Consider the following 72,089-nt stretch of genomic DNA (forward strand, 5'->3'; position numbering starts at 1 on the left):
CGAAATCTTAAGAATAGTGTATAGTTCCTTAAAAACATAAACACAAAAACCATATCGTAGTGTAAAACTGTAAAGTACAGAATAAAAAAGGATGCAAGAGATTATTCCCACTCACAATATATAGAGCCAAAGGATTCTAGCTCAGTTCTTGCGTTTTTAGGGTCCGTAGAGGCGACCCTCTCCCTTCTTTGAAACCTTTATTCTTCTTATTTTCAATCTAGGATATAGAACATATATTGTGCAATACCTTAGGTAAATGCCTTGTGAATAGTAAAATAAAAGTGGGGTACTCACAAACCCAGAGTCATCCAAATTGGCTCAATGAAACAGCATATGTGGTTAAGGACCACACTCCTTCTTTCTCATAGCAGGAAAAAATACCAATAGTGAATAATGTATAAAAACTATATCAACTTTATTATACTATAACTTTAAAAGTATAAAATATATCTATACAATAAACCACTATATAGGCATAAAAAAAGTCCAATATTCACAGTCTTTTTCTCACAATGTCTCCAGGACGCGTTTCGCCGTGTAGGCTTCCTCAGCTGGATCAAAAAAGTCTCTCTCTTTTTTGATCCAGCTGAGGAAGCCTACACGGCGAAACGCGTCCTGGAGATGTAATAAAATAGGTTCTTTAAATTAGAGGTCAACTGTTTGGATCACAATTGTGCAAGTCCTTGGTTAACTTTGATGATTTGCTATTTGGTGTCTAAACTTAGGACTCACTTATCTGGTGATTTACATTGCAAACGAACAGGCAGGCCTGAGCTACTGTACGATACACAATGCCGGCACAGTGACTTGCAGCCACTGCATGCATTCCTCTCCCCAAAATTACTTCTGCGATATGCTTCCATATAGTGTATTTACGTTACCTAAGTCATAACAAGAAAATTGATCCGACATTACTCAGTCAGTAAAATGTGTTATTGTTACTCATTGTTCTAAAGACATGATCGAATAACTGCAGTTATGTCATTTTAATTAATTGATTTGATGGTATAGATGCTGCTGTAGCCCTAAAGGAAAACAGTGCTGTCTATAAGAAATGATAGCAGGCCTCCCAAACATCTAAATTTTCAGTTCCAGTCCTGCTTTCCTGACTTTGTTCCCTGGTGAACTGCTTTTGGGGAAACTGAGAAACTGTCCCCAAATGTGTAATGTGAGTGCGTAATTAGACGAGTTGGCTCTGCATTCAGGGAGCTAGAATTCTGCAGGAAGCACTGAAACAGTGCTCCCTGCAAGTCCTACCAACACACACTTTCACTGAAACATACACATTCACAGACATACACACTCACTCATTCACAGTTACACACACACTCACACTCACTGACAAGACACACATGCACACTGACTGACAGAAATGCATACACACTCACTCAGTGTCAGACACACACACACTGGGACACACTCACTGACAGATATACACTGACAAACACATATACAACACTCACTGACATACATACATGCACTCAGTGTCAGACACACACATTGACTGACAAACACATATACACTAGCTGACAGACATACACATTCACTGATACACACACTCTCGGTGAGAGACACACATACACACACACACACTGACAGACATGGATAAACACACTGACATATGCTGGAACACGCATACATACACTGTCAGACACGCATACACAAACTGACAGACACACACACACACTCAGTGACAGATACACATACTGACAGATACATATACACACTCACTGACAAACACACATACACACTCACTAACAAACACATATACACTCTCAGTAACAGACACACATTCACTAACACACACACACACTCTCACTACCAGACACACACTAACTCTCACTAACAGACACACACTAACACTCACTAACAGACACACACACACACACACTTACTAACAGACACATACACTCACTCACAGACACACTAAAACACTCATTAACAGACACACACACTAACACACTCACTAACAGACACACACACTAACACACTCACTGACACACACACACACACACACACTAACAGAAACACACACTCACAATTTAAAAAAAAAAAAATCAAGTTCAATCCACCCAACCTCCCTACCTTTGGGAGTGCTGGAGTGGATTTTTCCCTGTGGTCCAATGAGGCTGGCTGCAGCTCGGCAGGCGGTCGGCCAGGCAGGCGCAGAGTGGAGGCCCGTCGGCGAGGGAGCTCTGATCTTCATGCTCAACTCCCTCGTGTTACAGATTTTCAGATAATAGAAGAGTATCTACACCAACATACTGGACCTTTCTAAGTTATTATCATTAAAAAACTATAAATGGCTAGTGAAATATGACAGATTTAGTTTTAATTGTATTATTATTATTAATTTTATTATTTTATAAATTCCATTCCATTATAAGTTTTATTTTTAAATTTTACAAGGATACTTAATATCAACTATCTTTTCAAAAAATATGGGGATTCAGTTTCACCATATGGCCATATTATTTATAAAATATTTTACCAGGAAAGATACATTGAGATTTCTCTCATTTTCAAGTATGTCCTGGGTCCACAAAACATTGCATTGTTACATTAGGTTACTACAAAATACAAATACAATACAAATACAAAATACAAAAACAATATTAATACACAATATATACAAAAAGTACCATAGAACAGGTATGAAACATATAATCACCAATGACATGTGCATTTTTTTTTTTGAGGTATGTAGAGAGGGATCTCTTAAAGGACTCTAGGCTTGGGGAAGATTTGAAAGTGTGCTAAACCCACCACTAAGTCACAGAACCCCATATCGGTGGGTCCTGCACTAATATTAACATGGGAGATTAACATGCTAACTGCAATACTTACTGCTTAAACTGCTTCCAGAGACTCTCCTCAATTTATGCCTCTCTGTGGTCACCTCCAATGGGGCACCTATAGTAGATGGGTGGGGTGTTCTGCCCAATAAGAATCTGGTCTGTATTCCAAATATACAAATATACACAGAAAAAAGGGGAATTGGGGGCACACCGAGAACATGCTTTTCTCTGTGTCATTGTCCCCTTTATTTGTGTCACTGTCTCCTTTCCGAGTTCCTCTGTGTGTCATTGACCCACTTCCCCAGCTGAACTATGTGTGTCGCTGTCTCCTTCCCCAGCCCCTCTGTGTGTGTCATTGTCTCCTTCCCCAGCCCCTCTGAGTGTCTCTCTGTCCCTTTCCCCTGCCCCTCTGTATCCCTTTGTTCCACCCAGCCCTTCTGTGTGTATTTTGTCCACCCCCAGCCCTCTGTGTTTCTCTTTGTGCTCCCAGCCCCTCTATGTGTCTCTTTGGCCCAGCAAACCATGGTAGAGGATGTTCTGTTTCCTCTAACCGGTCTGACAGGAAGCTGCTTGTTGCTCTCAGCGAGCAGCTTCCTGTCAGAACAAGTAGAGGAGGATACAGAAGATCCTCTACCGTGGTCCACTCACCCATGCTACATGCAGTGACCAGCAGGAGGGGGAGCAATGTGCTGTGTGCTCCTCTCCAGCTGGTCATCGAGAGATTGCAACTATGTAATATATCTTACTGGCAGGGCCGGACTGGCCCACCGGGATACCGGGAAATTTCCCGGTGGGCCGTCGGCACTTGGGGCCGGGCAGACATGTGGGTGTGCTGGCGGCCGCTGGAGGAACTGTTCTGGCGGCCGCAGGTGAAGCTGTGCTGTGTCTGCTCCCCAACGCGCTACTGAATGAGACCAGGGCCGGAATATGACGTCATATTCCGGCCCCGGTCTCATTCAGTAGCGCGCGAGGGCGGGGGAGCAGACACAGCACAGCTTCCCCTGCGGCCGCCAGAACAGTTCCTCCAGCGGCCGCCATCCCTGCTCCTCCAGCAGCCGCCACCCCTGCTCCTCCAGCGGTCGCCATCCCAGTTTCTTCTGCGGCCGCCATCCCTGCTCCTCCAGTGGCCGCCATCCCTGCTCCTCCAGCGGCGCCATCACACCCAGCTCTCTGCCCTGCATTACCCCCCTGGCCGGTCACCCACAGGTAATATGTGTTATGCTGTCAGTGTGTGTGTCATGGTATGTGTCTGTCTGTGTCATGGTGTGTGTGTGTCTGTGCCATAGTCTGTCTGTGGCATGGTGTGTGTCTGTCTGTCAGGGTGTGTATCATGGTATGTGTCTGTGTCATGGTGGGTGTGTGTCTGTGTGTCATTGTGTGTGTATGTGGCATGGTCTGTGTGTGTCATGGTATGTGTCTGTCTGTGTCATGGTGTGTATGTGTGTGTGTCTGTCTGTGTCATGGTGGGTGTGTGTGTGTCTGTGTGTCATGGTGTGTGTTTGTATGTGGCATGGTCTGTGTGTGTCATGTTATGTGTCTGTCTGTGTCATGGTGTGTATGTGTGTGTGTCTGTCTGTGTCATGGTGTGTGTGTGTGTGTGTCTGTCTGTGTGTCATGGTCTGTCTGTGTCATGGTGTGGGTGTCTGTGCCATGGTGTGGGTGTCTGTGCCATGGCATGTGTCTGTGTGTCATGGCGTGTGTCTGTGTGTCATGGCGTGTGCCTGTCATGATGTGTGTGTTTGTGTCTGTGTCACGTTGTGTTTGTGTCTGTATCATGGAGTGTGTGTGTCTGTCTGTGTCATGGTCTGTCTGTCGTGGTGTGTGTGTCTGTCATGGTGTGTGTGTGTCTGTCATGGTGTATGTGTGTGTATGTGTGTGTCTGTCATGGTGTATGTGTACGTCTGTGTGTGTTTTAAAAATAGTGTTTTTACTCACCTTTTTTTTTTCTTTTTTTTTTTACGCCATGCTGGTTTCCCCTTGACTGGCCCTGCCTCTATGGCTGAGATCATCAAGCTTGCCATAGGATTTGCTGCAAAACGCTACACCAATCAGCATCTCATCATAGAGATGCATTGAATCAATGGATCTCTATGGGGAACCTTCAGCGTCTCCAGAGCGTGGAAGACCTGAATGTAGGTGCTGCACACTGTGCTGCACTGACACAGGAAGCACCTCTAGTGACCGTCTGAGTGGCTGTCACTAGAGGTGTCACTTGGAAGCAATGTAAACACTGCCTTTTCTCTGAAAAGTCAGTGTTTACATTGAAAAGCCTGCAGGAACAGGCTATAGACACCAGAACCACTACATTAAGCTGTGTGTGTGTGTGTGTGCGCGCCTGCTAGTGAGCTTGCTTGCTTGCATGTGTGTGTGTGTCTGCTACTGAGTGAGCTTGTGTTTTTATGTCAATGAGCTTATGTATATTAGTGAGATTGTTTGTCTATGAGGCTGTGTATCAATGAACTTGTGTGTGTCAAAGAGATTGTCTGTGTCTGCATGTGAGTATGCTTACTGTATAATTAAACATTTTACTATGAAAGGACCAATATTTTATATTAGAAAAAGCAATATATATATATATATATATATATATATATATTTACTCAATCATCTGGAGTGGCAAGACATAGCCTCACGGCTGTCTTTAAAGCAGGGCAAACGGGGCAGCTGCCCCGGGCCCACTCACTCCTGGGGGGCCCAAAGCAGCTACCCCGTGGGCCCCGCTGTCCGCCAATTTTTATTTTTTTATTTGCCCCCTGGGCCCGCCGGTGCTGCGGCTGCACCGGGAGCCCACACACTAAAAGGGCCCGGTCGTGCGCTGTGGCCCTTTAACAGCACCGGGCCCCCTTGTTTTACCGCAGCAGGCTGGGAGGAAGTGACTGCTGTGAGTCACTTCCTCCCAGATAGAACGAAGCCGCGCGGGATGGAGGAGGAGGAGGCCGTCAGGAGGGAGCTGGAATGCAGGAGCCTCACACTCCCAACAAACTCAGCCTGCCACTGGACCCCAGGGAACCCATAAGGTAGGCTGGAGGGTGGCTTTACTATGTGTGTATGTGTGTGAGTATGTCTGTCAGGGTGTCTGTGTGTGTGTCACAATTTCTGTGTGTGTCAGTATGTCTGTCAGTGTGTCAGTATGGCTGTCAGTGTGTCAGGGTGTCTGTGTTTGTCAGTATGTCTGTGTGTCTTAGTATGTGTGTATGTGTGTGAGTATGTCTGTCAGGGTGTCTGTGTGTGTGTGTCACCATTTCTGTGTGTGTGTCTTAGTATGTCTGTCTGTGTGTGTCAGTATATCTGTGTGTGTCTTAGTATGTGTGTGAGTATGTCTGTCAGGGTGTCTGTATGTGTCAGTATGTGTGTCTTAGTATGTCAGTGTGTGTCAGTATGTCTGTCAGGGTGTCTGTGTGTGTGTCACTATGTCTGTGTGTCAGTATGTCTGTGCATGTGTCAGTATGTCTGTGCGTGTCTCAGTATGTCTGTCAGGGCCTTTGTGTGTGTCAGTATGTCTCTGTGTGTGTCAGGATGTATGTCAGTGTGTAAAACTTTAAACTGTGCATGTGTGTCAGTATGTCTGTGTTTGTGTGTGAGTATGTCTGTCAGGGTGTCTGTGTGTGTATCAGTATGTCTGTCATTGTGTATCTCTGTTGTCAGTATGTATATCGGTGTATCTGTATTTAGTATATCTATGTTTCTCTATGTGGTCTGTGTGTATCTGCATGTGTGTCAGGTTGTGTATCTGCGTGTCTGTATGTGTGTCAGTGTGTGTATCTGTACGTTATCATTGTATGTATTTGTATGTTGTCAGTGTGTGTACCTGCGTGTGTATATCTGTGTGTGCATCTGTATATAGTCAGTGTTTTTATCTGTGTATGCATGTGTGTCAGTATATGCATCAGTGTCTCTGAGTATCCATATGCGTCAGTGTTTGTATATATGTCTATGTATGTGTGTCAGGTTGTGTGTCTGTATGTGTTAGTGTGTGTATCTGTGTCAGTCTGTATCTGCATGTGTGTTAGTGTGAGTGTCAGTGTTTATGTCTGTGTATCTGCATGTGTTTCAGTGAGTGGCAATCTCTGTGTACATGTGCATAAATCTCATCATTCAAATCACCAACACTACACACAAGTGCACCCCTGCATTCAACCTTCAACACTACATACAAACACACTCCTGCATTGAAACGTCAACAATACATAAACACCAAAAATATATATAAACACACCTCAGCATTTAAAAAAACAAGCAAAAAAAACTACACATAGATGCATGCTTGCATTCAAACACCAACACCACATACAAACACACCCCTACATTTACACAAACATACTCCATACACAAACATGCATTCATTCAAACACACAAACACAACTCAGTGCTAAATACGACTCTGCAAGCATGGGAAAATGGTTCCGCTACTGCGTTGGGAAGTGGAGAGCGTGATTGCATGTCAGGGAGTGGGGGTCAGGGGGCTCCATCAAATTCTTGCCCAGGGCCAAATCAATTTTAAAGACGGCCCTGCATAGCCTTACATATTACATGCGACAATATATGGCGCATTGACTTTTGGGGCTGGCATATATTTTTTTTCCAGGGCTGCTTTGTATCCCCAGTCCGGCCCTTCTTACTGGGCACAATTAACAGAGTTCTGGGCTTCCAGTGTTACATATTCAGGGGGGTGCGACTAGCCACCAGCACACAATTAGCAATGACGCAATTATGTGCATTGTTTCAGGCAGAAATACCGCACATACATACGCTTACCACCATGACCACTTTAAATTTGTTTGTAGTGGTTGGAGTAACCCTTTAAGCAGCTGGGGATCTACCTTCCGTCCATACCTGGAGTTGGGAGTGCACTCCTGATTGACAGACTCAAATATGCAGACAAGGAATGAGTACCTGACAAGTTTTTGAATACAAATTAGCATCTTGTTTCGAGTATGAATAAAGAGCTGCTTACACATTTAAATACGGATATATTCATCTACCGATCAATGGACATACAGCAAAGTAAGTAAGTATAAGGCAAACAAATTATATGTAAAAATGTAAACAGTAGAGAAGATGTGGGATGTTGATCACCACCCCCACGTAGTCCTGCTATTATTAATGAACACCAGTTAGTAAGTTAGTTAGGGTTTACAATTGTGACCTAATTAACATGATTGGTAGGGAGACTAAACTGGGAAGAATGCGTTACATTCCATATAACAGAAATTAGTAGACTGTTAGTTGGTAATATGCAGAGGTGCATTGACTACTCCAAGTAAAACGACTATAGCTTAATGAAGCCATTTTGGTGTATAAATCATGATCCTGCAGTCTCAGTGCTCAATTACCTGCCATTTAGGAATTTAATCACTTTATTTGTGTTGGTAATACACCCCTGGCTGTGACTCACACAGGTTTCATTTTTATAGCATTTTACCGTAGAAGTTCTTATCTGCTGTTCTGTTGATCTTGGTTCAAGCAGGTTCTAACGTGCAGTTAAAGCAACACTCCACAAGAAAATTAAATAATGATACAAATTACTATTTGGCAGATATAGCCCAGGGGTTAGGAAATAATAAAAAAAAAATCTAATTGTCCACAGTAAAAAGCGGTAACCCAATCTGCTTCCCCCCCCCCCCCTCCCAACGACACCCCCTACCCCCAGACAACAAGAGCAGGAGAGGAACAGCCCAGGCAATGGTACAGTGGCCTGGACACCCTTGTGTGGAAGTGTGTGGCTTGCACCTCCATTGGGAGCAAAGCACAGGCCCTTGTGGTCTGGTGCCCATTACGGAGTGCAGGACTGCAAGGGAGTGATTACTGCACTTTGTACCTGCTGGAGAATCAAACCACGCGCTCCCTGGCCCTGCCCTGTTACCATGTATCAGCCCGGCCATGCACTCATTTAGTTAAGCATGTTGGCATTTTGGGTATATCTAAAAAGAGCTTGCAAAAGGTGCAGTTATTCTGCCTGCAGCCTTCCATTATTTCCTCTGCACAATCATTTAGTCTTTTGCCAAGAAAATTGCCAATCAAAAGCTTGTCTGCCAATATTCTGTACTGGCGTCAGACACCAAATTTGCACAGAATTCATAATCGTCACCCGAAACTCTTGTTTAGGGCTGACTAATGGCATCCTATTGACGTTGCCAGAGGTGCAGTTAAACCTCCCACATCAGGGGCGTTAAACTCTGTATGTTCAGCATTACATAGCGAAACGTTGCACGTACAGACTCGAGGCACCATGACCACTTTAAATCAGTGAAGTGGTCATAGTACTTGGTGTATATGCAAGTACTGCAGGAATAGACCAAATAGCCTCATAAACGTCATGTTGCAAGTGACACCAAAATACAAAATTACCAAAACAACATTTTGTTTCTTAGTAAAAACTCTTGTGCATTAATAGTAATTATGGCTTTTGTGTGTGATGATTTTCTTTAAATTAACTATTTTGCATGAGGCTATTTAGCAATATACAATTGGGAACTGTGCTGCTTTCCATAGAGGTGCATATTATATATGAAAGTATTTTGGTTCTGCATTTTGATGTAAACTGGTTTGTGATGTCCAATTCTATTATGTGGGCTGCTAACAGTTTGCATCCCAATGCTCTTTTATTATGATACAATCTGAACAGATGCTAATATCACAAGGTCTAAGTGTTTGATTTGCATTGAATCAAGACACCATCATAATATAATTGTCTCAAACTTTTGTCTTTTTTTTTCGAATGCCCCATTTCGTGCATTGCTTTCCTGGGTATACCTTCTTAAAGGGGAACTGTCATTTCTATGAAATTTCTACCAGTGGATAGAACACAGAATATCACCTGAAACGTGTGCCAACCCTTTTTCTACGAGATGTTCGGTTTTCTCTTAAATATTTATTAAAGATTTAGCAAGTGACATGATAATCCAGTTCAGACTAGGCAAAACGTGTTTGTACACGAGGAGATTAAATAGAAACAATGTTTCATTTCTTCTCTTCTATGTATGTTTTTTTTTTCTATATGCTGACTGCCAGGTGCAAAGGACAGAGCTTTAAGGTGAACCTGTAATGAATAATTTAACTTACCTTAAATCGCTCCCATATACATTGAATACAACATATATCGCAAAGATACAAGGTATATTTAATGTAAAATAAAAAGATTTACTAATTTTGTCTCTGTTCCCACGCCACCATCTTCATGCTTCGTAGGTGTTTCTCCATTTAATACCCACCTCCGGAATGCCCTCCACTCCGCCTCTGTTCTTCTTTGATTGCCCTGCTCGGGATGAGCCCCCAAGCAGGGAAAATCTCGTCGGCGATGTTGACACGTCGGCTTCACTGCCAGCGTACAATTGATGTCACTCTGTTCTTACACTCCCTAACCAGTGCTGGAGGCGCTAGCTATGGAGTTTCCATAGCAACCGCAGCACATGCACTGTGGTTGCTGTGAGAGAAGAGTAGAGGGACCTCCTGTAGGTGGTCTTTTCTGCTCTCCCTTGTCAGTCAATGGCTCAGCAAGCCGAGGCACTGACTGACAGCTGGGGAAAAAAATATTTTTAAATAATCAAAACTGTTAGCACAAAGTATAGATAAAATAATATGCTTAATCCAATGAGCAGAAGTCGTTTGGGGCATGGCAGGTGCCCTTTAACAGTCATTAAAAGGGAGTTAAATGAAGGCACCCAGTGTATGGATCAGGAGATTTGAATTTCTACGTTTAATTTTATTTTTCTAATAAATACTAATTTGTTCAATATAGGGATAAGTAAACATGTAAAAAAACCCTGGCAAGTGACAATTCCCCTTTAAACGCACGTTTTTTTAATTTTCATTTTCAAGTCACAGTATTAAAATATTAGTAATCCTTAAATAGTCCACCCCTTAAAAGGCGTACTCTTGAGAAAAGAAACAAGCTGTGTTTGGTGACGCTGTACTATTTTTATTTAATTTGAAAGTTCTTAGATTTAGGAGGTTTTAAAAGTCAGGGATTAACAGTTTGCTTAAGAGTGCCCCCAGTAACCTTCACCCTCCCCACCTATAGTGTGTGAGAACAGAGGGGAACACATGTAAATGTCCTCATAGTGACCCCCTTTTTTCAGTATAAATATTTTTTTCAATATTTGCCCATTGGCTGGTTGTGCAAACTGCAGGCAAATGCTGTGGATTTTTGTTCAGTCTTGTGCGAAACGTAGCTGCATAGAACTCTGAATATGCCTCCATATTTCATAAATGCATTTATTTATATATAGGAAGGATACATAGAGAAACAAACAAGGGTACACACATAATATGAGCCATATACAGCACAATTATAAATACACCGACACATGTATACTAAACATATAGAAAACCATTATAAATTAATAGTGGCTTATTCTAACGTCATGCTTTGTGTGGCATTCAAACTATTTTTGCTGTTGCTATTTTTCAACCAGGCACCAAATTGCTCCAAACTAAAAAGGGCCCAGTAGGTATGATCCCCTGAATCCACCTGTGACTTTTGTTTAATAAATATTGGAATTGCATTTCCAGATACATTTAGAGTCTGGATTTAAACAATGTAGCGTGCTGTGCCATGTGCAACAAGAACTACATCAAATTCACATGAGACCACGTCCTTAAAAGAATTATCCAGGATATTATTGACTAGAATCTGTCCCAGATTGTGTTGCTTGAGGTTAACCCTCCCCCACCCCCAGTCAAAGAGCTATTGCAAAGTGAAAGAGGTATCTAGGTAACACAGGTAAGGTGAGTTTTCATATGTGAGCAGCTCTAACTAATCAGTAAATACGGAGACACTATATGTGACCTCAACCACACAAGGGTGTCCTAGGCATAAACAGATAGGGAGATCTCCAAAGAACAAGAGGTGGAGTATCCCGTGATTAAGAAATTATGTTACAAGATGTAAGATTGGGGTAGAAAGAGTTTAAAGGAATACTAAATCCTAAACACAGAATCGTCACAAAAAGCACTTTTTGACTGTGTAGGAATTTATTTGAAATAACAAAAGATATACATGAGGCAAAATAGCCAATTTCTTTCACACCGTTTCCAATCTTCGGCAAAAGGCAGAATATCCACCACCATTTCCCATTGGCAGTCAGTGACGATAGCTGATGGTAACAGGCATCATCGCGCGTGACGTGCAATATGGCACCGGATTGTGCAGGTATGGGGGTTATCTATGGACAATCCTGTGGTCTTGTGGTATCCTCCATAGACCCCAATTTGTGCATGTAAGAGAGTATTATAGTGACAAAGTATGGTGGCAAAAGACAGCCCCAATTTAAGGTATTTCTTCTTAATTGCTTCCCCCACAGCCACCTCCACAGACGTGGACATGCTACCAAACAATGCAAAGACCCCAAAAGTGACAGAGCCGATTTCGGAAAAGCTAACTTGTTATTATATTGCATTTGTACTCCATTAAAGGCAATGAGAGCGGGACATTTACGTAAAAGTACATCACTGATGTGTGTGGAGGATCCTGCAAGACCATGGACGCCCCATAAATATTGTCCCCTGAAGAGTACGAAAAGGCCTTATTCCACAGCTAACGCTAGTAGCAGCTGGGGGGCTTCACAGAACTTAATGGAGGAAGCCCTGCCTTTTGTCAACTTTAGGCTTTCCCATATTACAAAATAGTGCAATAAGACAACTTTTTCTTATAAACTTTTGACTGAGTAGGAATTACAATGGAATTCGCTGCAGTCTTCATGAGCATTTCAGAAACATTGTATTGTTACGAATAGTTAAAAAAAATTTGGGGGTGACATAGTTGCTTTAGTTTGTTTCCCTACACATACTGCACCTTAATTCGGTGCTCCCCCCATCTTCGGTGCCAGTTGAGTGCATTAGTAACCCTGGCTGATACTCAAATTTAGACAGGTATCAAGATCTCAGGTCATATCTGAACACCTGCTGTTTGTTTAATGGGTAGCTGCTCAATGGAAGGGAAAGAAAAAAGGCCCCATCTCTAGACATACTTATAGCACACTCAAGTTCTTTCACACCCACACTTCCAACTCACCAAGAAATGTGTGTGTTTAGTGAAAAAAAACTAAACAAAAACACAAATTGCAAAATAGCCAAGCTGTGACTATGTAAAATTCACCTTTAATTCCTAACAATTCACATTCTAATGATTGACACTGAGAGCATTTAATTTCCCTTTAAGTAAAAGCAGGATAATCCAAGCATGTGTGCATCTCCTGCAATGGCATTCAGCATTTCTTTGTGTTCCTGTGCTGATTACATGTGCCATGCTAATGTAATTTGGCAGCAAGTCTCAGATTATTAGCACGTTTACATGATTAAGCAAACTAACCTGGTTTCAATGTGTATTGCCAATACTCTAAGGTGGCCTGAATCAAACACTAAATGCAAACAAAGCGTCCCAGGGCTTTTTACTAAAGAGGGATTGGTTTGGAATTCATAGTGAATTCGGTGTTCTTGTTTTTTTTTTTTTAAGTTATTCAATAATAATGATTTGTAGTTAATTAAGCTTGTTTGAACAGGGTCCTCATTAAATTATTGTTCCTGTAACATTTTGTAATTGTCTCATTTACGGTTAAACTTTCACCTTTATATAATATTGTAAAGAGCTGCAAATAACAAAAAAAATAACAATAATTAAAATCCAAATGGCAAAATTTAAGCAAGCTTTACAAAAAAACTAATTTGCCAATATTTCCTGACCAGCTATTGCTATTTGGATTTTTTTTTAGTTTTTTTTTGCTACAATCTGGAACTTCGTGAATAACATAGGTAATCGTGAATCAAAAATTCAATCTAAAATTGCTTATTTGGGAACACCTTGACTTCACACACAACCCAAGACACCGGGAAACTAGTCTATGAGGGACAAATAATATCCTCAAACTGATAAGAGACCATAAGAAAACCATGTAAATAGCAGGTCTTCAAACGAGGCCGATGTGGGCCCATCATTATGGACAAAAAGGAGCAAAACTGGAAAGAAGGGAAATATAAAAAACGTGAAATAAATCCCTTACAACTTGCATTAATCATTTACATTCACGCGACAATCCCCTTTGGGGTTTATTCACTATAAAATAAAATGTGCAACTTTTCAAACTAAACTTCATGGGTTAAAGTAACCCAGTATATGTATAGCAGAGCTGGAGAGGTTTCCAGATTAGATATTGTAGCAGAAACTGTGCAATTCTTTTTTTAATATAACATTTGCTGCATGAGTTAATTTCTTTAGCAGCAGAAATATTATTAATAATAATAATATGGATAAAGTTTACAGTTTGGGTTTTTTTAATATAACATTTGCTGCAAGAGTTAATTTCTTTAGAAGCAGAAATATTAATAATAATAATATTAATAATAATATTATTAATTATATGGATAAAGTTTACAGTTTTGGTTTTTTTAATATAACATTTGCTGCAAGAGTTAATTTCTTTAGAAGCAGAAATATTATTAATAATAATAATATTAATAATAATATTATTAATTATATGGATAAAGTTTACAGTTTAGCTTTTTTTAATCTAAAATAAAGGTAAATTCCCCTTTGACTTCCTGACATTTCCCCATTTTCAGCCCTGGTAGTCCTGTCTCTGTTTACTTGCAGATAACAATGGCTACTGAAACCCCCCCCAGACAATGGCCATTGCCATAAGCACTGCGAGCCCCCAGGTAGGTCACTGCCCCAGACACCTGGGAGCCCAGCTCACTGCAGGGAGCAAGACAAGCCAGTGACGTCACGAGAGCTTCAAAACGCAGGCTCTGTTAACGTCACTGTCGGTGGCTCCGCCCACTCCTCCTGACGCGCTGACGTCGGGGGGGCAGCTACGTGCGCCTCGGAATATATAGCGTAGCCGTCCGCAGTAAAGAGTCGGCCCCAATGTGCGCCGTGCGCTTGGAGAGGGCGGGATCTTCGGGATACTTCAGCCAATCACCGCCAGCGGATCGTGCGGGCAGCAGGTTTGGTTGCGCACTACATAAGCCGCTGCTCCGCTCTGTATCTGGAGGGGAAGAGGGAGTGAGAGAGAAAGATGGCGGCGGCTCTCAGTGAGGAGGGGAGCTACGGGTTGTCCTGCGGGAGGGGGACACAGGACAAGATCACCGTACTCCACGTCAAACTCACTGAGACAGCCTGCAGAGCCCTGGAGAACTACCAGAACACTAAAGTAAGCGCTGGGACGGAGGGAGTGTGGGGGAGGGGAAGGGAGACATGTTGTTATTAATATTATTTATTATTATTAATGGTCTCAGTCTAGGGAACAGGTAAGACCAGCACTGGCCAAACCAGATCCCAAAATATTACACCCAGAACTCCCATAATGCTCTGGCAGCTTTAAGTGTGGCAAAGTATGCTGGGAGTTGTAGTTCTGTGTAAAGTGGAGAGCTAGCCTTCTATCAGCCCTGCTGTGGGGTGAGGGGGGAGGAGGAGGAGAGGAGGAGGAGAGGAGGAGAGGGGGGGGGGGGTAAGAGCTGGGGCAACTATGGGGTGGGGGGGTGACCTCTCCCTGAGTAGTTGAACCAGCTGGTCCCTGGTATCCCAGGTGAAGGGCTGCCTTCAAACCTAGGGAGGGGGGGAGGGGGGTAAACAGGTAAACCTGCCCCCACCAATGTTAAAACTAGAACCCCCAGCACGCTTAGCAGCTTTTAGGGTAGCAGGGGATCATGGGAGTTGGTTCTCAGCAGCAGCCTGTGGGTGGGGGTTTCTGATGGCTTCCCCTAAATCCACATATTCCCAACCCTGTGTCAGTCTCTAGCTACTTCCAAAACAGCCCCCCCTGTGTCTGCTTTCCATAGCACTGTGAGGGGGGGAGGGGACACTCTGAAAACACTTCTAAAATGTCTGGTCACTAACCTGCTATATACCCACCTTCACTCACAGCTACCACCGCCCTGTTATACTTTAAGATTTATTTTATTTAAACAGTATTTGATGGTTTTTTTATGTAACTGGGTGTCTTCCTGGTTTGTTGGAATAAAATTGCTCCACTGCCAAAGCTCTTTTTTTCTCCCAATAGGCAGGCTTGTTTCAGATAGAAAGAGCTGGTTATTAGAACAATTTAATAATCCCTGAGTCTTTGTAGGTGACTGACTCTCTGAAAAGTGAGTTTATGTATTTTGTTTTACATACAGAATTTATGTATTCAATTTTAATTTATTTTTTATTAATTAATTCTTCCATGGGTGTTGCATGCTAGACTTTTCTTGTAGCTTCATAGAAAAGCAGAGTAAGCGCTATAAAAACTGGAGTTGGCTCATAATGTTGCAGAGAGGCCATGGCCCCTTATCTGGGAGGCTTTGGGCCAGCTGGTTAAACGGTTTTTAAAATAAACACCCCCTCCCATATAACTCTACTCTCTGGTCTGATATTGTAATTTGTTTTTCATATCCCCCCTCTTTATCTTATTATTATTATTATGAAGTATGATACACAATCCTTACAGGAATGGTACAATGTAGCAAGATTTCTGTATATGTGGCAGAAGGTGGTATGTTTTATTTGCAATGACTGGCATTTCTTTTTGGGTTCGGTAGTTTTAGTTCTGCGGTGCTTCACGTTTTTCTTTCCATTCAGGACGTGTACGTCCATCTAATCCTACACCATTCTACGGTATCTCTTTTTTTTTTTTTTTTCTTCTAATGGCTGTCGCTCTTTTAGAGTGCACATTTCTTTACTTCCTATCTGGTCTCTGGATCTTTCAGTGAACTCAGGCAAAGTCCCAGCTGAAAATGGGGGAGAGAGTTTTGCTGAGCTGTCACTTTTTTTTTTTTTTTTTTTTTTTTTTTTTTTTTTTTTTTTAGTTCTGTAGCTGTAGGCCTGCACAACTCCTCCTCCTCTTCTCTCAGTTCACTTGTATTCACACTAGATCCTTTCAGATTAGCACAGTGCTTATGTACAATTTTGTGGTTTTGCTCAGAATTTATTTTTACGGATTTCCCACTGCTCTCTGATTTGTATAATTACTATTGCGCTGTTATTTGTAACTCTTATTGAAAACCTGCAGTATGTGTATACATATTTATAACTTTATTTTTATTTTTATTTTTTATTTACAATGAGACTAATTAAATTAGTACAAGCCTAGTAAACCCCGGCACTGCGTTCATCCATATCCTAAACGCATTGATTAGCATTGTAATGTCTCTTGATGTATACAGATGAGAGAGCGTAGTATTTTTTTCTTATAGGCCTTGAAGCCTGCTCATATGTAGCACTTAATGCAAACCATTGCTTTGTGTTATTTGCGCTGAATCTTTATTAAGAAAATACAATACATTTGAGATCTTCCTGATCTTTGTTCCATGCTAAACTATAACCTGGGGCTTTCATTTATATCTAAATATGTAAAGCTATGTCTGTGTGCTAGTGCACACTTGTGAGGGTATTTTGGGGAGGGGGTTAAAGGCCTCAACTGTCTCACAGCTAAAATAACACCTTCCCCCACCTGAGTCTTGTATAGCCCTTCCTTTAAGCCTGTCCTATGATTCCATATGCTGAACACCATCCTTCCATCCAGTGTGTGTGTACTCCTTTGTGTGCTTCCTGTGTAGAATTTTGTATGATTATGGATTTTTAAATGCAATACAAAAACGGTGTGTTTAATAAAATTTTTATTTATTTTTTAATCTGAGCTTGCTTACAAGTCTGTTTTTCCTAATTAACTGCTCAACACATCTAGCAGATGTTCGTTCAGCACGTTCCATGTCAAATGTGGCATTGGAGTGAAATATTGCTAAATATGAACAGTATGTGTCATCTACTTGCAGCTTGATCTATTAAATTATTTTTTTATATTAGTTCCCTCAGTATCCTACATTAGATTAGGCTTTGTGCAAACTATTCCTGAATACACAATTAATTTACAATGCTTAGTTTGTAATGATGCTAGAATTCTTAAACATCCCTTTTTTTTTTTTTTTTTCTTTTCTTCTCCATTACAAATTTTCTGTCCCTAATGTAAATGTTGCCACATCCCTGCACTATAGATGACTTAAATGGGCCTACTTGGTATTTTTACTTGACCACTGGATATTTTGTCAAAATATAAATCTGCAGTAGGCATGCTTTAGGACTTTCTCAAGTATAGGCCTTTTATTTTAACCAAGTAGATGAATGTCTGTTTTTATTTATTTTTTTCCATGATTTGCTGTTTTTGTGTGTTTGGTTTTTTTATAGACTTTTTTTATTTTTTAGGGGGCTTAAATGCTGTTTTGAAGGTGGTATGTTTTGAGGCATACTTGAGAACAAGTTTTAGGGGGGGGGTTCTCCAAAAATTTTCACCACTGCATGCACTCAAACTGTGAAGTGACATCCAAAGTATTTACATTTTTATTTGGGGGGGAGGGGGAAAAAGGTTGAGGTCACATGGCATGCATATGAAAGCCAAATACGTGCCTAGGATCTTGCTTGACAGGATTAATTATCACTGCCTGCCTTGATTATGGAGGCTTTATTGAATAGAAAAGGGACATTAGAGAACTAATGCCCCAAAAAATCCCACACAGGAAACTGCTTACTGAACAATTCTTGGTTTTTCTGTAAAGGGATCTACTGTTCCTGGTACGTGGTGTTCACTACTGTGGTTTCAAACGCCTGCAGGTTTTCTCCCATAGAACGAGAACAGTTGAAGGATTCTTATTCATAATCTTTATATTTAGACTTTTGAGCATTCGAGGATACCTCCATTTAGCATCTGCTTTCCAATCTCATTTTAGTATAATGTGAATTAGGTCCGTTTGGTTTGTGTTTTTTTTTGTTTTTTTTCTCTTAAGTGACTAAATTAGTGAGGTTCCTTAAAAAAAAAAAAAAAAAAAAAAAAAAAAAAATTTCCCTACTGTTAAAATGCCTCTGGGTGAAGACATGCAGCTCCCTGCCAAATGAGGCATGTGTGTCCCTGCGGCAGTGTCAATAAGTGCATATCCTTCGCAGCTGATTTGCAGTTTCATGCACAGATAGTGCTATGAACAAATGTAGGTCTGGGAGATGATAAAGCTTTCTCACAGGTGCAGTTGATCCATATGTGACGAGGACCTACTTTAGTCATGAATTGTTACTGGAATACAGAATTAAACACTATCAGTTTGATCTGGTGACAGGGTAGCACTCTGCAGCTTATAAAACCTAGGTTTATATTGTGCACGGAAGGAAAATTAATTATGACTCAAACTTTATTTCCCTCTGGAATCATTGGTATAGAGTAGACAGTGAATTTGTGCAAATGTTAATAAATCTGAATGTGTCCCTAGTTCTTAACTATAATAACAAAATCCCCCTAATTTACAGAGATCCCACAACATCCAGACACTTATTAGAATTACTATTTTATTTTTATTTTATATTCTAAACTAGACATTGACCTTTACTCTCTAATAATGCTGTTATGATTTGTGACTCTTAACTTTCTATCATGGTTTTTGTTGGTCTGGCCAGTTTTGTACACATCACTCAAAGGGTTAACAAGAAGGGCCTGCCAGATGGACTCAGATTTCCTCACACCATGGGGTATGAGGGCTAAAATATAACGCAGTGGAAGAACACAAAATACATTTAGGGACAGCAATGGCACAGTAGGTTTTTTTTTTGTGTTTTTTTTTTTTAACTTTACAGCAAAAGAGCAATGCAATTGGCTAAGTTGGAACCTAGCTTACCTTACTGGTCTTGCAGCAAGCCAAGGCTTTGAGAAAAATGACCTTACATCTTTGAGCCTAGACATTTATATCTGTCACCCATCTGGCTGGATTAGGGAGTTTATTTTAATGATGGCCACATTTTGGCTTTTTAAACTACCTGGATATGGGCAACAATGATGGTGTGAGGTAAGCATTCTTGGGCATGCCCACAATGAGGGTTGAGGGAGATAAAGTACTTTCCCCCTTAACTGTCAGTTTCTTGTTTGTTTTTTAACTTTATTTTTCTAAAGTACTGTACAGCTGCAACAGTTTGTGCATGGCAAGCAGTTTTCATGTAACTATGTATTCATGTTGCTTACAACTGGCACATGTGGAATGCAAAGGTTGGCGTGAAGCTACAGCTGCACAAAGTGATCAAATTCATAAAATTGTCTTACTAGTGGGGTTTTATCACTGAATCTGGCATTAATTCCATGCATGACGTCTTTCTTGTGGTGTTTTTTACTTCCTGGTTTTCTAATACATCAGAAGTATGTGTGTTCAGCATAGGTGTCCTTTAATGTAGGTTGTGTGTATCCATGTTAATAAAACGTGTAGGTGATCACATAGAACTGCTTCATTCTGAGGTGGGCTTTGTGTTCGTTCATTTTCTGACACCCTGAAATCCTTTATGCACCCTTAAAAACATCCCAAAGTTTATGGAGTATGATTGGCACAGAGTCAGGGTTGGCTGAAGAACCTGGAAGTATATGCAGGAACATTGTTATCTTATGTATGTTGGTCAGTACTTTTTACACTATTGGGTTGAGCTCCCACTAATGCAGTAGTACGTGATAGACCATCACCGGGTCCATAAGGAGCACAGACCCTGTCGAGGCAGTGCTTTGCCACTTGTCTCGTACTCGGCAGTTTGTTTTAAAGTGTCTTTCACTTGTGACTGTAACAAAATCTCCCATATCCTGTACTCCCCTAGTATCTTGTGTGCAGACAAAGAGGCGCTGTAATTAACCTGTCCCCAAATTATCACACCAATGGCAAGATGTTGTGCACAGAAGATTTAGTCAAATGAAATAACCTTTGCCTACTTCAAAGAGAAATTTACGGTGTAGCAAACTGTCTTTAAGACGTGTGTGTGTGTGTTCTCTATCACACATATTCCTTTTTTGGGAGGACTGTGGCGTTTTGCACTGCTGTGGAGGAGAGGGGTTCAAAGCCAGGCATTGCCTGTAAGAATCTCCTTTTACTTTTTTTTTTTTTAAACTTTGTTACTATGTAAATATTGAAAGGCTAACATGGTGTGTAGTGGTACTGCTAGTGATCAACCCTTCAAGTAAACAATGTTCACACGTTTACTTGGCAGTCTTAACAGTCTCCCCATGTCCAGGGAAAGCGAATTTTGCTTTAGTGTAACCTAGCATGGGCCATGTATGTAACACACTATCTCGCTGTTTATTTAAATGGTGTCCTTTCCAGAGTGGTTGAAGGAAGAACATCTCATTGTTTCATTCGCTGCGTTAGAAAAATCTTGCTCCACTGCAAATCTCTATACTTTTAATATGTAATGAAACCTATAATGCTCAGGCTCTTGTGACTGTTACTAGTTTAAACATTTGATGCATAGGGGCCTACTGATGCTTTCTGGGTCTAAACTGCTGGTGTGTGTGTGTGTGTTTTTTTTTTTTTTTTTTTTTTTTTTTTTTTTTTTAACCTCTTAAGGATCAATGACTGTTGTATGTTCCGTAGCCACCTGAAATTTAAGAACTCTAATTTTATAATGAATGACCCGATCTAATGCTTGCTTTCGTTATGTATAAAGCTGCCAAACGTTGATCATTTCCCATTAATTATAAATCAGAATGGTGATCGTGTAGTGTTTAGTACTTAAAGGACCACTCTAGGCACCCAGACCACTTCAGCTTAATGAAGTGGTCTGGGTGCCAGGTCCTTCTAGGGTTAACCCATTTTTTCAGAAACATAGCAGTTTCAGAGAAACTGCTATGTTTATGAATGGGTTAAGCCTTCCCCCTATGTCCTCTAGTGGCTGTCTCATTGACAGCCGCTAGAGGCGCTTGCGTGCTTCTCACTGTGATTTTCACAGTGAGAGCACGCCAGCGTCCATAGGAAAGCATTGTGAATGCTTTCCTATGTGACCGGCTGAATGCGCGCGCAGCTCTTGCCGCGCGTGCGCATTCAGCCGACGGGGAGGAGAAGAGGAGGAGAGCAGGAGGAGATCTCTCCGCCCAGCGCTGGAAAAAGGTAAGTTTTTACCCCTTTCCCCTTTCCAGAGCCAGGCGGGAGGGGGTCCCTGAGGGTGGGGGCACCCTCAGGGCACTCTAGTGCCAGGAAAACGAGTGTTTTCCTGGCACTAGAGTGGTCCTTTAAGCTTGAAATTAAATGGAACTGTCACTACTTTTGGTTTTATACCTTTGACTAAAGCATGGAAAAACTTGTGTTAATTTGGCCCCTCTGTCCTCGAATCTTTTGAGTCCATTTTCTCTTCTGCTCTGTGTGATATTTCTACGGTGACCGCCTGGTGTACAGGGCAGAGCTTTATAACAATGATAGGGAGGTAAGGTGTAGTCGCCCAGCTGCAGGATGAAGAGGTGTGGGTTTCTGAAATTTTATTTTCTTTAACAAATATTTGTTAAATATAGGAGTTAACCTAGGACAGGGGTAGGCAACCTACGGCACTAGTGCCATGCACGGCACTCGAGGTGTCTTTGCACGGCACTCAAGGCTGCTAGAGCCAAACAGGCTCTGTCCTATCAGGAGTGCCAGTAAAACTTCAGATATCTGCTAATACGAAGAGGTGGTGAAGGACAATCCTCAATTTAAGCATTGCAACACATTGCAGAACATAGAGGAAGTAATCTCAGATCACTTCCTCCCAGCACTTGTGAATGGGAATCCATACTGTAGCAGAGCAGCCTGCCGCTGCTGTTGCAGCTCCTATACTTGAGCTATACCTGGCCGGCCTGGTCCCCACTGGAACCTAGGGAAGCCACCCACACTGCTAGATATACACAGAAATGCAGAATAACCCTTCCCTCATACAAATAATACGAACAGCCTACACACAAACATACACACAATCCCCACAAATGTAACACCACTAACAATCCACATACATGCACACAACCCCACATGCAGCCTCTCACATGCAATACCCCAAACAGCCCCCACACACTACTAAACACACAATGTGACTTATCCATCCACACACAATTCCACAAGCAGCCCTCATACACAGCCCACATTCATATGTATCATACACAATACCATAAACTACTAATGAACATATACAATTAATAGCTCATATACGCACAAATACAACGATACAAAGCAATTACAGTAAAAATAACACCAGCAGAATACGGCAGCATACACACCTCAATTTAAAAAAATAGGATTGGCACGCTACGGGACATCACAATCCTATATCGGCACAGTGCTGCTAAAAGGTTGCCTACCCCCTGACCTAGGAAGTGGTTGCTTTTTAAAGAAATCATAAGCAAGAGATTAAAGTTTTTGATGTATGTATTCTCAAATATATACCACTTTTTTTTATCTAACTTTTTTTTTTGTCTTTATTTTCCAGAATTCTGTAACTTCACATCCAACAATTAAGTTTCAGGGTCCCCAAGGAGTAAGTATACAATCTCTTTTTTTTTTTTTTTTATTATATATAATTGTATGTATGTAACTGGTGACCACAGCAAATCCAAATGACTGAAATGCTGTGGTGCCTAGTGTGTCCCTTTTTGTATGTAATATATGTGCAATTACAGAGCACCACAAGTGAACTTATTACAACAATGTGAAAACTGCTTAACTTTAACATAACGGAAAGATTCCAGTTAATCTGTTTTTGTTTACCTAAAACCTGCAGTTCCTCTGTCGCTTTGCCACAATTCAGTTTAGAGAATAACCCTATTGGTTTCCTAGCCTTTGTTATAGTAGACATTTCTCTCAAAACTGGTTTTATGTTTTGAACAAAACAAATTTAGCAATGTATAATGCACTCTTATATTATGTCTTTTTTTTTTTTTTTTTTTTTTTTTTTTTTTTGGTAATTGTTCATTGTTGACCATTAATTTACTTAAATCACACACTGTAGATTCCCTGTAATTGTAATGGATATTTAACTGTATTTAACTGAAAATATCTCGTGCGCTATTGTTTTTTGCGCAGTGTTCCTAATTGTTCACCTTCTGATCACATGTTATGTTCACAAAATGTACTTGGTTTTTCCCCTGAACTTCATAACCTTACCTATTCAGAGCATGCATGACTGGATGTTCTGGCCTCTTTCATTCTGACATGGTCTACATTATCCTTCGAGCTTGGTATATAGACCATACTTTAGTGTTGCAGCTGTCCTGGACTAATTCCTTTCTTTCCCTGCCAGCCGTTTGGTCTTGCCTAATTTTTTTTTTTTTTTTTTTTTAATCCATTTCCTGATTCAAGGCAGGAAATTAATTCTGACTTCACTTATTTTTTTTTTTTTTGAGCCTTTGTTTCCACTTTTGTAACCTTTTTTTAGAATTGTTGGATTAAACCAACCGTGCACTTTATATTTTTGCCAACAAATTGTTGCACCTGTGAACTTGTCTCCTAAAAGTGACAGATGATGACATCGCTGCTAGGGGATAAAAAGGTGAAGCTTACTTACCTGAGTGCTGTCCCCCTCAGGCATTGCCATCTTCCTCGATCTACTCCTCTTAAAAGATCACTAGTGTCAGGAAAACAAACTCGTTTTCCTGACACTATATAATCCTCAGGTCCCCCCCTCCCGCTGGGCTGAAGGGATTCAAACATCTTCAGCTACTTACCTTTATCCAGCCACTTATCTCCTCCCCCTCCGACGTCGGCTCCAGAGTGGAGCCAAATGCGCAGCCGGAGCCGCGCGCCAATTAAAACCGCCCATAGGAAAGCATTTATCAATGCTTTCCTATGGACGTTCTGTGTGCTCAATGCGATTTTTCACACTGAGCATCGGAAGCGCCTCTAGCGGCTGTCAGGAAAACCGCTACTAGAGACTTGATTAATCCTGCATTGTAAACATAGCAGTTTCTGCAGGGTTAGAACCTGGGGACCTGGCACCCAGACCACTTCATTGAGCTGAAGTGGTCTGGGTGACTATAGTGATCCTTTAAGCTCAATGTTAATTTACAGGGGAAAAAAATAGGTTTCCAGAATAGTTGGGTAAGTGGCTTACTCCTTTGGAGACTCCAACACATTTGCATTTGAGTTTTCTGCGAACCTATAAAACCTGTTGGTGCTTAAATTTTGTCACTGTTACTGGTTAACACACTAGTTCAAAAGCATTTTGTAATTCTGGATGTTATGAAGTGGGAACAACTATATACATAAAGCACCATCCCACCATATATCTTCATTGTATAGCATGTTGCTATTTGGATTACAATAGTAAACTTTCTTGTTATTGGTGCACTACTGTGCCAACTTCGTACATCTAATGTGCCCTTTAGTGTACTGTAACAACTATCAAAATAACACGAATCATTTGCATCTTCTATGCTCTTTAAACTTCCGTCACAGAGAATTAATCTGAAACATTACTTTATTTTAGGGCGTAGAACACTTTGCCCAGAAGTCGTATATTTAATTCTAAATATGCATTTGTCTGTACAGTTTGTATTTTAACAGACTGCACTCTACAGAAACAAAACAAAAGTTAACCTTTTAACTATTGGCTGCAAAGGTGCACGTACCTTCTCCATGCTAATTTCTGTATATGACAAATCGGAACAGTAAACACTGTTATTGCACTGCAAAGCTATCTCTGACAAACATTCAATACTTGTTATTACCAAGAAGTCCTTGAGTTGTTTGGATTAAAGGTCAGTAATGATTGATACAGATATACAGGTGTGGAAAGGCAAGTTTCTCGTTTTTAAAATATATCTTCTATACTTCTCACTCTGCGACTCCATGGACAATTTAATTTGTGACCCCAATCCTTATTGAATTACTAAAAAATTTAATTGTTGGCTGTGAGTCCATTTTTAATTTTGAATATAATCTGTACACAATCATTGGGCTCATAAGCTTTATTCAAGCAACAACTGGTGCTATTCTGGGTTAAAGTACTTACCTCTACTCACCTGCAATCCAGCAGCTTCTGTCTCTGCTAACATTTTCAGGCTTGATTACCATTTTGTCCAATGAAATGTGTGACAAACTCCCCCTTTTTAAGGGAGTTTGCCATGTGTTTTTGGAGGGGCCTGCTTGCCCGCCTCCTGCCCTGTGACTATGGCCCCTGGGATGTATTGTCCTTTTAAAAGCGTTATTTTTTTCATTTTGTATTTTATTACACTGCTTCTGCCCTTTTAATGACTATGGGAAACGATTTGTAATTTTGAAATGGCGCTTCAGATGCAGTCGAAGTGGCCGCCTTTCGACATACAAACACGCAGCGGCCATTTTACTTCAGTCTACTGCGTTCAGCGGTGTTAAATCGTCTAGTTCATGGAATTTAAATTGGATACTCAACAGCACGAACACCGCTGAACTTTACCTTCTCTGAACTTCGACTAGAGTCGAAAAGCGTTCGACAATTCGAACTGCACTTTAACATTGACATTTGCATGAACGTTTGCCATTCGTCTATTTGAACTACATTTAACATGGGGGAAATAGACAGGCCGCACTGCCAAATTCTCTGAAACCGTTTTGGGCATGAAAATGTGCGTGCGTCCGGTCAAATAGGATTTCCAGCTTTGTCCTGAACCGATTCGCATGATTTTTGAGTATGCTGGTTCAGAAAATGTAAGTTTATGTGATGTATAATTTTGGAGTTATAAAAATTATATTTTTCACTTGGAGATAACAGAGCTGATACAGTAATTAGCCCGATTATCTCCCAAGCAGAGGGGAGGAATTTACTGTAATGAATGGGAGTGTTTAACTGTGTGTCTGTAAATGATTGGTTGTTGAGTTTGTGTTTTTCAGTGCCCAACAAGGTCCACGTGGGTGGTAACCTTGTGGGGAAGTGTGTGTGTGTGTATGTGTATACATATATTATCTCTCTCCTCAGTGCATTCTGTTCCTGCTTAACCCTCAATCTGGAGTCTTGTCTCTTAGTGGGGGGATTGCTATTCTCTGCATACTCCCTTGGATAATCACTACTAGTTTGTTTTTTTTGTTTTTTAAGAGCTTGTTCCTGCTTAGCTCTCTTGGAGAGGTTCACCCACTGGAGTGGTGGGTAGGAGACATCGAGACCCCAACCAAGCTGTGGCGGTTCGTGGGGTCTGCGGTGGTTATGATGTCAAATGGAGTGCTTGGAGCACTAGGTGCATCCATCAATGGAGGTACCCAGCCAGGGTGCCAGGTGATCCATTACAAAATGCATCTAGTACGGAAGCATTGTAGAATTAACACAAATGCATAACAATCGAAGTGATGCTCCAATAGAGCATCACTGAGCATTTTATCCAGTGCTTCTCTGTGAGATGCATTGAACATTCGACCATCTCATGCAATGTGAGAGGACGTCAAATGGTAAGGCGAGAGTTGGAATCTATTCTGGACGTGGGAAGCACCTTCTAATGGCTATTAGAATAACATCCTCCTGGAGGTGTCTAGCCCCACATAGTAAATTTCACTTTCTCCAAAACTGCAACATTTTACATTGCAGGAGTAAAATGGCAAGTGCCAACACCACTTCATTAAGATAAGGTGGTCTGGGTGCTTGGTGTCCCTTTGAGAATCATCTGAAAAGGACACTGAAGGAAAGGTAACTTCCAGAGTTGTTAAAATCTGCATAGTTAAGAATTTGTGTTTTTTGTTTTTTCTTGTTATCCCACTGAATCTTAAAGAAATTCTATAAGTGCCAGGAATACAAAGCTGTTTTCCTGGCACACCAGCTCCCTCTCGTGCCCCTCACTGAGTGAATAAAGGGTTAAAACCTTTTATTTAGTTGCCTTACCCCAGTGCCAATGTCTCTCGGTCGCGGCTCCGCTTCCTCCATCCCGCACGCAGCGGGTGCTAATGTGCATGCGCGGCAAATGCTGTGCGCACTTTAGACCTTATGAAAGCATTGACTCAACCATTGCTCTGCATGAGGACATCCAGTGTCCGTTACTGGACCAGAGGTATGTTTATAGTGCCTGACAGCCCCTAGAGGCAGACTTGGAGCTGCAATGTAAATATTGCAGTTTCTCTGTAACTGCAATGTTTAACATTACAGCACTAAGTCCAATAGGAACTCTGTACCCAGACCACTTCAGTGAGCTAAAGTGGTCTGGGTGCCTATAGTGTCCCTTAAAGCAAATACCCTCCAAGTCACTTGTCTAAAGCGCTCTCCACTGTTTGTTGCCATATTCATCTCGTAGCATCTTCATCTGCAAGTTAGAGCTAACTATTGCTCAAAATGCCTGTTCATAGCGGATGGAAAATGCAAGATGTAGTGTATCATGAAAGGGGCTGAAATTAAATGGCCAATCCTGTCTTGTAGTACTGTTTAATTTGGCACAAGCAGAGCTGACCTCTTTACTTGGTGTTTATGTTGGCTTACTGTAGATATGGACATATTTTTTTGTTTGTCAAAACAATATCTGTAAACAAATCATATCTACCTTGTTAAGCAAAACATTCTACAGTTGAATGCACTCTGACATTTTTATGACTCTAATCTCTTCAGCAGTAACTGCTTACAGGGAACTCGACAAATGTTTCTACATCATTGTATGACACATTCATAATGGCCAAAGACCTTTAGTTTACAAGCTGTTTGGAGAGGGGTGGAGTCTCGTTAATTATCCTCCTTCCTGTCTGTAATACTCAGGAAACTGCAACTCAGACAGCAGTTTGCAAGTCTTTCTTGCTTACTGGAAGCAGTGTGGTGCTTAAACATAATTTGTTATCAAGACAGACTGAAGGACTGAATAAAAGCACTTGTCTTTCAAACCAAGCAACTCCATCAGCTTAGCTGTGTGCCATTGTAATCTTTCATTGGGGCCACAGCACTACTGCCATACACGTGATCTACACCCCCACTGACGTGTGGACTGGCTCCTCTGATGCTTCCCTGCATTGTGTGAATCAGCCAGCCTTCTCACTGAATTTCCGTTCCTTAACTGTTATAGGAGAATGCCTGCTGTTTATGCTGCAAGCCAGCTTCACTAAAGGCGAAGGCGGTTTGCCTGCCTCCTTAAACATATTAAGCCCCTAATTACAGCCTGACGCAGGCCATGCCGCTAGCAGTCCTGGATTGTCATAGTAAAACTACAAAGTGTGGACTTGTGAAAGTGTTTTAGAGGGCTGGAAATGGCTGTGGGCTGGTTCTTTGAGTCCCGTGTATTAAACAAGACTGTTTGCTGTGAATGTTAAGAGAAACGCTCAGTTTGGCTTTTATAGGAAAACAAAACAAAGTGTACCCCAATATACACCACCCACACCGGTTAACTCCAAAAACCTTGATACGATGCAAAATGGTGCGGTGTATTAATACTCGTACATGTGTCGTGATATCAGCACTATTAATGGACATGCATATACTTATTCAGGATCCTCCAGACCCAAAATGGATATATATAATGATCCAAGTATGAGACTATTTTCACGCTTTTAATTATGTAAAAATATAAAAGTCTCATAGTATAAAATCACACAAACATGTATTAAAAAATAAATTAAAATTAAAATGCACTCCCATACATAAAGCCACTAGCAGCAGCTCAACGTGCATATAAATGTCTAGTGGATCTCCTAAAATGTCCAGCAAAAAGTCTTTGGTCATGTAACATCTCTGCATAAAGCCAGCCAGTCATCTTTTAACTGACAGATCGTGTTTTAGAATCCTGTAAATTGTTTGTGCGATTATTCTCTGTAACGCACGATCCCCCTCTGTGCAGTTTAGACTAGGGGGGCCTACCCATGGCCTGGTCTAACTAAAGTACTAACCTAGTAGGAGGTACCTGCCACCATTTTAACTGTGGGTGCTAAATGCTGCTGCCTTGGATTGTAACTCTAATCTCACGGAGTGCTCGGTATGTTTCTTTCAGTAAAGCTCTACACATTAACTGCACACCCATCGTGCAGTACAAGATGAATAATGTGAACCACCTTTGTCAAAAATTAAATTTCTATGTTCTGGATATATTTAAAACCCCTTGACCTTTGTTCTTGTGGTTTATGGTGGTGATTCCAGAATGCCTTGACTCTTTTCTCCTGAATACATGGTTCGCCATACTATGTACATAGTGTTTGGTGCCATCTTCTTTTCCGTGTTTTGTGAACCCTGTATAAACTATCTCCACTTAGATCTTTATCCTAAAGATACATTTCTGTGCTTCTGAAAGTTCTTGCACGTGACTTTCTGTAGTCAAGCCCAGTGATTTCATCTTGTACTATAGTGTCAAGGATTCATAATCTCCCTACTTGTTGCAACTTATTGTGCCAGTGTCTGAAAACCTGTTCTCCAAACCCCAGTCTGAGTTATGAAGTCTGACCTGACTCGACATTCTGCAAGCATGACTACGTGAAATCTCCACGTACCTTATAGTGAACCTCTCCGGTTAGATTAAAATTGAAGCCGCCAATGGCACCTTCCTTGTGATTGTTCTATGTTTTGCTTGTGGGTTGCTGCTTTTTTTATAAAAGGCCTCCTTTGTTTCAACAAATGGCACTAAAGCAACATACATCACATAGATGGTCTTTAATAGAATGACTGGTTCGGTTAATGACATGACTGTTGAAGTGCTGGCTGAATGCTATATTGCTGATATGTGACTTAATTTATAGCTGGCTCTTTAATGCATAGTAGTGTCCAATCCTTGAATAAGGTGCAGATCAGAATCCCAAAATAATGTGCTACAGAAATTGCATTTAGACTGCATGCAAAGCTAGGGTAACTTTAAAAAAATAAAATACATAATTCACTTTGTGCCATGTAAATCTGCACACAATGTGAATTTTCTGAGACCTTTGCCATTAGGTTCCTGCTTTTTGTTATCTAACAGATGACCTGTTCACGTATGGCTTTTGAATCTCAATCTGCCTTTTTCTTAAAGTGAATATTAAACTGATTTTGCTTTTAGTTTGTACTTACCGGTTACTACTGTGTAAACCAGCTTTGTTTACACTGCATCAAAATAACTGCACAAATGTTTCTCCTATCCCTGTATGAAGTTTAGATAGGGCTGTCGTTATCCCACAAACGTAGAATGACCAGTACTGATTGGAGGTTAGAGAACACTTCTTTTGGATCAACAACAAATGTGAGGAAGGCTAAACTTGATTGACGCAAGTCTCTTTTCAGCTATGTAACTATATAACACGGAAGGAATACGGCTTCATATGTTTCAGGAACAGGGATTAACTGGTTCATCTGTGCAAATGAAGGCCTTGATATCCTTAACATGTGGACTCTTATTCCTCCTTATATGGATAACTGATGCAACACTGCTATGTATCTGTAGCCCTGTCTAAAAGTTGGCGTGGGGCATTGTTCTACACTTAAATAAACAAAATCTCCAATTTTATTTTTGTTTTACGGGTTTCAATGGCATGTTATATAACAGTCCAATCCCCTTAACTTATTTTCTTTTGTACAAATACAAAAAAGTTCTGCGCTCACTCCTGGGCGGAAGCAATGATCACAGTATACATCAGCCCCATTTAATTACTCCATTGCTCCATGCTCATTGGAGGGAATGCCTGCCTGCCAACGTCAAGGCAGAAGCTCAAGGAAGCAAGGTGAAGGGTCAGTGTAGGACCCGCTTAGAGGGGGGTCTGCTCTGACGTTGGCAGGTGGGCATTCCCTCCAATGGCCATTGGAGTAACTAAATGACCTCCATTCGTCTAAATATACATAGGGATTAGGGAGAGAGTGCAGGTAACTTTTTATTTTTTTATTTTCTTTTGTGATTGATTCAGATTATTCCACATATGGCTGAATTAAAAAGCCCATAGGGTTTTTCCAAGCTATGGGCTTCACATTTTAGTCATTAAATAATAGAAATCATGAAAAGTTTCAGTTTAATTCTAAGAAGGAAGCTTTCTAGAATGCCAGCTGGTCTTAGACCTCAGATTTGCATGATCATGTTAGCGTGCTGAAAACTTCCTGCTGTGTATCTCACAAGTACCGAACAAAAGTACGTCTGGGAGACTAAATACTATAAACCAGGATTAATAAGAGTTCAAAGTCCAGACTTCTGTTCTATCTGACAAGTTAATGGTTAGATGTGTTGCGTAACTTGGGACCCTGTGACGCAGGTGAAAAAACAAACTTGTGAATTATAGTAAGTATGTGTAAACTTAATTTTTTTTTATTTTTTTATTAAATGTACATGGAATTTATGAAATGCCTTACACACTGAATTAAGACTTGTTACTGCTACAGCTCAAAATGCAGCTGACAAGATGGATGTTCGCTTTAAAGGAATACTAAAGGGTCTGGAATATAGGTTTGCGTTCCCAACCCAGTAGTGTTAAAAACAAGATTTAGCCACTCTTGCCCTCACTAATAATAGTATAAGCTTAACTTTACTCCAGTCTGCTGCTGCTGGCTCTGCCCCTAATCTGCCTGCTTGGCTGACATCAGAATTGTTGCTCAATACCAATCAGAATGCTTTCCCATAGGGAAACATTGCATTGGCTAAGACCATCAAGGAGACAGATCAGAGGCAGAGCCAGCACAATTCAAACACCGCTCTGGCCAATCAGCATCTGCTCATGGAGATTAACTGAATCTGTGCATCTCTGAGGAAAGTTCAGTGTCTCCATGCAGAGGGTGGATACACTGAATGGTAGTCACACTGTGTGTAGCACTGCCCCAGGAAGCACCTCTAATAGCCATCTGAGGAGTGGCCACAGGCGTTATCACTAGGCTGTAATGAAAACACAGCATTTTCTCTGAAAAGACAGTGTTTACTGCAAAAAAAAAAGCCTGAAGGGAATTCTATTACTCATCAGGACAAATACAATAAGCTATAGTGTCCCTTTTAAATCAGACCATGTAACATGAGGAGACAATGAGACATCTCTAAATTAGCTTTCTAAAAAGGAACCTAAAATCATCAAGGTTTTGGCAATTGGTTTTCCAGTTCACCACAAATCTGTGTCTCGTGAGTAAATATCTCTGGCAGGTAGTTTTTATAATGGTCTTTAAACGTATTGCAGCAGATACGAGAGATGTCTTAGCCAGTAAAATCAACCCTGCAATACATACCTCCAGTCACTGTGAAAAGCTTCCTGTATGGAGGATCGAAGAATATACTTTATGTTGGTGGAATAATGTTTAGTATTTAATCAATAAACCATAGACTTGCTAAAGGAGAACTAAACTACGCTGGACTAAACAATGTTGCAGTGTCCATTTATTAGCTGCACTTGGATAGTATGCCACCTGGCTCAGCAGTTGAGGCATGCACAGAAGAAATGGATTGTGATCTAAGAAAGAAAAATGTGTTTGCAAACTTTCACCAACTTCAGCACAGCAAAATCTGAAGGAATAACCTGCTTGGTCATCAAATGCCCCAAAATCCCTCCTGCTTTCTTGCTTTACCACAATCGTGAACCAGTCTTTTTAATTAATTGAAAAGGTTCTGCAATATCCATACAGAATGATAAGACACACATCTAAATGATACAAGAAATGGCTGCTTCTCTGACTCGACGACTACTGCTTTTTGTAAAAAGCCTTTTCATTTTTGTTGTTGATCAGATATGTGAACTGTCCAGACTTCCAGATCTGCATTCTAAAAGCAAGCTGAGAAGTCTCCTTTTCTTTTTCCTTATGAACGTTTGTAAATTCACACATTGAAAAAATGTTTATTGTGGTGGAGTCTTTCCAAAATAAAGTATGCAGGAGCAATGTCACGATCTTCTTTTGATGTATTCTAACGTTGAATTTTTTTTTAATTTTTTTTCCTTAGTGTATAAAGATTCCAAAGTCCGATAGTCCCAATGACATGTCCAACTTCAGTTTCTACATGTCAAATGTGGGCAAAGATAACCCTCAGGGTAGTTTTGACTGTATCCAGCAAACTGTCACGAGGTAAGTAGCGTTTCCATAATTGTATGTTTCTTTGTAGTGGGACTAGGGATTTCGTGCACAGTAACAAACGTTTTGTGGACTATTATAAAGATCAGCCAGTCAATTACTGTATTCGCTTCGCATATGCGGAGACTCCCTGAAGTTGGAACTCTGCAGCTGGAAGGCGTGATGTTGCCTATCCTTTCCTGAGACATTTACTATAGTAAAATTGTGTAAAACTTAATATGTAACACTATCGTCATGACTTAAATGCTGGTTATTAATGGCTCATCAAAACTTCAGTTGGTCGGTATTGGTCTTTATGGTTTTGGTTTTTGCCATAGTTTAAAAAAAAAAAAAAAATCTTCTCCACCCCTTTATTTTATTTTTTTAAATTAAATTTTTTTCATCTAGTCCAGGGATATCAAAATTGAACTGTATGGGCTTCATTCAAGAAAAGATTACAGTACGTGCCACTAATGACTCCTACCAGCTGACCAGAGACCGTATGACCCAGGCAGAGGAGGAAACCCGGAGCCGTAGTACAAAGGTCATAAAACCAGGTGGCCCCTACGTAGGTACGGAATAATCCTTTACTATAGCGGAGCATGGTAATCGAGTTTCAATAGTCATACTGCCCATAAGGCCTTTCTTAATTGCCATACACTGGCCCCCTTTAATCAAAGTACTGTATCTGGAGAACCTTGCATGGGTCTGTGATGTGACCTGTATTGATCTTGTATCTTATCAAATTGATTTTACGATCTGCCTCCGATGAATAATTAAATACAAAACAATGCCTTGTGATAGCCATGTGAATTAAAGGTTGCTTTAATTTAAGATCATTGTATGTAATGCATTATAATGTAAACCCCTCTCTGTGGTTCATGCTACATACTTTTAAGGAAATGTAATGCTCTATCAACTTGATGCTTTCAGTGTCTATCTTTGTAACTTTTGCCAAAGCTCTTGTGATTTTGTCACAAGCGCTTATTGGAGTATGAACTCAAGTGTACTTTCCTGTTGCCAGTGCTCTGTATATTTAAGTAGGATTGGCAAACAATGGATATCACACATCTCTGGTAGGTTAATGCTACAAAGATAATGTCCTGTCTGGTTATGCATAGTTACTCTTGAAGACCATACATTGTCCATACAATGCTAATCCTAGGACATGGTAGTATCACATACAGAAGTGGCAGAGATACCTGGCACACTTCAAGATCAAAGCATACAAGGGATTGTGCTCTTCAATCCAAAATCATGTGGATTGCAACCTGCAACAAAATCTTTAAATGGGTTTCTTGCAAGATAACTACATGTGCTGCGTATTCAAATTCAGTGGGTTTTTTTTGTGGTTTTTTTTTTCTCCTAATTTTACAAAAATATCACTGGGAGAGTATCCATTTTAAAATGGAGATCTAATCTTCATTGGGAATTCTATGAGATGGGCAGATGTAGTAAATAAGGGATGTTGGTAATCTGCTAAAATAAATATCTTTTTCTTCCCTCTCCCTGTCACAGGAAAAAGGGTCCAGATTCGGAAACCAGCATCTAGTATTCTAGATACCGCACCAGAACGGAAGAGGTCAACCCCCATTAACCCTGCAAGCACTATCCGAAAAACAAATTTAAGCAACAGTATTGCACAACGTCCATATAGGGAACGAGTGATTCACCTTTTGGCCCTGAAGCCATATAAAAAGCCTGAAATTCTGGCTCGCTTACACAGGGATGGCGTTAATCAAAAGGATAAAAACTCTCTCAGCATTATCCTACCGCAGGTAAAAGTGGATCATGTACAGGAATCTAGAACCTAATACATTTTATGGGTTGCATTTGTTTCTGCCAGCTGTGCTCTTTACTAAATTACTAAAGCAGGACAAGGCTGTGGGGATGCTTTGATTGTACGATATCACTTGCTGATGAGCACTTTATAGACCAATGCGTAGAATGGGGGTACATGGTTCACACGTTTAGGTTTTTTTTTTGTTTTTGTTTTTTGTGCACCACTTGTAGACATCACATTCCCCACACTTGTGCATACTCTAGAACTGCAACTTCCTTGATGCATTGCCAGTCTTGTGGTTGAAGAATCGTGGCAGGTGTAGTTCTAGAGAAACCAGAGGCAATACAATTTGGCCAGCTCTGATGTAGTCAGGTGGATTGACTTTTCTTGGTGTGCCTTTAGTAGCTCTTTCATGTGTCTGAAACTTCTATGAACAGTCTTTCGAACGCCACGTAGCTGCTCAGAGGCGGAAGTGAAAGGGTTTCTGCTTTGCTTCATTGCATTTGACATGTCAGCAAGGCTTGTGATCTAGTATAATGCTAGCTCATCATACGCAACTGGCATTCTGTGGTTTATTTTTAGCCCCAGCAAGCTGATCATTTCTGCTGCAAAATCCATGCACACCCTTATTGGGCAGTGCTACACCTTGAAACAAAGACCTACTCTAAAAGTAAGCTCACTGGTACATTTGAGACACACTTTCTGGGTCTCACTTTTTTCACAGGGCTCGTTTTTCACATTGTTACATTCATTTTCCAGCTTTAACATCAGGGGCCCACTGCTTTCTGTAACACGTTCCAATGTCTGTACATCAACCGTTCATGAAGGGAACGTATTCCAGAGTGCTATGTCCCTCTCCTATTACTGCAGGAATTAATAGAACTGTTAAATGTTAAAACCTAAAACTTTGTGTAGGGCTAAAGGTGTTGTATTTGGTCCTTGAGGGGTTAACATTCTATTTAATACACTTCATTAACAGAGTGCTTCTTAGATCGATTTTAATGAAGATCTATAAATCGTAATCCTTTGCTTTGCTTCCCTGTTCCTCTGACACTGGGATTATCAGTTTGCAGTACTCTAAGTGGGTCCTTTGTATTCTTCTAAAACTGTGCCATCCTGTACTCGCCACTGTAAGAAGCAAAAAAGATTCTTTGCAACAAAAAAAATTCTCCTCTCCCATAGCTGCAAACTGGAGTTTGTTGTTTTCAAACAGAAATGCACATTTCTGCCAGAAAAGCAGAGTGAAATTCTCTAGCTTGTCTGCAGTCAGCACTTGGCTATCTTAGTTTTGCAATTTGGTTTTCAATTTATCACAATTTCAGATGTGGAATGTAAATGGTCATGTGGGTTTTTTGTTTTATATATTACATGCCAATAACAAAGTAATTACATTTCTATGCACAACCCAGTGTTTCCGGTTATATATTTTGTGTGTAATTTTATCTGTAAATGGGTTGAAGATATTTCTTTGCATTGGCTTAGACTAGACTTATAGGCACATTTTATTTTTTTATTTATCCTCTTGCAGACCTATAACGAATTTGAGCTTACACACCTGTGGTGCTTGCAAATTTAAGCTATACTGTAAATTGGCATACCTCTGCATATAGTTTGTTCGTGGAGATGTACTGTATGGTCTGGCTGATATAGCGTATCTTTTAAATAACTTGGACCAGCTGAATACTTTAAGTTATATTGGAGTGGAATCTGATCTGCTCCAAGGAAGCCTTATGCCCTGTTCTGGAGATCTCTGTGCTTTCTCTAACAGTGCCGGAGTGACGTCTAAGAATAGTAATAGTGTATTTATAGGTGTTCTTGTCTGCTGTGACGTAGCCATGAATTAAGTACAATCGTACTTGTCACAAGCTGTTTATTGAATTAGAAGACTTGTGAAATGTACTGGGTTTTACTTTTGGTTTAAGACTCTGACTATGGGGTAAATCTACTATAATTGCAAATGGTTTAACCCCTTAAGGACCAAACTTCTAGAATAAAATGGAATCATGACATGTCACACATGTCATGTGTCCTTAAGGGGTTAATAGATAATCCAGACGATTTGTGATCGATGCAACATTTATTTTATATTTTTCTCCGTTTGTCGTTAACCTATTTTTATTTTATCTTTCTGTTAAGGTTGCCAATTTGAACCCCAAGGACAATTCATATACACTTAAGGATTTTGTCTACAAAGAAATCCAGAGAGATTGGCCTGGATACCTGGAGGGTGATAAACAGTTATTAGACAGAGTTATCTCTAGGTAAGTAGTTTGTTTTATGGTAACTCTAATACCGTTCAAAATTCATGTTTAATTGTCGAAATAGTCATTGGTTTCTTTCATTCCCTAACATGTTTGGTGTGGTGGTCTTTTTTTTTTTATATACAGGAAACTTAATCAATCACAGAGTGGCACTAATCAATCAGACTCCCCTTCAAATGCTGCATCTTCATCTCCGTCACAGGTACTATAAGTCTTTCATGGGTATTTTGTAGCACTTTGTTTTAAATAAAATCCTATATTCTAGGGCAAATACCGTACTTGGCTAATCTGTCTTTTCAATATTAAATCCTCTGTCCCATTCTGGGATGTCTGCATATTTTGCAAAAACCCATGATGGTGACATTGCAGTGGTGAAATAATGCTTTTATTCCCCCAGCAATCGGTAGCAATAGCTGGGGGCATGACCACTTGATGGCGGTAGCTCCACCTTTGTGAACGCAAAGATTTGCCATAAAGTCTCCACTTTGTCTTGAATCATTTCTCTGAGAATTTTTACATTCCCACAGTCCTTAAGAGCATTTCATAAAGTTTTTCTTTGGTGTGCTCAAAGGGGGGAGGGGACATTATATATAAGGAGAGATGGATATGGTGTGATTTGTCCTTAACCCCTTAAGGACCAGACTTCTGGAATAAAAGGGAATCATGACATGTCAGACATGTCATGTGTCCTTAAGGGGTTAAATTGTGTGCTAGGTATGCAGGCTAACCTGAAGAGTTGACATTTTATTCCAAAGCGTGCAAATCTTCTAGCTTCAATGTGGTGTTTGTAGGGGCTTTCTAGGTTTTAGTTTTTTTGATATAGGGAGTGTTTAGAACTTATATTTGAAATTTAGCAGGATGGTTTTAAGATTTCTAAAGCCATTATTTTCCCCTCTTACAAGAAACGTGTGGGAGATACAGACTTTATCGATCCTCTGATGACTAAAAAGCCGAGGATATCCCATCTTACGAACAGAGTACCTCCAACGTTAAATGGTCATTTAAGTCTAACCAGTGAAAAACCAGCAGCACTTCCTCCCCCACCATCTGCTGCAACCCCAGCACCACCACCACTTCCACCTGCACGCCTTCCAGTTTCTAACCCACAAACTATAAACTCTAACTCAAATTCTCCAAGCACGCCTGAGGGTCGGGGCACTCAAGACCTGCCTGTGGACAGTTTCAGTCAAAGCCGTGGCACCTATGAGGACCAGCAAGAAAAATATACCTCTAGGACTAGTGTTGAAGAGTCAGTACCAACAACAAAGTTGGTAAAGTCAGAACCCATGGATGATAAAAACAGCTCATTGCACAAAAAGGCTAAGAAAGCCAAAAAAAATAAGGATAAAGACCGTAAAAAACTTGACACTGAAACCACAAATGAAAATCCGCAACCGCACCTAAAGAAAGAACTGGAGAAGATGGAGGAAATTCCTAGTCCTGATACAAATCAAGGTAATATTTATGGTTTTAAATGTACAGAGCTAATAATAAAGGAGTTGTCTTTGGAATGGGTTCCCTCTGTGCCATGCACGCACGAGTTGAACGCAGGACCAGGTATATTGCTGTGCTGTACTTCTTCCTCAAGTGTCTGTCTAGAGCGCTTGTTATACATTTTGTAACATGTCACCCCATGTGTTTGCCACCGTTTCTAGTCCGTAGAATTGATCTAGAATAAGAATATATCAATTTTCTGTCATGAAACTGATTTGATGAAAATGTAGATGTGATGACTTCCCGTGTAGTTAATGGTGCATATGGTAATGGGAAGTTTGGGGTTTTCTTTGTGTTTTTTTTTTAATATGGATGCAGGTTTTGAATGGTGGCTTCATGACTAACCAGTGCCTGCAGTATTAATGATCCAACATCAGCTTATTATAATGACTGTTCATCTAATCTATTAGAACCTTTTTATTTTTCTATTTTTATAGTAGTGTGTATAATTTCATTGCTGTGCAGCTGGATATAATGCACATCTTGCATTTCTGAATTCAGAGTAGGGTCCCAGGGGTAACTGGGTAATTTACATAGCACTCAAAGAGAGGAATGCACCAGACATCAATCCCAGGGATAGGATGTCTGATGTACCATCTTGCGAGCAGTTATCCAAACGATTTCAGTAATTCCACATAATTGGTGCCTAAATCGAACGATCAGTCTATAGTAAGTGTAAAACTCAACAAGAGTGTAGTTATAAATGTCATTGTAAGAGCACTGTTCATGCTGCTGGCTTCTTGTCTGAATTATTCACATTTGTAAAATGTTCCTCCAGGTATCATGACTACTTCAGTGTTTTTAAGTGGTCATGGTGCAAGTACCCTGTTTGTGTAATGTTTCATTGTGAAACGCTGCTCGTACCTGGATATATTGTATTGCTGTTGGAGGTGTGACTCCATCTCTGGCATTCACTTGCCAGTCCAGAATGAGTTGGTGTGGCTAATGTACTGTGGACACCCATTCGTTGGCTGCTAGTGATCGCCTTACTCTTTTAGTCAACGAATGATTGGTGTGTGGCTTCTGCAGAAGCCAGCTTATGTTTTATTCTGCATTGAGGTGTCTGGCTGGACCCAGGTAAGAGGCATACTGTTGGAAAACGTTTTGCCCCATTACTGGGTAATCCTGATATTATAACAGAACATTGGTTTGCAGTTGTAATGCCTGGAGTAATGCTTTGTTAATGAGACCACTGTATTGATTTGTTATATTTATGGCTATGAAAATTGTATAAAGGCTAAATCTGAGATCGGGAGTGCTGTTAATGGCTTCATACCTGGGACTATTTAAAAACTCTCGTTGTTCTGCTGATGTTGCTTTAATGTCTTGTTTTTGCCTGTTTTGTAATGTAAAGGTGTTTTGTACAATTTGTGGAAGACCAAAAACAATTCATAGGAATAGAGGGCAAAATAGGCGCTCTTCCTTGTCTGTTTTGACCACCTTCCCAAGATATTGGTGTGCAGTGTTCTGTTTCCAATGCTTAATATCCATGAAAAGGGCAGAATCTAATCCAAATTAAAGTCTGAAGAGACAGTACATTTTAACTTTGTATTGCTGCATAATGAAGCTAGCTTGTCAGAGGCTGCCTAAACGGTTAATGTAGGCACCTTCAGCTTTACACGCCAGTTATAGTGCTATTCGATTGTGCACCATCTGCAGTTCTTAGTCGTTTCGAGTGCTTTGGCCAAAATCCAGGTGGGCCCATTCATGACTTTGTTAATGCCATATTGTACAGTATATCCATTATATTTAAAACCATTCACAGAGTAGATCAAGTGGCTTACACAATAAATCTCTTTTAATACGAAAAAGTTTAACTCTACAGGGGTCTCTGTGACCCTTGTTTTTGGTCACCTGAGATGCCCTATTGGCACCATAACCACTACATCAATGTTTATCAGCAATGGTGCTACACTGTATTCCTTAACCATAAAGTGTTCTATAATTAAAGATTTATTCCTAATACACTATTATGTCCCTCTGCTACTGCGCCTTCCCCATCAATAAAAGGGTTAAACGTTCATTCTCTTACCAGATTCCAGCGTCGAAAAATCCCTTGGTGCTGAGTCATGCTCCTCTGCCAACATCCACCTATTTGGGGGGGAGGGTGTGACTGAGGGGTAATGCGCATGCGTGGCAACCGCCACACGTGCATTTGGCTCAATGCTTTCCTGCAGAGTTTTGCTGGACCTCCTCATGCACAGTTTAAAGCGTCAGTGCTTCACAAAATCAAACTCTGTAAAACTGCAGGAAAGCCCATCTAGTGCCAGTCTGGTTTTACGTTGCAAGGTTAAGGGAGTCTGGACGTGGCACACAGACTGCTTCAATAAGATGAAGTGGTTTGGTGCCTAGTGTTCCTTTAAAATTTTATTGCCTCTTGTGCACCTGGATGCCTACATTTTAGATGGCTCGGCTAACGAGCTAAGAAGCTTTCATAGATGTGAATCTGCTGCATTCTTTAAAATTGTGTATCCAATCTTCATTTAGTTTGCTAGTGGACTCAAAATAGTGGTTACAGTGCCTGGACTTCAGATCACACTGGATCTTTGTTAAACAATTTTCAATCAATTTGGCATAGACAGAGCGCTCCCAGGCCCAAATGGGATGATGCTTCTGCTGAGCAATGGTTGACTGTTACAGATGGGAACAGTCGTCGATACGCTCAAACTGATGGGCTTTGAAATGGCTGAGAGTGTAACCTGGCTTTAGCCAGCCAGGAAATCTCATTTCGTGTTAAATTGTCTGAACAGTATGACCGCACCGGGGACTCAAGCCACTCTCAAAGTCAATAAGATAATTTGGTGCCTACACTACCCCTTTTTTTTTTTTTAATTTTCTGTAAGCAACTTGTAGTTGTACGAAGAGTCGTACTCTGCAGTCTATGCGCAATGTATACAGCTCTAAGAAGTTCTTGCTCTCGATTCCTGCAACATTTTGATTGGTTATTGCATCATTAACTGTTCATAGAAGAAAACGTGATTTGTAGTGTAACCAATATTGTCTGTGGGTTTTCTAGTAAAGCTGCTTTACACTGCATGTTTTTAGCTTTCTGTTGCTTGTAATTTAACGATTAGAGGTCTCTTATCTAACACTAAGGGATATTTTATGTAGTCCAGCATTGAAGAGAATTATCTTACTGCAACTTACTAGGGTGTTCACATGCAAAAGGCGTGATATTGCAAAAATAGTCTTGTTGGCAAATTTTTTTTTTTTTAAATGGTCAACTCATGCTTGGTCACAGCTCTTGCTTGGCGTCCGTCTTTTGGTGGGGTGGGGTATTTTTATATATTTTCTTTGGTGCAAAACTTCAGCGGACAGATACATTTAATACAATGTATGAAACGACTTGGCACATCTTTCCAGTCTGACTCCTCTACAGAGGTTACACTTGGACTAAGTCTTGGTATGAATTGTCTAGGCTTGCCTGTACCTGGTCACTTAATTATAGAATTTGCAGTGTAAGAAGATCACAACCTAGTCTGTGTTTTTTTTTTTTTCTTATTTATTTAGTTTTTTCAGGTTGAACATAAAGTAGCCATGATTTGTTTGACTATTTAAAGGACCCCTCATAGGGTACATGTACTGCTTCCAGTCTTCTCAAGGTGGTGAAGCAGCCTGCTGCATTGGTTATGGTGTTCTGAATTTTCCTTTTTAAGGTGTAACTGTTCTGGTATTCACAGAGTAGCATTACCTTTTTAGAGGTTTTAATCTACAAAATGTCATATTAGCTACTCAATGCAAGGAGTTTGTAGTCATTTTGTCCTACCATCACCACTCCATGACGACTTTCCTGAAATTGCACCCATATACATTGAATACACCATATATCAGAGATGCATGGTGTTTATAATGTAAAATATAACCATTTACACTCTCCCTCCGTTCCAACACCCCTTTGCTAGTATTACTCTCAGTGTAACCGTCAGCAACATTGGCTTGCTGGCTTTTTTTTTTGTTTTTGTAAGCGTCTGAACAGACTTCGCATCGCTCCATTCCTATACTCACTAGCCAAAGCTAGAAGTGCAACTTACAGCATTTCCTGAGTGGAAACTGCACGTGTGCAGGTGCCATAGGTGGAGAGCAGAAGAACCTCCTGTGGGCCGCATGCCGAGGCATTGGAAAGCTGGGAGATTAACTTTGGTATTTTTCACTAATCTATGCATTTACTAACAACTGCTAGCACAATGTATAGATTGAATATTATGCTCAATCTAATGAGCATACTTTAGGGCATGACAGGTGCCCTTTAAGAGCAGGAGAATTGCCTGCATTGAGGATTCTTAATCACAGGAAATGCAGCCCATATTCTTAAGTTGCTGAAACAATCTCTAACAAACCTGTCCCTCTTTGCATGAAGAATATAGAGCTGTCATTCAATTCTAGTAACAGTGGGCTGGTAAAGCCAGTATATAAGTGTGCCCCTTGGAAGCATTTGCAAGCAGAACCAACGGTTGTAAAAAATCATGTATCAATGTAACAGAATTTAACTTATACTAAACAAATTGCATAACTTATCACTGGCAAATCATATTGGCTTTTTGTAAAGAAATGTTATGACTTAAAGTGAACCAGTTTTAAAAGGTTCACAGCAAGAAACCGAAATCTAGCCCATGACTATAAAAATTCAGTTTTAGATAAAATAAAGGCTTGCCGTTACAGTTCCACACAGACCTGCTGGGATAAACCTTCAATTTTTATGTGCAATTTAAAACCTGTTATAAACAATTTTGTGCACATTTATAGTGTGAATTTTTTTTTTCTGTCTAGACTCTAAAGAGGCTTGCACTGCTTCTGATCCGTCATCAACTACAGTACTTCCGGACTACATGGTGTAAGTAGAGCTGTGTTCTAAACTTGAAGACTTTTATCTTTAATTGAAATCTGCTACTGAATAGATCTACATAGTGTTTCTATCAAACTGTCTTGTACTATTATTAGAAAAACTTTAACCTGTAAGCAGTACTTGGGTTTTTTTTTTTTTGGGGGGGGGGGTGGTATGGGGTGGTGGTTTGAATCTTTCAGTGCCACTCTGCTTTCTCTTTCCTGTGTTCCCTTCTAAAATTAACTGGCTTATTGTGAGTAACCCTGTCGTTTGTTCATAGCAAATACACTGTCGTAGCGTCAAAAGAGCAGAGGGAGCATTACAAAGAAGACTTTAACTCTGAATATGAGGAGTATCGACGCTTGCATTCCAAAATTGAGAGCGTTACTAGGAAGTTTGTGCATCTTGATACGCAGCGTAAGACTCTGTCACCTAGCTCTAAAGAATATAAGGTATGTGCTGGTGGTTTGAATGCTTTGCGTTAATCCACTCGTTGGTCTTTCTACATGTAGTGTCAAATATTGCATATACTGTAAGGGTGAAATGTGGTTGGGTGACTGTGTGTGCATGTAAAGGATGAAGAGTGCATATTTTTGTGATGAGTTTGGCCTCATGCACACATTCAAACCTATAAACTTTTTGTGGTTTTACCTGGATAACCTCGCCTGAAATAACTTGAAATATAAACTGTCACCTTTCTTTAGCTTTGATTTTGTGCTCCAGTGAATCCTATTTTTAGTAGCTATTCTAAAATGTTTTTTGTTTATTTTTTTAACAGGTCATACATGAAGAAGTTCTCAAGGAATATCGCAAACTGAAAGAGGTAAATTAAATCCTAATTTATTTTTACCGTTACCACGGATTTGTTCTCTTAATCCATATTTAAGACACTTAAATGAGGCTCCCTCCCTGTTTCTTATAATTTGTACCCAGATGTATTTTATGGCTGCAGTAATGGGCAGGGCATCTTGGTGTTCCATCCCCCCGTTATCCCTAATCAACTGGTGCACAAAATATAATCCTTAGCATTTTTCATTCGCTAAATCCTGTTTACTAGCCATCTGACAAGCTGAGATGACACTAAAACAGCTGTGATCCTCCATAACCCATCTGCATCCATGGCTTTATATGGCTATTGTTTTGCTGACCTATTTCTCTTTTTCTCACAGTCTCTTCCCAACTATTATGAAGAAAAGTGCCGCTGTGAGTATCTGCACAACAAACTCGCTCACATTAAAAGACTAATTGGAGAATTTGACCAACGACGAGCAGAGTCCTCCTGGCACTAAAGCTCTGACACAAGATGTGAATAAACGTTATTTATTAAATTCCAAATGTGTTACGCTAGGTTAAAAAAAGGAAACTTTTTCTGGAGTTTCAGTATTAGCAAACTTTTTTTTTTTTTTTCTCCTTTTCCCCCCTCCCCTCTTCCTTTTTCCCCAACCCCATTTTATTCCGCTTATTTAAAAGCTGCTTTTTTTGTTTTTTCCTTTTTGTCCTTCTGGACTGGCATTTATCCTGTGGATGTCGGTGTGGATACTGGAATATCAGTGCCTGCATTTGAACTGCGCATTTTAAATTATGTAGCAAGACTATGTGCTTATGGATAAATGTACGTCCTTCTTAATGCAAACCCTTTGCCTTTAAATGGTAGAAGGTTTCAAAAAAATTTGCACAAAATATATTTAAAAAAAAATAAAAAAATGGAGGGTTGATGGACAGAAAAGGTGCATATAAAATATATTATATATACAGTCTGTCTTGATCCTTAACTTGCAAATCTTACCCCCCACTTCAATTGATGCCTTAAGGTGTTTGTCTATAATATGTGTAGTGAAGTATTAGCTACACCGCTTCCCAGGTTATTAAAGCAATGGGAAGCACACTGTGGCCTATCAGCGTCTGGAAGTGTGTTTGTATGTGTGCCAGGCTGCGTGGGTGTGTGCATGCATGATACACAAAGCTGCTATTTAATAGGCCAAACGCTCAGGTTTTAATCAACTGATGAGTGTTGGGTTTTTCCTATGAATTTGCTACTTGTATTCTGGAAAACGACAGCAATTCCACTTCAAGAATTTGTCGGCGTTAACATTAAAGGTGGGGGGGTGAGGGAGCTGATGACTATATACAAAGAAACTCCTTCAGTATTTGGGGGGTCTACTTGTGAAGGTGTTTAACCAATGTACTTTTTTGGGCGAAGAATTCAGAAACTTAACAGTGTAGGTGACCTATTTATATATTGATATAAAGTATTTTTGAAAAGATATGCAAAGAAGCTATTTACCTACATGTATATTTAAAGTGTTTTTGCTCCTGAGAGCCAGGAATTAAGTAAAATACAGATCTATTTAAAAAAAGAAAAAATACTGTGATCATCCGACAGCACAAATATGCATTTCATGCTACTTACCAGTTTACTTTGAAAACTTTGGAATATTTTTTTTTTCACATGGGAACAGAAGCTATTTGGTTTTTAGCATTCTGACTAAACCAAGATATCTGAATTTATTATTTTTATTTTTTTTTTTATCCTTCGAATAAGTGCTGCCAATTAAAAGGGAAGCATATTGTTTACAGATGTGATTTGTTGGAATGTTTGCCAAAAAAAAGTTGAAATCTGTAATAAACATTGCCTCCAATACCAAACGGATTGTTGTGTTTCTGTACATTTGAATGTCATTAAGAGGGAACAATCATGTCTTGGTACTCTTAATATTGTGGTTGCTTCTCTCTTATAGGTTTTGTTAAACGCAATGGTGTGAATTTAATGGAGAAGTAGAACGGTCACTTCCCAGGAAATTCTAAATCTGGCACATAAAAAGATCTACAGGGCTTCTACATTGAACTCCTCTGACTCCATTCACTTCACTTATACCCAAATGGAATTGGTTTTGCTTTCTATGTAATATGCAATACAATCTTTTTGTTGCCGGGTAAAAAGCATGATCTGCAAATCTCTAAATACCACCAGCCTTGATTGTGATCCCACAACTTGCTGTGCAGGTATGAATGCAATTACTGTGATTTTTAGTCTACCTAATTTGTTCACTTGTGATGGGCTTGCTGACATTACTACACACCTTGGCAACAAAGCGGTGTTCAAATCCTTTGTTTGACAAATGTAAAGTAATTTTGAAATATTTAGAATACATTATCTGATCAGATTCTCACAAGTAGTGGTATTCTCTCTATAACTCAACACAGTGCAAGGTTTTAGGAACTCTGCTTCAGTGCTAGTGTAATGATGAAGGGCAAGGCAGATTTGGCGATGTTAATGGGAGTACAGCAAAAATAGAAATCCAGTGCACTCACTTATCAACTAAACGGCTACTTTGATGCTGACAGATTTGACTAGTTTTATTAACACCTAATCTAGGCAAAAAATAATGGGGGTTTAGTTACACTATATGATCATACATTGCATATGTAATGCAATGGGAGTACAGCAACAATGCCCTAATCTAATTGGCAGATGAGTTAACAACATTCTGATGAGCAAATGCAGTAAGAATGTCATTCGGTATTTACTAGAGCAGCATATCCACAAGTTTCTTTTGCCTTTCTCTGCGCTGTAAGAGTACATACTAGGACTATGGATTTGTTTTAAAACAAGTGGTGTGATGACAGGTCTTTAAAGTGTTTATTTTCTTTTGCCAAAAAGGAATGCTTTATTTTCAGATGTCACCAAATGATGCATAAAATACAGGGCACGACCACAGCAGGCTGGCAGGTTTACAGCAGTGCAGTATAACAAGGGCTTAGAATTGTTTCTCTGTGAGAAAATTAACTCAAATGTATATAAATATTTTTTCTTTTTTTTTTTTTTTTGCTAGAATGGTCCCTATCTATTATATGTGTATGTATAATCTCCTTTCCTAATTTTGTACTTTTCTAGAACATTTGGATACAGTTCCAAGCCTGAAATATATATATATTTTTTTATTTTTATTTTTTATAAATAACCCTACTGATGCCTCTGCTGCAACTGGATTCGTAACACCCTGTTCTGTGCAGTTTTGAGGAACCCTTCTAAAGGTCTGGCATTCTGGGAAAACGTATGGAGTAACTGCAAGCAAACAAATCCTATCGCAACTTTTTTTTTCTGCAATGAAAAACCTTTTGCAATAAATTCATAATATACCTGGTAATCCTGAAACATGGTGAAGGCAAAAAGGCATTGGGGGGTGGGGGAGGGGAGCTTTAGATGAGGCAAATTTATTAAATATAACATAAACCAATAAACTAAACTGTGGGGCCCTCTAATGCAAAACTTGTATTGCTGCTTGTCTGTCTTAATGGATAAGGGCCTTTTATCTTATGGATTTATTCCTAATCGAGATGAGCAAACGTACCGAACATTACGATTTTTGAACCCGAGCCCAGACATTTCAGTGACAGTTCAAGTTCGGTGTTCGGCGATTTAATGGCGCGTTTTGAAAAGCTGCAGGGCAGCCAATCAACAAGCGTTTGACTCGTGTGCCTTCAGAAGCCATCAGTCATGCCTATTGATGGCATGGTTGTGATTAGCCAGTGCAGCATGTGACCCAGCTTCTATATAAGCTGTAGCCACATGAGCTCTTATTAGTGTAGGGAGATGATGCTGCAGCTGTGAGGGACAGATTGGGAAATAATTCTGGTGTTGAATCTGCAAACTACAGCGATTTTATTTTTGTGGGTGCTATACTACATTTTTGTGCCCTGAGCCCAGTGCCACAGAGAAATAAGCAATCAGTCTGTTAGGTGGGCACTTGCAACTGCATGTGTGCCAGGCACATTACTTTGTGACATTGCAGTTTGACTAATTCACATTTTTTTTGGGTGCTAAAGTTAATTTGGGGCGTGCACTTCATATCTGAGAGTCAAATAAAACCGTCAAATACTGTGGTTACATCGCAGTTTGAAAAATTCACTTTTTTTTTATGGTGCTAAATAGTATATTTGCGGCCTGCGGTGCATTTCTTGCAGTCCAATAAAACCCTTATACTGTTACATTGTTGGTTTAAAAAAAAAAATCTCACTTTTTTGGTGCTAAATAGGACATTTGCGGCCTGCGGTGCATTTCTTGCAGTCCAATAAAAATAATCACTGGAGAGAGAGAGGATCCCTGGCCCTGAATGCCAGCATTTCAAAATTCCTGGCCTTTGAAATGCTGTCATTCAGTCTGGTGGAGACGGACAGTTTTAAAAACCTGATGGTGGTGGCTGTCCCATACGTGGTTCCCAGCCGCCACTACTTTTCCAGGCAAACATCCCTTCCCTGCACAACCATTTGGCGGTCAAAATCAGGTGTGCACTGCGAAACGCCATCTGTGGCAAGGTCCACATAACCACTGATACGTGGACCGGTAAGCACGGGCAGGGACGTTGTATCTCAACTCCACACTGGGCAAATGTAGTGGTGGCTGGGCCTGAGGCAGATAGCAGTTTGACGCATGTCCTTCTGCCACCGAGGATTGCAGGGCATTTCTCTTTGCCTCCTCCTCCACCACCTCCTCATCCGGTCAGCATAACACCTTCACCATCAACTTCAGCACAGCACGGGGGGGAAACGACAGCAGGCTGTTTTAAAACGCATATGTTTTGGGGGGAAAAACCCCACACCGTGCAGGAGCTTTGGATGGGCATGGAACAACAGACTGATGAGTTGTTGCCACTGAGCCTCAAGCATATGTCATAGCATATGAGGAAAGTGCACATTTTTATAAGTTTAATAAAACAAGCTAAACTGTGGATCTAAACATAAGATCTGAGGGAGCATATGTTAAAAGAAAAGTAGGGTATTAAATGAGACTTGGTATATGCTAAGTGGGAGTGAAGTACAACTAAGATACACGGCTTAACATGCTGTGGTTACACACCAGATATATTATGCCACTGGCCCTTGTCACCAATTATACAGCCTTGGCTGACTGTGATGAAAGGAAAATACTTTTGGCGCGTGTTGTTTTTCTAAAAACATTCAGTAAATCCATGTCTCGTTTTGGTCCATCAGGCCAGCCTTAAAGGAGCACTGGGCACCCAAACCACTTCAGCTCATTGAATTGGTCTGTGTGCAGTGTTCCTAATGCACTTAGTGCTGTAATGTTAAACATATAGACTGTAAGCTCGTTTGAGCAGGGTCCTCTTTAACCTATCGTTCTTGTAATTGTCCTATTTATTGTTAAATCCTCCCTCTCACAATATATATCTCATATTATTGTAAAGCGCTACGGAATCTGTTGGTGCTATATAAATGGCAATAATAATGCAGCACTAAGTCTGCTTCCACCAGAGGCGCTTCCACAATGTTACCAGACATCCAAAGTCTTTCCCCATACGAAAGCATGGACTCAATGCTTTCCTATGGGGAGGGCCTAATGCACGCGTGGCACTCGTGTATTAGTGCCACCTCATGGAGTAACTTCAGAGGTGGCGGAGCAATGACCCATCACTGTGGGACATTGGCACATGGATCAGGTAAGTATGCAAAGGGATTTTAACCCTTTATTCATCACGGCGGTGCAGGGGAGAGGGAGGCAGCTTTGTATTCCTGGTACTATAGTATCCCTTTAACCCCTTAAGGACCAAACTTCTGGAATAAAAGGGAATCATGACATGTCACACAGGTCATGTGTCCTTTAGGGGTTAAAGAAAAAGCACATTGTTTAGTTGCTCCTTGTGTAAATGCCCACGGTGGGAAATTTGTTTGTAGTGGCATTACTTACCTTTGATACGGACTGTTTTCATATTGAGAAGGCTAATTATGGTGTTTTGCAAGATTTATTTTAATGCTGAATTACAGTTTAAAATCTGAATTCCATGCTTTCAACCAGGCATTGATCACTTCCCACTGCAAGCCATTGCATACTCACTAGGACCGCACTTTCACTCACCCATGGCTACTGCCAAGTGGGCATTCTGAGCCATGTTAAACATTTTAATGTGTCACTGAGGTAGTTTTACAATTGAAGATTGTGTGGTCAATGTAATGCCAGATGGTGTGTGCATCACCTCATAATTCTGACAAATTTTAAAGGAAAATTTCAACCAGCATGACCAATTCAGATTTGTGATGTGGGTATGGTGTCAGTAAAATGGTCCCATCAGGGGATTCTCTACGAAAAGCCTTTAGTTGGATTTTGGAGCGGCTTCTGTGACGTCACACGGGGGTGCACCGTGGAGTTTTGCCTGGCGCTGGATTAAGGTAAGTAAACGTTTTCTACGGGGAACTGGTAGAATTCTGCCCTATTGGCTTTATTCTATCCTAAATGAAAAAGGGTTGGAGAAACTCTTTAAAGGTAAGTATCCATCTGAAAAATCCCTTGTGGTTTCATATTTGCATTAGGTTTCAAACATGAATTCAGCTTGAAAGGGTAATAAACGTTTATTGATAACAGATACGGTAAGAAAAACCTCTCGAAAGAACTCTATGCTCACTCTGTACATGTTGAACATGAAGCCCTGAGCTGCAGTGTGGCCAGCACTATTACAAGACAATTGATCAAATCTGACAGCTTGTCAAAGCCCTTGCTTAGTAGCAGATGGAGAGCAGAGTCCCAGTTATGTTGGGAAATCCCTCTGATGTCATGGGTGACCTCATTGGAAAATTCTCTGCAAATAGTATGCAGAAGATGTTCATCATAAGGTATGTGTTTTAGTTTTGGTTTTTGGCTCACAGCGAGCCAGTGTCTAAACATGCAAATATACTCCTATAGTCTGAAAAAACTGAAGTAGATTTAAAAAAATTTTTTTTTACCAACGTTTATATAGCACGAACATATTACCCAGCGCTTTACAATAATATAGAGGGCTTATAATGTAATTATCTTAAAAGTACAGTAAAAAGGAGACGAGGATCCTACATTTGGAGGAAAATGTACAAAGGGGAGGGCGATACATCTAATGCCGGTGTCTAGTTAATCTTGTGGACACACCTGGCATTCAGCATAGAGAGAGCATACAGAGGAGAAATTAAATATTTCCATTTCTTCTCTTCATTTACAATGTTCCCCTTTGCTTTGCGTTCGATAAACAGGGTCACAAGGTCACTTTTGCTAAATTGTTCTTATAACCATTTCATGGGGAAAAAAAAAAAAGTTAATGAGTTATAGGATATTTTCAATGTTTTAATCAATGGTGTCAATTGCAGAAATTGTGACTGTTTCTTTAAGAAAAGCCATCAAGTCCATCCATATTGACGGCTTTTTAATATTTTATGCAAAAATAATTGCAGAATCAAGCTGTCCGGTCTGTAATTCACCTGTTTGTGTACTTTTGGCACTAATTCAGAGAATAAAAACATTAGAAAATTCTAAACATTTTGGCTATTTAGTAGTCCAAGTCTGGTAATTACCTGTGGGTGTATACCCTCCAGTCCTAACAGCCTTTTTAATCGCATTATATTCCTGGTTGGTGGGGGTTGCTTATATATATATATATATATATATATATATATATTTTATTTTTTTTCCCGAAAGTTATTTTGAAAATCTAAAGCCGTCAGTAATTCTTTTTCTGCTCAACCTGTTAAGGTAATTCTGTGTAAATGTGCGTTCTACCTCCAACTCCCCCCACCCCCCCCTGCGGCTAACACTCCTGCCCCTAGCATTGTGTGATGTGTGCCCAGTTGTAATCTCTTACTCGTATTAAAAGTAACCCACAGGTATGTATTAACTGTAATGTAATCTATCTTTAAATATTTATGAAAAAAAGTAAATGATATATTCTATTAAATTATAGCTATACACATTGAATTGCTTAGTCTGGCCACCTTTAGGAGAAGCCGCTATTGCACATCTAATAAAAGGCTGCTATATTTGGATACTCACCTGGTATTTCCTGCCGTGTAACTCATGGGTACACGTGAACTGTAATTGTAGCCTTGTGCGTTTCCTAGGTGGGGAGTACAGTTTACTCCCAGTTAAGGAGCTTCCTCTTATGGAGTAATGGTATGTATCACTGCTGTCATTACAAGTTAGAAGATGCATTGTGGCTTCTAATGTATCACTGATCTTTATATAAAAAAAAAACAACTTTTATGATAGCAACAATTAAAAGAACAAAGCGGGCTGCCAGGTGTAAGTACTGGCACATACTGTGTACTCACTGTCGCCATTTGTTGGCTTTGCCTTAAAATGTAAATTTAGCAGTTATTTCAGTGGATTCCCTGGGTTATTCTTACCTTTGTTATTGTCTTTTATTTTCATTTTTTTTTTTTTTTTATTTGTTATTTATAAAGCACCAACAAATTCCGTAGCACTGTACAATAGGTGGACTAACAGATACGTATTGCAATAAGGCGAGCTCGGAACGCACAGGAGCAGAGGGTGTTGAGGGCCCGTCTCATACGAGCTTACATTGTAGAGGGTGTGGGGTATTTAATGTACGGGAAAAAGTAGGTTGCTAGAATAGTGAAACAAAATTTAAATTTTGTTTTATTATGGTTTACCTGTTCCCCACATTATTATGTTGCATGAATATCTCCATTTGGTCCCAGGCTGGTAGAATGAAGCAACCTTTAATCTACAATTTGCCGTATAGTTTGGAAAAAAATTTATCCTTCTGCGGAAAATGCAGAGTTTTAGCACGTATCCTTGGCAGAAAAATCTTATTGTCTCGGCTGGAGAAGGATTCTGGAGCACAGGGAAAGATAAAGGGTCTTTACTGGGATTTGCTTTTCTAAAACCGCTAGTGATCTACATTTTAAAAATGTTTTTGTTTTTATTTATTTTTTTATTTTAAATCAGCGCTGTTCTAAAGCTCACATTCTTGCTGCTTATTTTATTCATTTATACTTCTGCCAAATTAACACCTTTTCATGTGTCCTTCAATATACGACCCACGGGGAAGGAAATCCAATTCTATTTTAAGAATTGATGGAACATTCTTTAAACAAGCCTTCTCCCCCATCCATCGTCTGTATATCACGGAAACTAAATACATCCCTCGGTAGACAGGTAAGCTCAACTAAGTAAACCAGACACAAATGGAAGCATGCATACATTGTTTCTCTGTTCTATATTTATCAGACGTTACTTATGCTAAGAAAAGAGGATCACGTTGCCTTTTGTGCTGATACTCTGAAAGAGATGTGTAACATGACAGGTCTTCTACCTTAGTAATTCCTTCCAGGGCTTGGTAATGGAAGAGTTAACACATTACAAGTTACTAATTTTGTTCCTAAAGGAAATCTACAGGAAAGTGTTGTCTCCCAGCTGCTTATGTATTGCAATCATTTATCTAGATATAAAGCTCACCCAGAATGTGACCTACGTAGGAAAGCTCGTCGATACATGACTCACTGGATGAGATAGAAGTTAGAAAGAACACAATATCCACTTATATTTATTATACTTGCTGTTCTGGAGCTGTAATAAAACAGGACACAATTCCGTGTTGGAACAGAGAGAATGGTTTGTCCGAGACAGTAATAGTTTAGCAATTTATGCTTTTATTTAAAGGGGCACTCCAGATCCCTAAAGCACTGGAGGTTGCTGAAATGCTTTATGTGTGTAGAGTGTGTCCCTTTTTTTTAAATTTTATTTAACATTTAGCAAAAATTAGTAGTTTCAATATAAATTGACACTTGTATAAATTAACCTAGTTACACCCCCTTTCAAGTAGATAACAGGTCCTGTTACTTCCTGGTTCATGGATTGCAGGATAAAACTTACCAGGAAAGGTTAAAGGGTCTTAACATGTATAGCTTGGAGGAAAGACGAGACAGGGGGGATATGATAGAAACATTTAAATACATAAAGGGAATCAACACCGTAAAGAAGGAGACTATATTTAAAAGAAGAAAAAACGGAATACGAAACACAAAAGGGGGGTAAAGAGGCACACAGGTGAAGATGCTTTTTTGGTGGGTGGGTGGTAGGCCTCTTTGCCTGTGTACCCAAAAAGCCTTGCGCAGGCCCTGCCTACATCTTGATGTAATGAGGCTTGAGACTGATTTAGGCCTTGATATTAATACTGTTAAATAATCTTTCCAGTACTGATGTACTACAGAGCCTAGAGCTTGTGCTGACCTGTTGTGTTCATTTAACGCAGGAAGATCTGCAAATGTCAATACTACAGAAAGCTATGCTCACATACAAGGATCCCAAAACTTCAGCAGCTAACCCATGTCCCACCATGACTCATTCAAGTATATGAGCAATGACCCATGAAGCATAAATATTCACTGACATGTGAGTATTACAAACATGCAACAAGTCAGCAGTATTTACACCGATAAACCCAATAAGGCACAAATAGCTCTTTTCACATCAGTTTGATGGTGTTATTTGGTCTTCAGAAAATGCAGGTAGCAAGGCAACCTCACCTGGAACTTTCTGTGTTTCCCAATAAAAATAAATAAATAAATGTTTGGCCTACCAGTGCCGTGACAGGCAGTAATTTGGGTCACCAGGACCCAAACAATGAGTCAACATTGTCTAGTAACTAGAAATAAAACTCCCTACGTTTTCAGTTTATTGTCATTCCGTGTTAATTAATGGGGTACGATTACTTCTCTGGAAATTACGCCATCAAATAAAACACTGAAAGTTTTAACAGGATTTTTTTTATGGGCAGGGATAAGCGAGAAGCTTTCATATAATTCCTCCCAGTGTTCGACACACCGAACGAGTGCGTACAATTTGTCTAATCTTACAACAGTGCGGGTAGGTTACAATGTAAACTAATTTATAATACTCATCAGGAGCCAAGTATCGTTATAAATCTTAGTGCAAAGCTCAGCTAATTCACTCAGATGCACCTTTGTCATGGGCTTATGTAAGCATCTTCTTGCTGACAGGCAGCGAATGAAAAGTGCTGCCCTGCATTATGTACAATGCAAATGTTACAGGAATTCAATCAGTCAAGACAGTGTCAACAAGCAATTTTGTAAGAAAATCTACTTATTTTATAGGTGTGCTGGGAAATAATGTGTACATTTATTTTTAAATCAGTATACATAGGTAGCACAATATTGAATGACTTAAAAGAGTCTTACTATCCTCTGTAGGCTACTAGAGAAATATTAAGTCTGCCCCTGGTAATATCTGGTGAAAATGCTCCTATCTACTATCCATTAGAGATGTATATAGACTAATGGAACAAGCATACCCTGCACTATCAGCTGTCTAGCAGGGTCTAAAAACTGCATTCTGACTAATCGACTACAATGATTTGTTGAGATTAGGATATTACTATCCTCTGTAGGCTACTAGAGAAATATTAAGTCTGCCCCTGGTAATATCTGGTGAAAATGCTCCTATCTACTATCCATTAGAGATGTATATAGACTAATGGGTACTGATTTCTGCCCTTATTAACTGAGCAGTTCCGTACGTACCATCACTCTGCTGAAAATATAGAGTGGCATTTCTAGTGTACACTCTTCTCCAGCCTATTAGAGACTCTATATAACGAATATAAATTTGGACGGACACTATATGACTACACAGGGATTATGTATGTTTGTTCCTAATTGTGTATACCTACCATTAGAGTCTATAGAAAGGAACTGTGGCTCCACGTCTAATAGCCGGGATATCTACAAAGCCCTTCATGCATGTAGGGTTAGGGTGCCTTAAATATCTGACCGAATATAGACTATACTATATACCGTATCCTGTACTTAATACTATATCTCAGATATTTTTCTTTGCCACCCTCACTACTGCTGTGGAATATCCAAACTGCATCCACCCAGTTTTTAATTCACCTATAGTTTACACGAGTGTTTCACTATTATTACACTGTGTTTTTGTTTTGTCCGTAAGCGGCTAAATAAAGGGTATACCCCATAATTATTTTTAACTTTGAGATATCATTTTGTGGAATAGACGCCCAACTGTTTCATCCTTATTGGTGCTACTATTTCACTTTAGTCTTTTTCCTCTACTAGCGTTTGGGGTCCATGCCCCCTGATATCTCTGTAACCCCTCAGGAATCTAGGTGTGGACTTGATCCACTCCACAGTGTTCCTTTCTTGTTTCTGACTTAAAAAATATATATATATATATATATATCCTGGTAGTATAGTAGATTTTTAAAGGAACACTCCGGCCCCATAACAACTTCATCTCAATAAAGCTATGGTGCTAGGAGATCCTGGGCGCCGTTTAACATTAAAGGGTAAAACTGTTCATAAAGGGTTTAACCCCAAAGTTGTGAAGAGGGCATCTGTCTTCTGCACCCCCTGGTTTCTGGAGATGTCTGAGGTTTTAATGAGGAAATCTCGGAGAAGCTGAGGACTGGGCTCCGCTGATAGGCTCAAATATTTGCCTGGTCCAGATAATTACTCTCTACTCTCACACAAGTTGGAAGAAGACAACAGTTCATCAACCCACCCTGGTTAATGAGGGCCTATAGGGACCTGAGGGGTAATGACTGATACACCGTGACCTCCTTGCTTAGCAGGGGAGGAAATCTTGGATGCAACAGGAAAAAGGATTAAATTAGAATGAATTATGAAGTGTGTAGTATTGGTTTAGGCCCGAGCTAGGGCTCCTTTTGAACTGCAAGGGTGTTTAGAGCATCTTTTGACATAGTGAGTTAAAGCTTGATTTATTTTAATTTTAATTTTATTTTTTTTAAAGCTTTGACAGGTTTTAGCTGGTACTAAATGTTATTTCTCAGATTCAGCTGGTGAATATTACTCTGTTACGCCGGGATGCTTCCGTGCCATAATTTTACGTCTAAACGATGACAAGCAGGTCACTTGTTACTCACCATATGCCTCGTTTCAGATAGACGTGACCTAGAACTTGTTTTCGTAACGAACGGAATCTAACCCAGAGAGGAAGTGAATTTCTATGTAACGAGCTCTACGTTCGTACCATAATACATGCGACTTGTCACAGGACATTCTGTCCCCTGCATTCCCTACAGTCACAACCATGCTGTTTGTTTTAGCAGCGGCTACTGGTAATTCTGCAAGAACTTAGTTCATTCAAGTTTACCTTATTTTAATGATTCCTCTTAAAACATCGCCATCTGGTGGAAAAATGCAAACAGCTGAAAAGGAAAGTGGGTTCATTCAGTTTTTTAAAGAATCAGAAGACACAATCACTGTTTTTTTTGTGTGTGTTTAGGCTTACTTTTACTAGTTGTTTTGGTAATATCACCACCTGGTGGAAGAATACAGACACAGTTCCATGACGGGAAAAAAAAAATCAAGTGTAATACAACATATTTCCTACAGAGGTCAGCAATGCACAAAATTAGTACAGAGAGGCTGCATGGTCTAACTGTATAAATGTCTGACTTTTACATTGGTAGATAGAATAGTTAAACGCACAGGAACTGAGAGGGTTGACAGCCCTGCTCAAATGAGCTAAGGGTAGAAAAATAGTTTGCTGGACCATATTTCAACGAGGGCTTACTTTATGTATTTATGTTTTTTTTATTACAGTTAAAGGAGAGAAAGCAAGGTGCGTGGAAGGAAAAATATTATGTTTAATTTATATAATTTCCTGAAGAAGTGAGTTTTCAATGATTTTTTGATGGAATGGAGACTGGGTGAGAGTCTAATGGAACCGGCAAAGGAGTTTCATGGGTTCATAGGTTCCATAGAAGTCTTGAAGGCGAGCATCAGAGGTGAGAGTATGAACTGAGGATAGACGCGGGTCTTCGGCAAAGCGTAGGGGCCTTGATGGGACATTCTTGTGTATTAGTGAGGATAGGTAAGTAGGAGCAGCGTTATAAAAAAAATAAAGAAAAACAAAGTTACTTGCACACTATCCCAAATTCCTATGCACATTTAAATAACTATATTTATAGAAGGATATGGCATTTCCTTGCCTGGAAATTATAGACCTGTGAGCTTAACTTCTGTGGCTGGTAAAATATTTGAAAGGTTATTAAGGGATAATATTCAAGAATTCCTTGAGAAGAATATGGTTATCAGCAAAAATCAGCACGGTTTTATGAAGCACAGGTCATGTCAAACTAACTTGATTGCGTTCTACGAAGAAGTAAGTAGAAGTATAGATCAGGGTGTTGCAGTGGATGTGATCTATTTGGACTTTGCCAAGGCATTTGATACAGTTCCACACAAAAGATTAGTGTTCAAACTCAAGGAAATCGGTCTCGATGAAAATGCTTGTTCTTGGGTAGAACATTGGCTTAAAAACAGAATACAAAGAGTTGTCGTTAATGGTAAATTTTCAAGCTGGACAGAGGTGGCAAGTGGTGTCCCTCAGGGGTCTGTTCTGGGACCCCTTCTATTTAACATTTTTATAAATGATCTTGAAGACAGCATTGAAAGTCATGTTTCAGTGTTTGCAGATGACACAAAACTTTGTAAAATAATACAATGTGAGCAAGATATTACTTTGCTGCAGAAGGATTTAGATAGACTGGAGGACTGGGCACTCAAATGGCAGATGAAATTTAATGTTGAAAAATGCAAAGTTATGCACTTCGGCGTAAAGAATACACAAGCAACGTATACCCTTAATGGAAGTGAATTAGGGATAACAACACACGAAAAGGACTTGGGAATTGTTATAGACAACAAACTATGCAACAATGTGCAATGTCAATCAGCAGTGGCCAAGGCCAGTAAGGTATTGTCATGCATGAAAAGGGCATTCATTCTCGGGACGAGAATATCATTTTGCCTCTCTATAAATCACTGGTAAGACCACATATTGAATATGCTGTGCAATTTTGGGCACCTGTTCTAAAGAAGGATATCATGGCACTAGAAAAAGTGCAGAGGCGGGCTACAAAATTAATAAAAGGAATGGAACATATCAGCTATGAAGAAAGGTTAACACATTTAAACCTATTTAGTTTAGAAAAACGTCGCCTGAGAGGGGATATGATAACATTATACAAATATATTCGGGGCCAATACAAACCATTGTGTGGAAATCTATTCACAAACCGGACTTTACATAGGACACGAGGCCATGCGTTTAGACTGGAAGAAAGAAGATTTCGTCTAAGGCAAAGGAAAGGTTTTTTTACTGTAAGAACAATCAGGATGTGGAATTCTCTGCCTGAAGAAGTGGTTTTATCAGAGTCCATACAGATGTTCAAACAGCTACTAGATGCATACTTGCAAAGACAGAATATTCAAGGATATAATCTTTCAATGTAGGGTAATAACTGCTTGATTCAAGGATAAATCTGACTGCCATTCTGGGGTCAAGAAGGAATTTTTTGTCCTAGCTTGTTGCAAAATTGTGCTTCAAACTGGGGTTTTTTTTTTTTTTTTTTGCCTTTGGATCAACGGCAAAAAACAGGTGTGAGGAAGGCTGAACTTGATGGACGCAAGTCTCTTTTCAGCTAACTAACTATGTAACTATATGTAACCTTAGCCTGGTCTGGCATTTAATAGGGGCAGATGGTTAAGGTTGAAGCGGCAGGATTTGGCAATCAAATGGCCAATAGGCATGGTGAGAGATCAGGAGAGGACAGATAGATTTGTGTGTCATCTACATAGAAATGATGTTGGAAGTGCAAGGAACTCATGAGTTTAACAAGAGAGGCAGTATATATCGAGAATACTAGGGGACCTAGGAGAGAACCTTAGGAAACACCAACCAAGAGGGGTTGCTGATAAGAGGCACTGGGAGAAGTAGCAAGAGAACTAGGAGAGAGCAGTGTCTCAGAGATTACGGAGGATGAGAAGAAGTCATTGATGATCAACAGTGTTGAAAGCAGAAGATCAAGGAGAATTAGGTCCACTAGAAATTGCAGCAATAAATTAATTGGATATTGAGTTGCTTTGACAGAGTGGCAAGTGCAAAATCTAGATGAAAGCAGGTCAAGCAGTTGGGAGTTCAAAGAAGTTGGTCAATTTCACATGTACAACTCTCTCAAGGATCAAATGGTAGACAAATGGTAGTAGTGAGATAGGGCGGTAGTTGGATGGGAAGTTAGGATGAAGTTGGGCTATTTTAGACTATGGGTTACGGTTGCATGCATGAAGGGTGAAGCAAATATGCCAGAGGAAAGGGAGAGATTGAATATTTTAGTAAGGAATAGTTATCTCTGAGACTTATGTACCAAGGGTGGTATAATTTAGGTACAAGGTTTGCTGATGGCAATGGTCAGCAGTTCGTGGTCAGATAGAGGAAACAGAATATTAGAGAGCTTAGAAACGGTACAGAGACTGGCGAAGATGAGATCAAGAGTGTTTCCTGCTGTATGAGTGCCTGAATTAGACCATTGTGTGAGGTCAAATGAGGAGATTACAGAGAACAGCCTAGAGGCATCAGAGCAGTTAGGATTATTGATTGGGATATTAAAGTCCCCAAGTGTAAGGGAATGAGAGCTAGAGGAGAGGAATAAAATGGTTCAATGAATAGCCTAGAATGGCTGGGGATGGGGCATTGGGTTAAACATTTGTTTTGTTTTGTTTACTTTTTCATTTTGTTTCTATTGAAATTCAGGAAAATATTGATTTAGACAAACTGAGTTTCGCCTGAAAAATGTTGTCAGTTTTCATAATTTGGACATCCTTTATTCCATATGGGGAATAAATGAAAGTGGCTGTCACAACGTTACAAAGTAACAATTTATGAAGTTATCTGCTAAACTAAGGAAAGATTACAATTAAGAAAAGCCCTTTTAAAAAATTTGATCTTTCAGCTATTTAGCAGATAATTCCCCAATTTTCTATCCTTACATGGGATTGCCATAGTTAAGGACACCAAATAAATAAGCTATCTGCTAAACAGCACCCTAACTTGGCATCCTTAAGTATGGCAATCCCAATGTAAGGATAGTAAATTAGAATATATTTTTTTGTGAATAAAGGTTTTATTTGTTACCAGATGCAATTAATCACATTTAGCATGACCGGTATCATCAGTAACAATCATTTTTAGGAATTTACATTATCTGAATAATCAGTCATGCAGGGATCATGATTATTCACGATGTGCAAGAAAAACGAACAGGGGCTCGAGAGTCCTTTTAGAATAGTCATGAGATTACTGCAAACAGATCGTACAGGTAGCAAGAAGCAGTGTTTTGTTCCCTGTAACCAGTTTAGCTAGGATATGTGATACCCCTCCCAGGACCAGTGGCCATGGCCGGAGTAGGATGCCCCTAGTCTGTTACTGTTGTGCAGTCAGTGGGCTAATGAGGTTATGAAGGCATTAGTCAGCCCAGTCTCCAGTCCCCCATGTGTCGTTTGTCATATATAAGGGATCCCCTATAACCAACTAGCAGTGAGATGGTCCCAACCGGCGGCCTGAGGTCCGCTACCTTATTGAACCTGTACTTTCCCAGCTCAATGAATTGGGTGCAATCTGTCTCCTTGAAACTCTGTCATGTGACGCCAAAGTCCCATAGGAAAGCATTGAGAATTTGTAATGCTCGCACGGTGCGCATACGAGGAACATTGGATTGGACCTTCGTGACATCGGCAGGGGAGAATAGGTCAGCATAGCCGAAGGATCCTCGGTGCTGGAATAAGGCAAGTAAAAAAACTTTTTTTTGCTTTTTTTTTTTTTGCTTTGATGGGTGGGGACAGGAGGGACTATAGCAGGTATAGGCAACCTTCAGCACTCCAAGTGTTTTGGACTACACCTCCCATGATGCTTTGCCATCATTATGGGTGTAAAAGCATTATGGGGGATGTAGTCCACAACATCTGGAGTGCCAAAGGTTGCCTATCCCTGGACTATAGCTTTAGGAATACAGATTCAAGTCTAATAAATGCCTGTAACCCAGGAACAGAGCTTCACCTCTACCACCCCCACAAACTCATTTAGAAATCAGACTTATGTCAAATGTCGTCCCAGTTTGTCAGATTCTTAGGATCTGCTCATTTTATTCTGTTATATAGTAAACAGAACTGACTTTTAATTTATAGTTAAATTAGCTCAATAATAATGAAAAAAATACATACAAGCTCATGAAATCATTAAGCCTAGAATTTAAGTAAATATGTGTAGCATAATGAATTATTTATTGTTTTTTCTCCTGATCTAATAATGAAAGTTTTTTTTTATTTAACCACTGCATGTGTGTTCTTGTGATCAGTGTGAGCAATATTGTATGTTAATTAACTAGTTTTAATATTACCATTTTATGCCTTTGTGACATTTTGAACTGTTCCAATAGAAAACCCAAGTGTATTTAATAGCAACTTCTTGCTTTAAGAACGTATATAAGAAACATACACTCAATTGTCTCTTTTTTTTCCTGTATAATTTTTGTTTAAAATATTTTATTAAAAATTCAAGGTTAGTGAAGAAAAACAAGGTGCCAGATTTGGTCTCCCCTCCTAGAGCTCTGGGCTCTTTTTTCAGCAAGTGGTGTGTGTATATGTAGTAGCGGAGTGTTGTGTTTGTGGAGGAGGCTGAGAGTTTTATGGGGTGCAGAGTTTGTCTGTGTGTGCTGGTTGAGTGTGGTTGGCTGAATTTTGTGTATGTGTGTAGGAAAGTCTGAGTGTGACTGAGCCGCTGAGCGGTGTATGTGTGTGTATGTTTTGCCCGCTCCCCTTGCTTAGCTTTCCTGGTTGTCCAGTAGGGGGTGGGCTGGAATCCTTGTTTTGTTTTTTGTTTTGTTTTTTTTATTTTTTTTAAGAGCACCCTCACAGTTCCAACACTTAGTCAATTGCTGCGAGCACTGGCTGTGGTGCCCTGCGTTATCAAGAAACATTGGGAGGACCGTGAGGGCACTTTAAAAGTGGTCTGCACCCACAATTGGTACGATCCACAACACTCCCTAAACAAAGTGAGGACCTTGCATGGAGATCTCCCTGTCAGTTCGAGGAGGTTCAGCTCAGAGTTGGACATTCAGCCCCAGAGGGGCACCCGACACCTGTCTGAACCGGCTTCCTAGTTGGCCACTGGGGTTGTCTAATGGATGATCTGGCTCTTAATATCGCCATAAAGGACAAACTTTTGTAAACTGTAAATATTGTCTGCACTAACATTTTTAGCCAGCGATTATTTGTAACTCTCCAATACTGACAATATTGCTGCACAGTTCAAGAAACGTATTTATTTATTAATCAAAAGAACTTAGGGCTCTGTCCAGACTCAGCAACGGCAGATCATATTGCCATTCTAAAATGATAAGAGCAAGCAAATGTGATTGTTGGTTCACAATAGTGATGTCGCGAACATAAAATTTTCGGTTCGCGAACTTCCGCGAACCGCCATAGACTTCAATGGGCAGTCGAATTTTAAAACCCACAGGGACTCTTTCTGGCCACAATAGTGATGGAAAAGTTGTTTCAAGGGGACTAACACCTGGACTGTGGCATGCCGGAGGGGGATCCATGGCAAAACTCCCATGGAAAATTACATAGTTGATGCAGAGTCTGGTTTTAATCCATATAGGGCATAAATCACCTTACATTCCTAAATTGTTTGGAATAACGTGCTTTAAAACATCAGGTATGATGTTGTATCGATCAGGTAGTGTAAGGGTTACGCCCGCTTCACAGTGACAGACCAAACTCCCCGTTTAACGCACCGCAAACAACCGCAAACAGTCCATTTGCACAACCGCAAACTCCCCATTTGCACAAGGTTGGATACCAAGCTAGCCATGTCCCGTTCCTTGCCCTCACTGATGTAATTGAAGGTCTCACTTCCTCCACCCAGGAAGCGGGAGATGGAAAAATATGCTTGGTCGGTCCTCCTACTTCAAATTTGGGGCACTACGCGTGCAATCTAATGTGCCACCAGATAGGAGTAGTGTGTTAAGTAGTACTATTCTTATCAGTTTAATCTCTGCTACGTCCCCTATCAGGGGACGTGTATATAAGGCATCGATTTTAGGAAACAGGAGATGGAAAAACATACTTGGTCGGTCCTCCTACTTCAAATTTGGTGCACTGCGCGTGCAATCTAATGTGCCACCAGATAGGAATAGTACTACTTAACACACCACTCCTATCTGGTGGCACATTAGATTGCACGCGCAGTGCACCAAATTTGAAGTAGGAGGACCAACCAAGTATGTTTTTCCATCTCCCGTTTCCTAAAATCGATGCCTTATATACACGTCCCCTGATAGGGGACGTAGCAGAGATTAAACTGATAAGAATAGTACTACTTAACACACCACTCCTATCAGTTTAATCCCTGTTACGTCCCCTATCAGGGGACGTGTATATAAGGCATCGATTTTAGGAAGCGGGAGATGGAAAAACATGCTTGGTCGGTCCTCCTACTTCAAATTTGGGGCACTGCGCGTGCAATCTAATGTGCCACCAGATAGGAGTGGTGTGTTAAGTAGTCCCCCTCATCAGGCCTTTTTTAGTGAAATGTATCGCCCACTGTCAGTCCCTTCGGGATCCAGCCCTCATTCATCTTAATAAAGGTGAGGTAATCTAGACTTTTTTGACCTAGGCGACTTCTCTTCTCAGTGACAATACCTCCTGCTGCACTGAAGGTCCTTTCTGACAGGACACTTGAAGCGGGGCAGGCCAGAAGTTCTATCGCAAATTGGGATAGCTCAGGCCACAGGTCAAGTCTGCACACCCAGTAGTCAAGGGGTTCATCGCTCCTCAGAGTGTCGATATCTGCAGTTAAGGCGAGGTAGTCTGCTACCTGTCGGTCGAGTCGTTCTCTGAGGGTGGACCCCGAAGGGCTGTGGCGATGCGTAGGACTTAAAAAGGTCCGCATGTCCTCCATCAACAACACGTCTGTAAAGCATCCTGTCCTTGCCGGCGTGGTCGTGGGAGGAGGAGGAGGATTACTTTCACCTCTTCCCCTGTTAGATTCCCGTTGTGCTGTGACATCACCCTTATACGCTGTGTAAAGCATACTTTTTAATTGATTTTGGAACTGCTGCATCCTTTATGACTTGCCGTAATTCGGTAACATTTCAGCCACTTTCTGCTTATACCGGGGGTCTAGTAGCGTGGACACCCAGTACAGGTCGTTCTCCTTCAGCCTTTTTATATGAGGGTCCCTCAACAGGCACGACAGCATGAAAGACCCCATTTGCACAAGGTTGGATGCCGAGCTACTTATGTCCTGTTCCTTGTCCTCAGTGATCTCTCTGAAGGTATGTTCTTCCCCCCAGCCACGTACAACACCAGGGGTACCAGATAGGTGACAACGAGCACCCTGGGATGCCTGTTGTGGTTGGTCTTCCTCCTGCTCCTCAAAGCCACATTCCTCCTCTGACTCCTGTTCCTCACAATCCTCTTCCAGCGTTGCCGCAGGTCCAGCAAGCGATGCTGATAAGGCTGTTTCTGGTGGTGATGGTGACCACAACTCTTCCTCTTCACACTCATCTACGGCCTGATCCAACACTCTTCGCAGACCACGCTCCAGGAAGAAAACAAATGGTATGATGTCGCTGATGGTGCCTTCGGTGCGACTGACTAGGTTTGTCACCTCCTCAAAAGGACGCATGAGCCTACAGGCATTGCGCATGAGCGTCCAGTAACATGGCAAAAAAATCCCCAGCTCTGCAGAGGCTGTCCTAGCACCCCGGTCATACAAATACTCGTTAACGGCTTTTTCTTGTTGGAGCAGGCTGTCGAACATTAGGAGTGTTGAATTCCAACTTGTCGGGCTGTCGCAAATCAAGCGCCTCACTGGCATGTTGTTTCGCCACTGGATATCGAAAAAGTGCGCCATGGCCATGTAGGAACGCCTGAAATGGCCACACACCTTCCTGGCCTGCTTAACCCCTTAAGGACACATGACATGTGTGACATGTCATGATTCCCTTTTATTCCAGAAGTTTGGTCCTTAAGGGGTTAAGGACGTCCTGTAAGCCTGGGTACTTATGCACAAAGCGTTGTACGATCAGATTACACAGATGTGCCATGCACGGCACATGTTATTACGCAAAGTAGATGGTGGGAACCGCACTCAATCCCAACGGCCAAGGGTGCTCCGGATCAGGACCAGCAATCCCAGAATTATACACGAAAGAAGAAAGGACCACAGGCACTCCAAATTGAAACCGTATGCAGATTTATTAGGAAAAAATGCAACGCCAAGCAACGTTTCGACCAACAAAGGTCTTTTTCAAGCTGACACCACACAGTGAAAAATGTGCTTATATAGCAAACAAATAACAAACAGGAAATCAATCCATGATTTAATTAACTAATTAACAAAAGTTGTTAATTGATACAGCCAAGAGATTTTTTTTAAAAAAACATCTATCAGAAAAATATATAAAGCAAACACAAGGGAAAATTCTTTATATCAAATACAAGATACATTAATATGTCAAACACCAATTTAAAAAATCAATTGCATAATTGTATAAATAGCTAGGGATAGTATGAGGTATGTATAAGTAAAGAGAAAACCCATGGAAACATCGAAGGTAAATAATTGTACCCAGATGTCTGCCCAGGTGGCTTACCCATAAGTGCCCAGGAGTAGAGGAGAAAAGGAACAGCCTCAAAGTAAACAAAAAAACGAAATAAACGGAAAAAAATAATGTATTGGAGCCACTATCTTCTGGTTGCAGCTCACTTCCGGGTCTGTGGAACGCAAATGACGTCACTGGAACGCAAACGCGGCAGTTCCTTGAAAACGGATCGGCATTAGGTCCAAAATAGTGTGACTTTGTGTCAAAACATATACACAGCACATAGGTAATGTGCAGGACCTGTCACAAGGACTCCATGTGATCCCTAGATCACTAAACAATGAACTTAAAAATATAATCATACATAATGCCTCATTCCAGCAGTTAAAGTATGAGTAAATAAATCTAATAAGAACAAAATGCAAAATAAATAATAAAATAATAATAAATGTAAAATAAATAAATAAATAGATAAATAAAATAAATAATAAAAAGAAATAAAAAATAAAAAAATACAAAATAAAATAAAAATAATAATACTAAATATAAATAAAAATAACAATAATAATAAATAATATAAAAATTAATAAATGAATACAAAAACTAAAGTATGAAAATAAAAATAAAAAATAATAAAATTAAAAATAAAATAAAATAAAGTTAAAAAAAAAAAAAAAAAAAAAAAAAATTAAAATAAAAAATAAAAAAAATTTATAAAAAATAAAATAAAATAAAAATAATAATAAATAATAATTAATTAATAATTAAGTAAATAAAAAAGAAAACAAATAAAAATAAAAATAAAAGTAAAAATAAGAAAGAGGACATGTTCTCATCCTCCTAGGCACAAAGGGGCAAAATATATAGTCAACTATTTATCCCAGCGAAAACACACTAAAAAAATATACATCCAAAAAATTTTTTACATCAAAAAAAATACCGAAGAAGAAATAACCCATTTGTGTACATTCATCGGATATAAATCAATCTTACCTATATAGGAAACCGGGACAAAGTGAATATCTAATGTGCAAATACATATGTATTAAATGCTAGAGTACAATTAAAATCACTAGCATATTATGAGTGTACTTAAAAGTTATAAGTGTACTTAAATAAAGTGCAGATGAGCAAACATAAAGTGCAAGTGCCTGCAGTGAAAAAATATAAGAAATAAAAAAATATAGTAATCATACTGTGTATCAATAAAATACAGTAACACCATAATTATATACATATATGAAAAGTGTTGGTAATTATACACAACTATAGTGAAAGGTGTTAATTAAATGTAAGCAAACTACAGTGCAATGACAGAAGAATAACTTCAGTCCATATTTAAGTAGTCCCTGAAAGTTCCAAGGTTTCATGCCATGTAACAACGGAAAAAGAAGGGTGTCAAAGAGACCAGCACCAATTATCTAAAGAGTCCTGAAAGACAAAAAAAATATTTTTTAAAAATTAAAAACATACAATATAAAAACAAACAAACATTCCCTATATGAGCATAGATAAATCATATTCACAATTCAAGCCCCTTGGGTATAATGTGTCAAGTTCCCGTATCCAAAAAGCCTCACGTAGTAGAAGTCTCCTGTTCCTGTCTCCCCTCCTGGGTGGTTCAATAATTTGTTCCAAAATTTGGAATCTAAGTTGTGAAACACCATGTCTCGCCTCAACAAAGTGCAACGGTATGGGCAAATCAGTCAGTCCAGTCCGAATAGTGGATTTATGTTTAGAAAATCTCATCTTAAATTTCTGACTGGTTTGTCCAACATATAGAAGGCCACAAGGGCACTTCAGTACATAAACCACAAAATCAGTGTTGCAAGTCAAATGTTGTCTAATCGGATACTTTTTACCACTGTATGGGTGATAAATAACATCACCCTTAATCATAGAATGACAAGAGACACAGTTATAGCAGGGAAAATTTCCTTGTCTCCCAGCAATTGGACCACTCTTAGGTTGAGGGACCAGAGTTTTAACTAACCTATCTTTAAGTGACGTGCCTCTTTTATAGGCAAACATCGGCTTTTGGGAGAATTCCACTATATTGGGGTGGCACTGAGAAAGAACATGCCAATGTTTATATATGATCCTCTGCAGATCATCTGAGTACCTCCCAAATTTGGATACAAATTTTAACCTCTTATCATTTCGTTGGTGTTTATGAGAATGAAGAAAGTATTCCCTGTTCTGATCCTTGATCTGGTTAAGTTGATCATTCAACAGTGACAAAGGATAACCCCGTTCCATAAATCTAGTGGTCATCTCATTCAGACGTCTCCCAACCATGTGCTCGTCAGAAACAAGTCTCCGAACACGTGTGTATTGACTCTTAGGGAGGGCTTTAAAGATAGCTGGAGGATGAGCACTAGAGAAATGAAGAAGTGTATTTTTGTCCATTGTCTTCCTATATAGATCAGTAGCAAGTCTACCCTCATGCTTTTTAATCAAAATGTCTAAGAATGGTATTTCAACCATATCATAGGTCATCGTGAATTTGATATCCTCAGAGCATGTGTTCAGAAACGTAAAGAATTCTCTAAGGGACTCCAATGTGCCAACCCACAGCAGCAGCACATCATCAATATAGCGCCACCACTTAGTGGCAAACTGTTGAAATAAAGCGTGTGGGTAAATAAGTTTTTCTTCCATCTCAGACATGAAAATGCTAGCATATGTGGGTGCCACATTGGAGCCCATCGAGGTACCCTTCAATTGCAAGAAGAATTGATCTTGAAACAAAAAGTAATTCTCTTTCATAACAAACTCCAACAATACCATCAGAAAATTCAAGACATCATCATTAAAACCCAGTGTAATGAATGCTGATCTCGCAGCCGCCAGGCCAGCATCATGTTCAATAGATGTATATAAACTTGCCACATCCAATGTGACAAGGACCAAATTGTCGTCAGGTGATATCTCTTTAAGTGATATGTCTTTAAGTTTTACTAACACCTCAGTGGTATCTCTCACATAAGATTTAATATTAACCAAAAAGGGCCTCAGAATGTTGTCAAGAAATTTAGCTAAAGGAGAGAGAAGAGAACCAACTCCTGCCACTATAGGTCTACCAGGAGGTCTAATCAAAGATTTGTGGATTTTAGGAAGAGTATATAAAGCTGGTACAACTGGTGTAGTTTCCATCAAAAATGTAAACAATTCCTTATCAATGATAAGGTTATCCAAAGCCTGTCTGAGAAAAGTTTCAATTTTACATTGTAAACTCAAAGTGGGGTCACCAGGTAGGCATTTATATGTTATGGTATCCCCCAATTGTCTTAGAATTTCATTTATGTAATCATCTGTATTTTGTACCACTATGGCACCCCCCTTGTCCGCAGGCTTGATCGTAATCGCCTTGTTATTACTAAGGGTGTCTAAAGCCATTTTTTCTTTCTTAGAAAGATTATATGAGCCACGGCAGTACTTACGTGTTGGCTTGGAAGAGATTGTATTATTCAAATCTTTCTGTACCAATTTAGCAAAAACCTCAATAGCATGGTCAGCAGATGGAGGATTAAACAGACTTTTATTCCTAAGTTTGGTATCACTAAGCTTAATGTCTGCATCTCTTTGAGTAGCAGACAGTGTAGTAGGTGCTTGAGTTTTATCAAAAAAGGTTTTCAATTTAAGTGTGCGAAAGAAACGAGTCAATTCCAGATCCAACTCTATATGTGTCGGAGTATAAATGGGACAGAATGTCAAACCTCCTGATTTGCCCATACCGTTGCACTTTGTTGAGGCGAGACATGGTGTTTCACAACTTAGATTCCAAATTTTGGAACAAATTATTGAACCACCCAGGAGGGGAGACAGGAACAGGAGACTTCTACTACGTGAGGCTTTTTGGATACGGGAACTTGACACATTATACCCAAGGGGCTTGAATTGTGAATATGATTTATCTATGCTCATATAGGGAATGTTTGTTTGTTTTTATATTGTATGTTTTTAATTTTTAAAAAATATTTTTTTTGTCTTTCAGGACTCTTTAGATAATTGGTGCTGGTCTCCTTGACACCCTTCTTTTTCCGTTGTTACATGGCATGAAACCTTGGAACTTTCAGGGACTACTTAAATATGGACTGAAGTTATTCTTCTGTCATTGCACTGTAGTTTGCTTACATTTAATTAACACCTTTCACTATAGTTGTGTATAATTACCAACACTTTTCATATATGTATATAATTATGGTGTTACTGTATTTTATTGATACACAGTATGATTACTATATTTTTTTATTTCTTATATTTTTTCACTGCAGGCACTTGCACTTTATGTTTGCTCATCTGCACTTTATTTAAGTACACTTATAACTTTTAAGTACACTCATAATATGCTAGTGATTTTAATTGTACTCTAGCATTTAATACATATGTATTTGCACATTAGATATTCACTTTGTCCCGGTTTCCTATATAGGTAAGATTGATTTATATCCGATGAATGTACACAAATGGGTTATTTCTTCTTCGGTATTTTTTTTGATGTAAAAAATTTTTTGGATGTATATTTTTTTAGTGTGTTTTCGCTGGGATAAATAGTTGACTATATATTTTGCCCCTTTGTGCCTAGGAGGATGAGAACATGTCCTCTTTCTTATTTTTACTTTTATTTTTATTTGTTTTCTTTTTTATTTACTTAATTATTAATTAATTATTATTTATTATTATTTTTATTTTATTTTATTTTTTATTATTTTTTATAAATTTTTTTTATTTTTTATTTTTATTTTTATTTTTAACTTTATTTTATTTTATTTTTAATTTTATTATTTTTTATTTTTATTTTCATACTTTAGTTTTTGTATTCATTTATTAATTTTTATATTATTTATTATTATTGTTATTTTTATTTATATTTAGTATTATTATTTTTATTTTATTTTGTATTTTTTTATTTTTTATTATTATTTATTTTATTTTTTTATTTTTTATTTCTTTTTATTATTTATTTTATTTATCTATTTATTTATTTATTTTACATTTATTATTATTTTATTATTTATTTTGCATTTTGTTCTTATTAGATTTATTTACTCATACTTTAACTGCTGGAATGAGGCATTATG

At 39.6% G+C, this 72,089-nt stretch overlaps 1 protein-coding gene across 1 annotated transcript; it reads left to right on the plus strand.

Annotated features, from left to right (window-relative positions):
* The first annotated feature begins 14,681 nt into the window (after positions 1-14,681).
* On the plus strand, positions 14,682-46,420 carry ELL2 (elongation factor for RNA polymerase II 2). The gene is made up of 12 exons (XM_063453674.1): positions 14,682-14,944; positions 23,005-23,052; positions 33,308-33,429; positions 33,823-33,986; positions 34,933-35,192; positions 37,334-37,458; positions 37,585-37,660; positions 38,361-38,913; positions 43,720-43,783; positions 44,055-44,226; positions 44,553-44,597; positions 44,944-46,420. The coding sequence occupies exons 1-12, from the start codon at positions 14,810-14,812 to the stop codon at positions 45,061-45,063; spliced, it is 1,884 nt and encodes a 627-aa protein (XP_063309744.1). The 5' UTR covers positions 14,682-14,809; the 3' UTR covers positions 45,064-46,420.
* Positions 46,421-72,089: the final 25,669 nt, after the last annotated feature.

This window comes from Pelobates fuscus, chromosome 5 (assembly GCF_036172605.1).
Source record: "Pelobates fuscus isolate aPelFus1 chromosome 5, aPelFus1.pri, whole genome shotgun sequence".
NCBI classification, from domain to species: Eukaryota; Metazoa; Chordata; class Amphibia; order Anura; family Pelobatidae; genus Pelobates; species Pelobates fuscus.

What these genes read in the sequence shown, in the direction of transcription:
- ELL2 (XM_063453674.1), top strand. Translation starts at nt 14,810, where the DNA reads ATGGCGGCGGCTCTCAGTGAGGAGGGGAGCTACGGGTTGTCCTGCGGG. An exon ending in TTAGACAGAGTTATCTCTAG is followed by an intron (nt 37,459 to 37,584) that starts GTAAGTAGTTTG and finishes TTTTATATACAG; the next exon opens with GAAACTTAATCAATCACAGA. An exon ending in CTAGCTCTAAAGAATATAAG is followed by an intron (nt 44,227 to 44,552) that starts GTATGTGCTGGT and finishes TTTTTTTAACAG; the next exon opens with GTCATACATGAAGAAGTTCT.